Raw genomic sequence first — 72089 nt, 5'->3', positions numbered from 1 at the left:
GCTATGGATATTTACAATGCATTATGCACTCATTAAAACACCAGTACAGCTGAGCGCTACCACTAGAAAAGCTGCTAAACCTGCACTGCTGAGGACAACTGAGGACAAGATTTTTCTAGTAACAGCAGAACAACATTTAAATGTGGTTTTGAGTTGATTGTCTTTTTGCATTGGTGATAAGAAATAAATCTACTATTCTCTAGACTGGAGCCAAATGCCTTTTGAGTTTTGAATTAACGCCTTTTGTTGATCACGCAAAGATGCTTTATTTGACAGTTTGGCATCTGGCATAAATGTTTCTTTGTAATTGCCTAACTTCTATGAAAGAGGATGCCCCCTCAGTAAAGCACAGTAATTATCCCTTAAAGATGGGCTGATACACTATGCCGACCAATTAAGATGTATAGCACGCATTTTAGTACTAAGTTTTTCCAAAATATTCCATTCCATCTCTAAAGTCTCTCTGTGTAATGGTTTTCAAATGTCCCCATAATGGGCATCAGAGGAGAATCGTAAAGATCAGATGAGGACCAGATGTTTGTGTTTGGAGTGCGGCCTGTCTGATATGACGATTCAGTTCCTTGCTCATCGTTATCATAATCACTCTGTGGACACATCTGTGGAAGAATTCAGCATTGCATTTCTGCTGAAGAAAGTCTTGTGCATCTTTGTTTCATATAATTGTAATATGTTTTGGGGACCTTGCTCCTTCCTCAAACTAACTCTCAGTCTGTGGCTTCCCTTCTCACATTATACACTTTCCCTGTTACATATAGTCCTGTTCTCATGGTTAAACAAGTGGACAAGTCACTGCCTCCTACCAGATACGGATTGCCATCAATGGGTGACAACCATTGATGGTTCAATGGTGATGATGACTAGTTTTGCCATTGATGGTGGACCAGAGAAGGCAAACATCGGATGCAGAAGGTATGATGCTTTCTGGTGGACATGGTCTGCGCATATGAGAAAGTTAACCATTGATGGTTTCCCACATATAGTTTCCCATCAATGAACAACCCTATCACCAGGTCAGCACAGCTATCTCCTGCTGTTGTGGCTAGTCTGATGATCTAATTGGCTATGGACACCCTGGGAAAGCAGAAAATTAAGGTTGAATATGATAGGCAAGAAACAGAGGTGTGTATGTATGGGGGTGGGGGGGGCTGGGGCAGGTGCCGGGACACTGCTTAAACTAGGGGAGTGACATCATTTCATTGGCTTCTATGGGATATAACATTTTTACTGTGCATTACTTACAGATAGAGCAAATAACTTTTAGGCTAATATTGCAATTGAGCACCAGGCACACATAATTAATCGCTGTTGGCTTTTAAGCATGCATCTCAACATCTGGAGGTCTCGAACATGGGAAAGGGAGGCTTAGCCACGACTCACTGGGGATGCAGCCGTGTCTCTGGTGGGCGTTACTAGGCCCAGTGAGCTTTTTTTATACAAATTTTTATGCCACGCACTGTGGAAACACCTGGCAGCACAGCGTGCGGCAGTGAGATACCTCCAAACTTCCCCACAAATTGGAACGAATGCCCTGAGCATGGGAGACACGGATCAGTCTATCAAAATTGCACCTGGCCCACTAAGAAGGACAGTTGGGTGGTATGACTTAACCCTGCCCACTAAACTTTAAAGACAATGGATTGTTTGAAGTTATTGTAACACAAGACACCTTAATTAGGGATCATTGGTAAAGCCATTTAGCCAGAAAAAATGTACTCCGATAGTGAATGTTCTATTTGCAACTACAAAATTACATTCTTTTCTCTTTTTAAATGGAGCATAGGATGTCGCCAGCCCCTCTATCGTGCTTCTAATTTAAGAAATATAATTAACTTTTTAGTCACATTTGAATGCAATTGCATTTCAGCTCAATGTTCTGAGTTAAGAACATCTTGTCATTATTTTAAATCAAATTACATTTATTTATTTAAAAACTTGTGTAAGGAAATAGTGCTAGTGCCATAATAGAATACACTAGACTTAAGCATCACATTTTTTCTTTGCCCTCCTTTCCTCATTGTGTCCTCCCATATCCCCTATAGATTGTAAGCTCATGAGAGCTTCGTCTTTGTCTTCTCTACATAATTATGCTAACTGCACACTGGTATTATGTATCTATGTTTATATACTGTCTGTGTTAGTCTGTATTGAAGGATCTTGTTGTCCTTGTTCCCCCTTGTACCATGCTATGAAACACTTGTGGCACCTAATAAATAAACCACAATAATAATAATGATAATAATAATAATAATAATAATAATAATAATAATAATAATAATAATAATCCTGTGGCTTTCCTGTAGTTGAAGAACTAGAAGTACCAACAAATCCTGTCATTCAAAGGTTAGCAATACATATTGGCACCTGTAATTTTAAATAGCTGGTGTGATCTGGAAACAAGGTTAGTGGTGCAATAAAACACATCAGAGGTAGATAACCTGTAGATAACAATACCCAGCTTAGCAGGAGAGCTCCTGGTTGCCTACCACTGGGCTTGTTAACATTAGAACAGTTGGGAGGGACACAGGTTGCTTATGCCAGATACAGACCATTTTGATCAGTCTTTTTGCATGTGGAAATTCATTTAACCATTTTGTAGAAAATACAGTTTTTAGATGTTACACAGAGTATTTTTATTTTAAATTATTTATTTTTTTTAAGCTTTCTTATACTTCTACTGTAACTAAGCAGTAATCATTACATCTATTGTTTGTAGTGCAGGCTATGTTTTGTATGGATCACGTGTTATTATTTGCACAATGGGGACTTTAGACAAAATAAGGAAATTAGTTAATGTCCAAGTAGAAACAATTAGAGCTGTCCAGGTGTACAGGTAGTGAGACTGAAAATGATCAAGCAGGTATGCAGGTAGTGATGCAGGAAATAATAAGCCAGGTTTGCAGGTAGTGAACTAAGGCAAATGAGCAGGATGTCAGCAGGCTCAGGCACTCAGGTATGGGCAAGGGTGATGGAGGAAGCGGGGTAGTCCAGCAGAAGCTAGGAGCTAACAGGCAGACTGGCAGACAGTGAATTCACAGGAACAGGATAAGCACAGAGAACTCCCTCTCAGCTAGGCTGAGATACACGTTGCACTGGCAATGCATGGGAGCTCTGAACTACCTTAAATCCCCAGTGCTCAGCCGTGAATGGTCAGAGAGGAGCATGTGACACAACAGGATAGGGCAACTAGGTCACCTGACAGGAGACAAGATGGCAGCGCCCATGCCAGAATGGAACGGAAGCACCCCCAGGCATAACCAGACCAGAGTGGCAGTATGCCCCCACAGAACCGCGCACAGCCAATGCTCTTCGCCAGGCACCACCGCCACCGCCAGACGCCCCTCGCCATAGCGTCCTCACAGGTATTAACCGTCGACTACCATGCCGAGAGACCCTGGTCGTGACAAAAGGTCTTTTAAAAAATATTAGGAGACCTGAAATAATAATAATGGCAGCAGACAGAACATGATTAGTGGTATTCACATTAATATATAGTAGGTGCAATGTATATTTGCGATGTAGGAGTATAGCTGAGAAGGGAGCTTCCCATAGGTGTTCCCACTCCAGTGAAAGCTGTTTGGGGCAGTAATTGCAGTAATAAGCTGTGCACCCTGTGGAATTTCACTCTTGCACATATATTTTGACAATTTAAGTTAAATGATCAGAATATATAATACAATCTCCTCTATTGACTAATAACAATGATTCAAAATGAGTTACAAGTCTGATCCTAGGAGCTATACATAAATAAAGCAGTGCCAAAAAAATGTACCTCTTAATGTCAGTGTATCACCAAAGCATTCTATTCCCCCAATGGGACCTCCATGCTCAACGTGATACTGCCACTGTTTGCTGTTTTTCTCTCCATTTCAGTATTCCCCCGCAGGCTAGCCATACACCACTGGCACAGTTCAGTACAGGGGGGGAGGGAGAATGGGGCGGTATGACATGCACTTTCTCCAGGTGCCATGGTTCCACACTACTCCTCTGATTCCATGGGGATTTCAGTAGAATGCATCTCCTCTGCATTGCAGTGGGATTCTCACCTTAACGTCTCTAGTTTGCAGAATTCTCCAATCTTCATTTAATATCCTGCGTAAAAATATAAATAACCTGAAGTCCCCATGACAAATTATATGGCAAGAGCCCTAGAAGAATGAGCAAGAGAGAAGACGTAGAAAATAAATAGTGCAAGAGGGAAATGAGCAGCCCTTAACATTTACAGTAGAGTGCACCATACGCGGTCAGGAGTGTGCCTTAAAGCTGCTACAATGCCAATTCTCGTATGTATAGTAATATAATAATGTGATCACTGGACTCCTAGTAATACTTGCTGGTTGCCTATTTATGCATGTCCATGCCAGAGACCCCAACTCTGTTCTCCTGAACATGCAAAGGGAGTAGCATATGCATAGTGATACCCCCTTAAACTTAGGGTCATGCTTTCCTTTGCATATGCCAGTCCCGTGCATACTAAGAAGAGCATAATGGGGCCTTCTGATGCCAATAGTCCATTAACTCCCTGGTCTCCTTTACCACCGGTCTGCAGAGCAGCCACAGTTTGTGAGACATTAAACACCCCACCCCTCCTCCCACCAGAATCTATAGCCATTCTATCAGCTGACAATCTGGCTCTTACCTACTCACAATAATTATTCTGGGGAATGCATGTCATCAATGGTGGGGGTGGGGGAAAGTATTCTGGCCAATGCATCTCAAACATGGAAGAGATAAATATTCTGGGGAATGCATGTCATCAATGGTGGGGGTAGAAAAAAGATTTTGTCAGGTCAATTGTTATTGGATTGTCCACCCTTTAATTGGGCACTTTCAAATTTACATATTACCTTTAAAAAACAATTGCCTAAAGAGGATCTAATACTATGTTTCCTGTTAATGTGGGCTTACCTGTGCAATGTACATAACTTTCTATACTTAAAGTAATACACCCTGGATCGTTAATTGTAAGTACAACCTTGAACCATTGTGTTTCCCTAAAGTCTCATGACCGAATGCCCATACTTCTTTCTACTTGTATTTAACTGCAATTGCTACATTGATACTGGCAAACTGGCAAAAGTAAAAGAGTGGTAATCGGACAGCCTTAACCAACTAGACAAGCAGAATGCTGCAGCAGTACAGAGTGTTCCAAGAGATGATTGTGCTGATGATGGGACCAGAGGCAGTGACCTTGCCATATTTGTGATTGAATTAGTGAGGTCCAAGCTGCATGTGACAGAGGCTGTGGAACAATGGGAGTAGGAGAGTGGATGGAAGATATAAGCCGCAGACTAATTAAATAATAATAAATATAACCTGACATTTGAACTTATTAAAAATTGCCTATTAATGTTGCAATTTTGCTCTTTAATGTGGTAATTTTAGATCTAATTGTCCAGAATCAGACATTGTTTAAATTCCTTTAATGTTGTTTCATACACTACTGTGCGTCTTTTGGGTCTGTTCTAAACATCTGCTTCCCTTTCAGTAATATAATATTTTCTCACATTATTCCATAGTTTTTCCAGGAACCGATGGCTGTCTAAGGTATCAAGATTGAGGGGCATCAGAATCAAAGTTGGGGGCTCCGTGTACACAGATAACACAATATGTAAAGATTCACAATCTGTAGGAAAGATAAGTGCAAGATATATTGTGATAGAGATTGCATCTTGCAATACATTTCACCTCTAAAAAATCCACAAAGATAAACTTGTTGTTTAAAGAAAGTGGGGAAAATCAGTTAATAATGTACTAAAAACAAAGATTATGTAAATTTGTGTAGGTATATGATAGTATAATGATTAAGAACACATGGTAACAAGAGGCAAGATGTAGTTATAAGACCGGCAGCCGCGATGCCGCCGGTCTCAATCCCAACAGAGGAAGCCCGACAAGGGACTTAAGATAGGCGTTGAAATACCATATAACCAGATTTTAAAGTGGGCTGCACAGAGGTCCCACAGACAGAGGGCCACTCTATCTGGCGGTGGCGGCCTCCCCCCTCCTCGATTTCCTGCTCCATGTACCTCCTCCGCATGCGGCCCGCCCCTCCTGTCACTCACTTGTGTCCCGGCAGCTCCTTTTGCGGCACGGCGTATGTGATGTTATGCCGTCACCACCACTGCATAGTGCACTTAGGAGCTGTGAGGAGGAGCAGGGGCCAGAGCAGATACGAAGATGCAGGCACGAAGGTGAGCTGATGCTAGAGGGACATGGGGAGGGGATACGCTGCTGATGGGAGAGAAGACACTGGGGCAGGGAGCTGCTCCTAGAGGTACATGGGTGGATAAGCTGCTGGTGGGAGGAGACACAGGGGCAAGGAGCTGCTGCTAGTGGGACACGGGGGGGATAAGTTGCTGGTGGGAGAGGAGACACGGGCAGGGAGTTGCTGCTAGAGGGCATGGGTGGATAAGCTGCTTGTGGGAGAGGAGACACGGGCAGAGAGTTACTGCTAGAGGGACAAGGGGGTGGGGGGTAAGCTGTTGGTAGGAGAGGAGACACAGGGGCAGGGAGCTGCTGCTAGAGGGACACGGGGGGAGATAAGCTGCTGGTGGGAGAGCAGACACAGGGGCAGGGAGTTGCTGCTATAGGGACATGGGTGGTTAAGCTGCTTGTGGGAGAGGAGACATAAGGGCAGGGAGCTGCTAGTGGGGGGCACAGGTGCAGGGAGCTGATGGTGGGGGATGTAGGGGGATGGAGTTGATGGAAGCATACAAGGGTGTAAGCTGGAGAGACAGGTGGATGGTGTTGGAGTGAAGACATAGGAATGGCACTGGTGGGATGCAAGGGGGGCTGATGCTTGTGAAACACAGGAAGATGGAGCTGAAGAGACAATGTGGGATGGTGTTGGAGAGATGCAGGGGGCATGAAGCTGGTGAGAGGCATGGGGGAAGGTGCTGATGAGTAGCAGGGGCAGGGCCAGATTAAGGGGAGGGCGATGGGTGGTCCCCACACAAAAGGGGCCCCCACCACTGGAGCACGCAGAGGGGGTTTCTGAGTACCTAGAAACCCCACCTGACGGATCAATTCCACCCTCTACCGTTGCCAAAATGGTAGCAGAGCCAACGCGATAAGCCCCGCGAATCCCGGCAGTACGGCATGAGGGTCCTAATCTGCAGCTGCATAGAATGTAAGTGTACTGTATTTGTACTGTTTTATTATTTATAGATGTGTATGTATGTGTATATATGTGTATGTGTTATTGTATATACAGTATGTGTTAGTGTGTGTATATATGTGTTTGTATGTGTTTATGTTTATATATGTGTATGTTATTGTATGTACAGTATGTTAGTGTTTATACTATGTATGTGTGTTGTGACACAGTCAGATTAGGAGGTCCCTCTCCTGGGTAGGGGACTCCTTCCTTACACACACACACAGCAGCAGGGAAGCAGCACACCAGTCTGGATGCGAGTACAAGCTGGTCGGCGCCAGTCTTTATTGTACAAATGTCAGAAATAACATAAAGAAAACATAAACATAAATCCTAGCCCTGTCGGGGCACTAACTTCACAGGTGGTTCCCTCACTACCAGAACCTGGCAGGGCCTACCACCTCACCAGCAACAAAAGGCACAGCACAACACTCACAGTTAGGTTTTCAAGTGTCTCTGAGCAAACTCCCTGTCTGCTCTCCCAGGTGAGACCATCAGCCCTAAACACACTAGGCTTATATTGGCCACTCTCAGGTGGAAAACTAACAAGCCTGTTACCAGGCTGCGAGAACCAAAACCTGGAGTGGCCGTGGGTGGAGCCCTCCCTCTCCTCTCACCCACAACCCCCAGGTCCCAAACCAGCTTTTCAAAAAGCCGAAACTCAAGCCTGCTACACTGCAGACTTTCTCCTGGGGGTTTAAAACACAAAAGACAGGAATCTGGGACAAATGTACCTGCCACAGACCACTTTACCAGTGATCCTATCACAGTGTATATTATGTGTATGTATGTGATTATGTGTATATATGTGTGTGTGTTATTGTATATAAAGTATGTTAGTGTGTGTATACTCTGTATATACAGTATATGTATGTATGTGTTATTGTATATACAGTATGTGTTAGTGTCTGTATACTGTGTATGTGTTAGTGTGTATGTATGTGTTAATGTGTATATATGTGCTAGTGTGTGTATACTGTGTTTGTATATGTGTTAGTATGTGTATACTGTATATTTGTGTGTTAGTGCGTATGTTATATAAAATATATATGTTTGCTACATATATATATTTATATTATATGTGTGTGTGCGTGTTCAACATGTGGCGGGGGAGGGGGTAGGCTCTATGGGGCTTGGTGGGAGCCCCCACAACTTAGTTGCCCCAGGGCCCCCACAAGCCTTAATCCGGCCCCGAGCAGGGGTGTGGCACTGTAGAGATGCAGGGGGATGACGCTGGAGAGACGTAGGAGCATGTTGTTTCTCCATAATGTTTGATCAGGGAAGTTCACATTTTGCCCCACCCCAAAAGGTATATTACTATGTATTATCTGGTTATCTCTCTTGAATGAAGATAAAATATTATTCCTAGCCAAACAGGTGGCTACTATACCACGTGATCTCTTATACTAAATACTGGCTCAAGACACTGTTTGCCTAGGGAGGCTCAGTTCTTCAGAGGTCCCTCACTGCAGAGAAACCAGCACATAGGTAAGAAAAGAGTCAAGCGAAGGCGATACATATTGGTTGCAAAAAAACATAGGGAACCCAAGTGGCAGGGGCTGGCTGGCAACTTTTGGCCTGGGATGCAGACACAAGTAAGTGGCCCGTTTTCTCCACCAGCGCATTGCAATGGACAAAAGACACATGATAATAGCCTCTGTAAGTAAGGTGTGCCTAATGTGGGTGTGCTTTAAATAGTCAATGAAATCTATGATAAATTGTTATGTCAAATATCTATAAACAAATACAATGACCAGCCCCATTCCAAATCAGAAACTATTCTAGTGACCCCTACAAAATGCACACAGCACTCTAGTGACGGATATACAATGCAGGAACAATTCTACTTACCATTATACAATACAGGGACCATTCCTGTGACCATTATACAATACAGGGATTATACTCATGACCAATATACAATACAGGGACCATTCTTGTGATTATGATCATTTCTAAAAGTATGGTTAATAAATTCCCATTCTATAAGTAAAAAATAAATAAAAACTTTACAAATGTTAATGTAATAAAAATAATAATGTATTCTACTACTTGTTAGTGAACAATAAGCAAACATCCCAGGTAGAATATCTGCATTATGTTCTTAGGCTATGAAGCTGCAGCACAAGTACTGTTCTCATTGATAAGTTCAAAGGTGACGGAACGAAAATATCAATTTATTAAAACCCTCATATGAGAAATTATAGGCCACAGTCAAGCAAGAGTTCAGAGCATCCAACAATGGCGGCGGCAGCAGCAAAAGTGTGAAATACATGTTTTTACTCATTCACTGACTTGAAATAGTTTAGCAAAAAATTGTAAATATGAGCAGCCTACCCAACATCCTGGAATTGGGTCTTGCTCTTTCACAGAGCTATGTTCTTTGACTAGTCGCACTGTCACACACATAGCCGTACCGAGACATTTTTGCACCCCGAGGACCCTGTTAATTTCACCTTCCTTGTTTATTTTTGTAGCATAAGACAGGAGAGACTTTAGATGATTCGAACAGTGGCTAGTAACCATTATATAATATACAGTGAGCGTTGTTGCAGTGACCACTATTATAATGCAGAGAATATTATGGCGACCACCATATAAAGCAAGTAACATCACAGTGACAGCCATATAATGCAGATAATGTTACAATTACCACCATATAATTCAAAGATCGTAACAATATCCACAAGATAATGCGGAGAGCATTGCAGGGACCACAATATAATGCAGAGAACTTCATAGTGACCAGCATATAATGCAGAGAACATAACAGCAACAGTCTGAAAATGCAGAGAGCATCAGAGTGACCGCTATATAATACACACCAACATATAATGCAGAGAGCGTCGAGGTGATCGTCATGTAATACGGAGAGCATTGCAGTCACCGCTATATAATACAGAGAGTATTGCAATGACTGCAATATAATACAGAGAGCATCACATTGGGCACAATATAATACAGAGAGCACTGCAGTGACCACCATAATATAGTGAACACCGCAGTGACCACTATATAATGCAAGAAACATCGCAGTGACCGCCGGATAATGCAGAGAGGTGTGCAGTGACAACCAGATCAGGGAGTGTTGTGGTGACTGCCATATAATGCAGGGAGGTTTGCAGTGACCACCATAATATGAAGACAACATTGCAGTGGCCGCTGGATAATGCAGAGAGGTTTGCAGTGACCACCAGGTCAGGGAGCACCGCAGAGGCTGCTAGATAATGCAGAGAGGTGTGCAGTGATTGCCAGATCAGAGAGCATTGCAGACACTGCCATATAATGTAGATAGCATCGCAGTGACCGTCAGATCAGGGAGCGTCGCAGAGATGTGCCATATAAAGCAGAGAGGTTCGCAATGATCGCCAGATCAGGGAAAGTCGAAGTGACTGCTGTATAATGCAAAAAGGTACGCAGTGATCTCCAGATCAGGGAGTGTCGCAGAGACTGCTAGATAATGCAGAGAGGTGTGCAGTGACAGCCAGATCAGGGAGCGTCGCAGTGACTGCCATATAATGCAGAGCGATACGCAGTGACAGCCAGATCAGGGAGCGTTGCAGTGACTGCCATATAATGCAGAGCGGTACGCAGTGACAGCCAGATCAGGGAGCGTCGCAGTGACTGCCATATAATGCAGAGAGGTTCGTAGTGACTACCTGATCAGGGAGCGTTGTAATGGCTGCAGATAAAGCAGTAATCACCAGATTATGCAGAAATCATCAGTGACCCACATATAAAACACATATTATGAATAAGCCCTCACACACAATAATATCCCCCACATTCACACACATTATTACATCACCCCCAGCACCGACTGTATTAAAACACCCCCCTTCCCCCAAGATAAAAATAACTAAACACCCCCACTGCATAAGTATTCCAACACCCAACAAACCCCCCCCCCCTCAAATATCATGTAAACATGTACACCTCCACTGGCACTTACCTGCCTGGAAGGCTGTTCTGTTTGTGGTACCTGTGGAGCTCCAGGATACAGGCAGAGATGACAGAGACAGGTTAGACTAGACAAAGGGCGGAGACTCGGGGTGAGGGGGCGGGTCTCCAGCAGGGACAGGAGGAGATAGATTAATATAGTCAGACAGGGTAAGAGAGGGGACAGGGCCTTAGAAGGGGAGAGGAAGGAGCCCGAGGGAAGGGTCAGAGGACACAGAGAGGTGGGTGCACAGCCCCTGCAGCGGAGCGGCCTCGGAAGGAGCGCTGCTCAGTGTGTAGCCACAAGCTACATAGATGTGAGTGACAGACGGCCCGGTAACAGGCAGAGAATGCTGCCCAGCCGCTCTGATGCTGCTATAGTCGGAGCGACTGAGAGCACTTTCTGCCTGTCACCTGGCCGTCAGTCCTGCATGTGCACTAGTGATACCGTCCCTCACTGAGGCAAAAGTCTACTGGCCCGGGGGGCATATGGCACCCTGCCCCCCGGCCCAGCCCGCCCCTGCCAAGTGGCAGACTTGTTTGTGGGGACCCCATAAAAAAAACTCAGAGGCATTGCAGAAAAATAATTAAGAGTCACACTGATGATATACAACTTTTTTTTTTCTTTTTTAGTGACCTAACATTGTAGTCTCAGCTGATGGCAGGAGTGCTAGAAAAGCATCTAAAATGTATTTCACACTGTCATAGTGCCCAAAGGTTCTGGGGGTCTAGGCGGCCCCCAGCCATTTGCTTTAAAGTTTTCTATATACAACAGTGTGCGTGTGTGTAAAGAACTGTTTTCACAGTTGTTGGCCTCTCAGAGTAGCTCCGCCTAGTGTGTGGGGGGGAGTAGGCAGCAGGGGAGATGAGTTCCACCACCTCTCCAGGACCACTTTAAGCCCTGCATATAACTATGCTGAATTATATGATTCACATTTGAATTACACATGTTCTGCCCGGTTGGATTTACTCAATTTAAAAAATAAAAAAAATACTTTATGTTATCCTACAGTATGCAGTCAAACTGTTCACTCATATTATTGTATCAATCATATCATTCACTCATGTTATTGTATGCAGTCATATACTTTACTCATGTTATTGTATCAATCATATTCTTCACTCATGTTATTATATGCAGTCATATTCTTCACTCATGTTATTATATCAATCATATCCTTCACTCACGTTATTGTATCAATGATATCCTACACTCATGTTATTTTATTAATCATATCCTTCACTCATGTTATAGTATTCAGTCATATCCTTCACTCATGTTATTGTATCAATCATATCCTTCACTCATGTTATTGTATCAGTCATATCCTTCACTCATGTTATTGTATGCAGTCTTGCTTCTTAACTCATGTGACCATAACTCTGATATTTAGTAGACCATTAATGCACCAAAGGTGGCCCTAGAGGTACTTCATGCCTTCACCTGTTGCCCCAACTCCTTTCTGTTTTATTGCCAGATTCATTTGTAGCTTGCGACTGAGGGCATAACTAGAACTTTATGGGTCCCATTTCAACATTTTGAAAGGCCCCCACCCCAATGCTTCCAGAGATGCCTCTCTCTGCAGGTGTTGTTCATTTTATTCCCCATTTAAGTGCCCTAGTTTAGCTTATACACTATAGTAGTGCTCTAGTTCACATAATGCTACACTGCAGTACACAGTGCATCCAGTTCACAAATGCATTACTTTGTTCCCTTCCACCCTCCAAGTGTAATAACAGTACTGTAGATAATTACTCTTTTACTGGCTATGCTATATATTTATAGGGATCATTCCCATCCCCAAATCCCACACGGTACAACTCTTTTCACCACAAACGTATCCAAATATCTATGTTATGAAACAGCCTTGAATCTTCCAAAAGCAAATGATTTAACCTTGTACCTTGCGTTTGCACCACTGCCTTGCAGGCATCCTTTTGCAAGATCTGACCAATGACCGCAGTGATCTGATTGGTGGCAGGTAGCGTGGCGTGGGGGGCACTTTGAGAAAGGGGACCCTGGGGCACATGCGCTGGTGCCCCCTAATTTACCTCTAGGTGTGAGCTGGGTGCAGGGGAGGCCATAGCAATGGAACCTTGTGCATTTACTGTAGTTATGCCCCTGCTTGTTACACTTGTTTACTATTCACTAAAATGTCTCTTTCTTTGATTAAACTGATTGTTTTATCATAAGGATAATGGCCCTCATTCAGAGGCGGTCACTAGAAGCGATTGCTCTCTCTGAATGAGGGCGGCCGTTTCTTTTTTTAGTGCGGCCTCCTGGTCGCTAGCTAAGCTGTGGGTTATGGTCACGGTGGTCAAGACCATCGCGACCATCGGGGCTTGCGACGAGACCCTAAGGTTGGGTCTCGGCAACCGCAAGCCCCAGGGAGCTTCCTGCTCTGATCGAGCAGGAAGCTCCCCACTGACATCACTGCTGATGTCAGTGCGGCCTCCCACAAAACGGCAAGTGTTCCGATAGGAACGCCTCCGTTTGTGTAGCCACCCCTCCGCCCCACCTACAAAACGGGCCAAGCTGTCGATCAACATCGACAGCCGGCCCTTTTGTAGTGAGCTCCAGAGCGAGAGAGCTTCTCTCTCGCTCCGGGGCTTGTGCACGCGCAGTGCAGCCACTGCGCGTGCTCAGGACCAAAACATCGACCCGGTTGCGAGCGCTCGCGACCGGGTCTGAATGAGGTCCAATGTGTGGCTCTTTTGAAGACTAGTAGAAGAATCATCCATAGTTGCTCATTAATGTAGCAGACTTTGAATACAAAACTGTGTTCAACTGTAAGCAAAAAAAAGCAAAATACAATTGATGAAACAAAAAGTTTATTTCAAAATTTGCATTATCTCATGTAAATAGAGCAGATCCTGCTGCTATATGAACATGGAGGAATAATTCACAAGTCCTCGTAAATCTTCCATTATTAAATAATGCTGGTAATTAAAACCTTCCGCTCAGGTACACATACAGCACAGATGTTACTGTATCCACACTGCCTGTGTTTGTTACATAATCACATTTCACAACTGTTTTGTTCATACTAATAAAAAATATGTCCTCATGGGAATTAGTAGGCATATTATATTTGCGAATGAGCTAATGGCATATTGTGTAAGACTAAATGTGCAACATCCAGGATGCTGAGTGTAAAGTGATGAAGTGATGATAAACTTACCCGAGACTGAGAAATATGCAAATTTTAGCAGCATGTTCAAAGCACATTTTTTTACAATGTGGTTTATGTAATAAAGCTTGCATATAGATTTGTTCCAGTGTTAAAGGATAAGTTAGGATAATGGGAAAGCTTTGTGTATTTGTAAAAACCTGTTTAAGACTTGCTCAGTGGGAGGATATACTCAAAGGTTATGACAGCGTAGAGTAGAGTCTAATGTAGAAATGAGGGAATGGGCGGGCTGGCTGGCTCTGCAGGCATGTGTGCAAAATTCATACATGATGCAGAAAATATATATATAATTATTGTTTGCATTCATGGTGACAACACAAAACATCATTTGCTTTGGTGGCCCACAATTTTGCACTTTCAAACATTGGGCCTGAATAGCAAGGATCGAAAGTGCTAAGACGCGCGCATTCGGACGACTTTCATGATCTGCGCATGCATATGCAGCGCACGTGTGCGAACAAGCCACTGCGATCGGGAATTAGATCACAGTGTGTACCGAGACCCATCGAGAGTGACTGACAGGAAGTACCGTTTGTGGGTGGTGACGGAGCGGTGGTCGAACTAATGCAGAGGTGTCAGTGCATTTGAACGCCATTACAGGGGCGTGCATAATTAAGCCCCTGCGACGGCATACGTACCCTGACCGCTAGATACCGACAGGAAGCTTAGCAGTTTGTGAGTGAGGTCTGACCTGCCGTAATTGTGTGTGAGGCTCTGATGGTACTTGATGGTACCAATGTTTTCGCAGACTTGCAAAGTATTACGGATGTGAGTAAAGGGAAGTGGGCGCCTTTATGTTGTGCTGTGACGGCATTGCCAACGCAGTCATTTTCATAATTTTACAGCAGAACTGCGTACGTGCTTGCTGCCGCGAACGCATCAGCCATCCTTCCTGAATCAGGCCCATTATCCATAATACTAGTGTTAGTAACAGTAACTGATGATATGTTGATAAGCAATATACAGTATAACATTATATGAATAAAGGATAATACATGGGTGAGATGTGGGAGGGTGTAAGGTTCTTCCGAGAGCCTGAGTGGATTCTCTGAAATTCATGAATCTCCCATTCTGGGATAGTAGGCGAAAATATAATACTGTAATAATCTGTAAAGATGAGCAATGAGTGGACAGTCTAGGCCTTCCTCACCCCTTCCAATCCCAACATTAAATCAATAGCACCCATTTTATTAATTACCGTAAGTCTCCTTCCCCCTAATCAGTGCTGAAATAAGATTTTATGAAAAATGACTGAATTTTACAAGAAATTATACTTGTACATTTACATTATGTCAGTGAAAGATCAAAGGAATGTATACAAACTATTTGTAAGAAAATTGTTTCTCCCCTGTGAGACTAAATGGCAACTGCATTGCCTTTCCCTGGGTCTTCACAATTAGAATGTGTAGTCAGGTGAACTTGATGGACTGTGGGGTTTATCTATCAAGCAGCGTTTTTTCTGCATTTTTGCAGTGGAGCCTAAAGGGATAATGTATTGTTAAAGGGTATACATGCTGAAAAACTGATGATTAGTAAATTAACACCTTTTTTACCAACCTTATTAACTACGTAAGTTTTTCAAACCACAAGGATTTTGCCTTATAGAAATTGCTCCCCCTCCATCCCCATGCTTTAATCTGTTCCCTTACATATATTCTATGACAGAGCATGCCTAATAGTAATGTACACCATAAAACATCTCTTACAGACACATTCTCCCCAGACTAGTACAATAAAACAAACTGTTTGGGAATACATGATATTTTACGTCTACCATTAACTTTATCTTAATAGCTGGTTTTGTAACTAAAAGAAAAAAGTTAACTACCCCAGGACTCTTCGTGTTTTAAATTTGCTTCTAAAATAATTCCCAAACCCTGATACAGGTAAATATGATAATTGACATTTCTGAAAACTGCTGTAGAAAAAGAATATGCTGTACTTTATAAATCCAATAATTTGTTTACTTTTGTTTTATAATCAGATAGAAAAGTGACAGCTAGAAATGTAGTTGTTGGTTCTTCACCTACATTTATGGTCATATTCAATCAGAAGCAAAAAGCCGAGATCCGCGAAAAAGTATCGCCGATTGCGACTATTCACCAGGCGGAAACTTAACTTCGTATTTAATTCCATCCGCTTTTCGCGTACGCTGAAAGTCAATGCAATGTAATAGGCGAAAAAGATTTGCCTCTGAATAGCGGGAGAAAAGAAGTGCAAAATGTTTATTTTGGGGTGCAAAGGTGGGGAAACCACTCAGAACCCCAAAGGATAACTGCGTAAAAAAAAGCTAAAAAAAAAGGGAGGAACACCCCAAAAAAGTACAAAGTGGAGGGACAAGTTTGCAAACTAGTGAAATAAGGTTCTGGAGGTGCTCTAAGAAGGGGTCAAGTGTTTTTGGGATTACACGTGCTTTTATGATGGTGGAAATTCGTAATTGTTAAAACTGCACTTTAGAGACATTAAAATATACTTGCACCCATTTTCAGGTACCCAAATTTGACAGGACTACTTATTTTCTCCAACAAATACTGCTTTAAGCCATTCTTCACCACTTGTGCAAATACACAAATTAGAGGCAATTGTGCGAACTTAAGTACCCAAAACAATTGTGTTGCAGCTATTGGGGCACTACTACATTGATCCCCAATGTTTCTGCAACTTTTTGGGGGGTTCAGGCTGATTTCCCCGATTCTGACACCACTTCCGCCTGTTCTGACTTTGCGTGTCTCCGTTTTCATGTCTTTTGGAATGGAATAGGTTGAATCGCGGGTGCGTGCACGATTAGATTCCGCGGCTAAAATACGCAATGTAGGCGAAAAGTCCAGCATGCAAAACTTTATCGCGTACGCGAAACTAATTGAATATTAGTATCCTCAATATAATGCTGGTATTTCAGTGTTGGTGAACCTAGACGTTTATAAAGTATTTGTTCAGTTAAGTGACTACAGTATATCTATGGCGGTTTTAGTACAATCAGATTTGTATGTGTTTAGTATGATTAGATTTAGAGATTAGGAAATCTCTGGACACCGGAGAATAATAATACCCCTTTACACTTGCAGCAATAACCAGGGTTACTGTGCAGTCTGAAAGGGCCAGGTTGAAATAAGCCACATTTCAACCCTTGTCACGAGAAGGGTTGAACACGGATTCAACCCAGCTCGTGATGCAGTGTGAACGGGTAACTCGGGTCCCATTCACTGCATAGGAAGAGCTGGTGTTTGGAGATTATCCCATCTCCAAGCGCCAGCTCAGCGCATGATGGCGGTGACGTAATTGACCGGCAATAAGCCGGTCGATAACACCAGTCTGAAAGGGGTCTCAGCCGGGTCACACCAGGGATGGAACTGTGGACAAAATCCCAGGTGCGACCCGGTATTTATATGTAAAATGGGTACAAGAGAGGTACTTTGGTAAAATTCTATAGTACCATGATGTTAGTGATTATCTTGCATATTAGTTACATAAATTATTACTTTCTCTATACAATTTTACAGCTTGACATTCCTTTTTCTGAAATCCGTTACTATAATGTCCTAAATAAAACCTGTTACCATAAAGAAAAATACTTTAGTACATAAATCTTGTACATTAGTATGCACATGAAGTTGCATGGCTATATTCCGCTCTCGGGAGATGTCTGTACAAATTAGAAGTTTACCTACTTGTACAGATAGGGGTAAAACTGCAAAGAGGTTAGTACATTCCATTTCATTAAATGTTTTTCTCCTAAAATGCTGCTCAGTTTAGCCTATTTAAGTGTCTATTTACTATCAAATGATGATGTGACTGGTTGTCTATCGCCACTTAATAAATTGTTAGCAAACCTCTTATCGCCATTATTTACCACTAGAATCAGGTACCGCTCAGCAGCAGTAAGAGTTATCATACCACTTCACCAAGCCAATATTAGATGTTAGAAGAAGGGTCTCGACGGTACTTGCCCCTTGCCTGATATTCAGGGCCTAATTCATTACCGATTGCATCTGCGATTATGCGTGCAAATGGCTGATTGTTTCGTTCTGTGCATGTGTATGCATCGCAGTGTGCAAAAATGGTCACTGCGATCGGGACTACACAAACCCATTGCAGAGTGATTGACAGGAATTGCCATTTGTGGGAGGTAACGGGGGTGGTCGGCAAAACGCAAATGTACCAGTGCGTTTGTACGCCGTTGTGCGATGCCTTATGCAGCCTGAGCACTCATAGCGTGCGATGAGGTTAGCAACTTCTGAGTAAGGTCAGAGCTTGTGCAAGTGTGCGTGAGGCTGCAATGGTACTCGATTGTACCAATGGTTTTGCAGTCTTGCTAAACATTACGGGTGTATGTAAGATAAAGTGGGCGTCTTTATATTATGCTGCGACGGCATACCGATCGCAATGGATTAGCATACTGTGGAAGTGAGATTGCGTGCGTAATCACTCTTGCAACCGCATTTGCGATCGGTAGTGAATCAGGTCCTGAGTTAGTTGCATATAGGGGGTCATTCAGACCCGGTCGTTAGCGCCGATGCGCTCGGACCGGGTCGATGGCCCCCCACAGAGCATGCGCACGACGGCGCCGGCGCCGTCGTGCTCATGCATGAGACCCACTACGACCGACAGCGCTGGTCGTAGCGGGTCTCGATCCAAAGGGGGCGAGCTGTCGATGTGGATTGACAGCTCGCCCCGTTTGGAAGGCGGGCCGGGGGGGTGGCAGGCCAAATGGGGGCGTTTCCATGGGAACGCCTACCATTTGGGGGCGGCCCCACTGACATCACTAGTGATGTCAGTGGAGAGCTTCCGGCTCAGACAGAGCCGAAAGCTCTCCGGGGCTTACGACAAGGGAGACCCTACCCTAGGGTCTCGTCGCAAGCCCCAATGGTCGCGATGGTCTTGACCATCGCGACCATCACCTTAGGCGGTCGTAAGGCTGTGGGTGTTATCCCACAGCCTTACCACCGCAAAGGAGGACGTCTTGAAAATTCAAGTCCTCCCCTCATTCAGACCGACCGCACGCTCTGTGCGACCGGCTCTGAATGAGGTCCATAGTGTGGCCCAGGGCTGTAATTAAAATCCATGGATCCCATAGCAAAATGTTGTCCATCACAACGTAATACCCACAATGATGTCTGCTCTATTCTCAGTCAGAAACCAATAGGACAGAGTACTAATTGCACTAGTTACATCTGTCATAGACTTACTTATACAGCATTAGTATCCTCATTATTTTTCAATTCATAGAGCTTATTCTTTAAGCCATAATAACTTTGTACTTTAGAGCATGTATTTACTCTGTGGCATCTTAATGTGTGGGCACACTGGGCAGCTGCCCAAGTCACCACGATTCTAGGGGCCTTCAAGCAGGGGCAGGCTAGGCCCTGGTGGGCATCTATATGGAGAGTGCGGATGCTCGCTCCGTGCATGGGGCAGCAGGCTAAAGGCAGGCAGAGAATAATGCTCTCCGGCCGCTGTGATTGTGCCTCCCAGCCTGCAGCCACATAGCAAGATTTAGGGGAGGGGACAAGGGGGTACTTCCTCCTGAGCCCCCCTTTCTCAGGAGGCCCCCATACTTTAACTACAGCTGCAGTGCAGAATAAGAACTGCACTGCAAGCTGTAGAAGGGACAATAGGAAGGTGGAGTCTGTAATCCTCACTTAACTTCATGTTTAAACATTCATTTTGTTAAAAGTAGCAATAAATATAAAGTCTTCATTTTATTGACCATTTACACTTTATTCCCATGAATGGGTGGGTAGAGGCCACAGTGCACTGCTTTATCCAGGGCCTACAATGCTGTTATGATGGTTCTGCCTTAGTGTACTCCATCATTCTTAATCTATTCACAAGTAAAAAGACAATTTTCCTATAGTTAACGATTCTCTTTAAAGAGCTGTTATTATTTCCAATTGTTTTTTTTATCACCACCTTCTCACCCACAAAAGTTGTATTTTTTATTTGTTTCCACTTAACCAGTCTCTTTAAAGAATACAACCAGTTAGTCCTTCAGCATCAGATGGGGGGGTCTGTAAAACTGACCACCCTAGCTCTTCACCTCTTACCATTCACCTGCAAACTGCCCAGACCAGAAGCATTAATCTCATTATTATAGGATACAAAGCAAAGGTCATGGAAAAACTATCACTTGTGTAATTAAGGTTTTTGTCCAGGGTGTGACCTCACCTGTCCTTTTATATCAGAAAGTAGCTGTCCAGTGCAGGTAATCTGGGATTTGCAAAGCGCCCATCTAAAGGTGCTAATTATCATCTCCCACCCAATTACCACAGGTGAGACATCCCTAGAAACAGCTACTCCACACATGCACATAACAAAGGTAACTTTTGTTTCTGTTATTTAATAGTATGACGGTGTCTTAAATTATAGGTCTTCTAGAGGCTTTTGTACTCAGTAAGTGCTAACTTCTCAAATCCCCATTATGTTACTTAAATAGTTTAATGTTCAGCAATCGGAGAACAGCCAAGAACTCTGCCATAGATTGAACTGACATTTCATTAATAACAAATTAACACAGATAATTAAAACTATGAATCTATTTATAATAGTGTTTAAATAATATTGTATCTCTAAAATTAATTGATCTGCTCAACCAGGCCTACCTGATATTAAAAAAAATGTTAACTACAGTACAGGTCTGAAAAGAATAATGCCACCTAGTGGCTAAAGCATTGTGGAAAATGCTAAAATCCTTTCTTCAGTCTTTAAATAATATATTTTGCAAAAGGCATCATTAAAATAATGAAATACAATATTTTGTATAAAATCTATTATTTGTAGCAGGAATATGTGCATATGTAGTAGGTATAGTTGCTATGACAGTTTTAGCATGTTTAGTTATATTATTGATTTTTTTGGTCACGTTTTCCAGGTCACGTTTTCCAGGTCACCCAGCAGGAGCACAGGTGTACTCATTATTCACTGACACATTTTAAAAGATCCACAGGTGGAGCTAATTATTTCGCTAGTGATTCTGTGAGGACACCTGCAAAACATGCACTGTTTGGGGTCCTAGGGACCGAGTTTGAGAACCTGTGCTCTAGAGGATAGTCAGGATTCAGGAATATGGGCAGAACTCTTGTTGATGGTTAACAGTTTTGGGGGTCTATGTATTACTAATCTCAGTACTGCCACGATTATTAATGTTCCATCTCACCATGAATATTTTCATTTTTAATGAAAATATCCAGACTAAGTATGTACTACTGGGAACTCGAAGGGACAGGTGTTGTGGTAACTGCTGTCCCTGTGAGTTATATCCTCGGCATTTCGGAGAAGTCTATCACTGAAGTGAAAGACCTTCCCCAGGGGAAGCTGACACTGCGCATATGCACACCATCAGTCTCCGAAACTGGCTGGGGGCTGCAGGGGGAGAGATCGTAAGATCTCTCTTCTGCCCCAGGTGCTCCCATAGGGTTTACACCATCTGAAGATGGTGTAAATTAACGGGGCTAAACTCTGAATAGCGTCGCTTTTTGGAGGTTAGTACATAGGGGTCAGATCGTAGTCCCCATTGACAATAATGGGGACTGCGATCTGCAGTGCTAATTAGCACTTTGCCTGAGATTTCTGTGAAATCTCCTGCAATGTGCCATTAGTACATAAGATCGATACATAAAATTATGCAGAAACTACAGTTTCTGCATAATGTTATAGAAAAAATGGCTTGATACATAGGCCCCTTAGGGCGATATTTATAAACGAGTGATAAAACTTGTTACGTATGATAATGGTGCTTCAGCCAATCAGCTCCCAACTTTCATCTGTTTGAAAAATGACAGTTGGGAGTTCATTGGCCGGAGCATGGAGTTATCATACGCATGGAGTTTTATCAATTGTTGTGAATGATAAAACTCATTGATAAATGAGGCCCTGTGTTTGTTTGGTCATCTTTTATTGATGCACATCGGGCCTGTACATTTTCAGATCTGTATCTGTGATGTTGGTCACAGTGCATCAAAAGCCGCAGCATGATTGAAAGGGAACTTCACTGACCCCATCAGCTACACTGGCCCTGGCAGTGTGATTTACCTGGACATTCTGAGTAACCTGGGGGTTGCTCAGATGTCCGATGTTCACATAGTTGATCCGATGCTGCATTCTTAGACGCAGCAGCAGAACATAGAAGCTGGCAGGAGGAGTCTTTCTACACAAGGCGCCAACTGCGACATTTACATATTGTCGCCAGTGGCGTAACTAGGGTATTTGCACATGCTGTGAAAATGGGTGTAGTCAAAAGGGGACGTGGTCACTTAAAAATGGAGTGTGTCAACATGACACACATAGCCCTTTCTCGTCACTCTGAACATTCCTTTCCATTCCATATGCACCTTAACCCCAGTAGTGACCCTTATACAGGTCCCCTATGCAGTGCCCACAGTAGTGGTCCCTCTTATGCAGGCCCCCAGTAGTGCCCCTTAAACAGTACCCCCAGTATGCAATGTTCCCAGTAGTGGGTCCCTCTTATGTAGGCTCCCAGTAGTGCCCCTTGTACAGTACCCCCAGTAGTGGTCCCCCTTATGCAGACCCCCTGTAGTGCTCATTATACAGTGCCCCCAGTAGTAATCCCCCTTATGCAGTGCCCCATGTAGTGGTCCGCCCTATGCAGTGACCCCAGTAGGGCCCCTTATACAGTGCCCCCAGTAGTGGTCCTCCTTTTGCAGGGCCCCAGTAGTGGTCCCCCCATATCCAGTGCCCCCTGTAGTGGTCCTCCCTATTCAGTGCCCCCAGTGCAGTGTCCATTGTGCCTCCAGTAGTAAGCCCCTTATATAATGCCCCCAGTAGTAGACCCCCCTATGCAGTGCCCCAGTAGTGGTCCCCCTATGCAGTGCCCCATATATAGTGCTCCCAGTAGCAGGCCCCCATTATGCAGTGCCCCCCAGTAGTAGCCCCCCCCTATGCAATGCCCCCAGTAGTGGTCCCGATGGAGTGTCCCCAGTAGAGGTTGCTCCCATTAGTGCCCCCAGTATAGGTTCCTCCCATTAGTGTCCCCAGTAGAGTTTCCCCCCATTAGTGTCCCCAATAGAGGTCCCCTCCATTAGTGCCCCAGGATAGGTCCCCTGCATTAGTGCCAGCAGTATAGGTCCCCTCCATTAGTGCCCCCAGTATAGGTCCCCTCCATTAGTTCCCTCAGTATAAATGCTCCCAGTATAAGTGCCCCCAGTATAGGTCCCCTTCATTAGTGCCCCCAGTATAGGTTCCCATGTCAGTATGTGCTCCAGAGCAGGATGATCTGTTTATTGGAATGCCAGCAAATTGTGGAATATATATATATATATATATATATATATATATATATATATGCGTAACATGGATGGCGGCACTCAAGGGTTTAAAAAGAAAAACAGGAAACAGCAAGCTTTAGTCAAAGCTTGTAGTTTCCTGTTTTACTTTTTAAACCCTTGAGTGCCGCCGTGCATGTTACACTTGCATATGGTCCATTTTTGATGCACCTATATATCGGAGGGCAACGGGGCAAGAAACTTTGGATATTTTATGTCTGTTGAGTGCCGGGCTCCGCCTCTTGGATTGTGATATATAATTATTGGGGTAGTGTCACCTGTATGTTTTTTGATCAAGCAAGATCTGTGAGTGCCGCAGCTTCCCACCGTTTGTTTATTCTATTACCGAGGGCATCTAGGCACCTACTGATAGTGGAGGAGTGCCAGCCACCTGCTGTATATTTTACATATATAATTTGATATACCATATATACACACACATATGTGTGTGTTTATATATATATCCAGACAAGGGTCGGCATTCCTAGACTTTTAAGCAATAATCAAACAGATGCAAATGCAACATTTCGGTTTGTTGATAAACCATCATCATGCCTGATGACAGTTTATCATTAAACCGAAATGTTGCATTACCATCTGTTTGATTATTGCTTTACAAGTCCTAGAGTGCCGACCCTTGTCTGGACATATCTGCACCTTTACCTTGGGTGTGCACCCGAGCCCGTTGCTGTGCTGGTATGGGGAGTGCAGGATCGGTGTCTTTGTGTATATATATATATATATATATATATATTAGGGGTGTGCACCGGCCATTTTTCGTGTTTTGGTTTTGGATCTGGATCTTTCTTCGTGTTTTGGATCTGGATTGGTTTTGCCAAAACCACCCTTCGGTATTTTGGGTTCTGGGTTTTGTGTTTTGGATCTGTATTTTTTTGAAAAAAAGCATAAAAACAGCTAAAATCACAGAATTTGTAGGTTTTTCTGCTCCTATGCTATTATTAACCTCAATAACCTTAATTTCCACTCATTTCCAGTCTATTCTGAACACCTCACACCTCACAATAGTGTTTTTATGTCCAAAAGGTTGCACCGAGGTAGCTGGATGACTATGCTAAGCGATACGAGTGGGCGGCACAAACACGTGACCCATCTAGGCGTGATACTGCAGTGGCAGATAGGATGGCAGTTTGAAAAACTAGGCCCCAAACTGTACATAATGCAAAGAAAAAAAAGAGGTGCAAGATGGAATTGTCCTTGGGCCCTTCCACCCACCCTTATGTTGTATAAACAGGACATGCACACTTTAACAAACCAATCATTTCAGCGCCAGGGTCTGCCACACGACTGTGGCTGAAATGATTGGTTTGTTTGGGCCCCCACAAAACAAGCTGGCAATTAATCTGTCCCTGCACAAACTGGCTCTACGGAGGCAAGATGTCATCCTCATCCTCCTCATCCACCGATTCCTCACCCTCTTCAGTGTGTACATCCTCATCCTCACAAAGTATTAACTCGTCCCCACTTGAATCCACCACCACAGGTCCCTCTGTACGTTCTGGAGGCTGGTCTTCCTGGAAGAGCTGATAATTAATTTTGATGAACATCATCTTCTCCACATTCTGTGGAAGCAACCTCCTACGCCTTTCGCTGACAAGGTTCCCGGCTGCACTAAACACTCTTTCGGAGTACACACTGGAGGGGGGGCAACTCAGGTAAAATAGAGCCAGTTTATACAGGGGCCTCCAAATTGCCTCTTTTTCCTGCCAGTACAGGTATGGACTGTCTGACATGCCTACTTGGATGCTGTCACCGATGTAATCCTCCACCATTCTGTCAATGGTGACAGTATCATATGCAGTGACAGTAGACATGTCAGAAATTGTTGCCAGGTCCTTCAGTCCGGACCAGATGTCCAAACTTGGTCCTGCCTGCCCTGCATCACCGCCAGCGGGTTGCTTAGGATACCTAAGTTTTTTCCTGGCAACCCCAGTTGCGGGAGAAAATGAAGAAGGAGCTGTTGACGTGTCACGTTCCGCTTCAGCTGACAGTGTGTTCACCAGCAGGTCTTTGCACCTCTGCAGGCTTGTGTCGGCCGGAAAGAGAGACACCACATAGGCTTTAAACCTAGGATCGAGCACGGTGGCCAAAATGTAGTGGTCTGATTTCAACAGATTGACCACCCTGGAATCCTGGCAAAGCGAATGAAGGGCTTCATCCACAAGTCCCACATGCCGAGCGGAATCGCTCCGTCTTAGCTCCTCCTTCACTTTCTCCAGCTGCTTCTGCAAAAGCCTGATGAGGGGAATGACCTGACTCAAGCTGGCAGTGTCTGAACTGACTTCACGTGTGGCAAGTTCGAAGGGCTGGAGAACCTTGCACAACACGGAAATCATTCTCCACTGCGCTTGAGTCAGGTGCATACCCCCTCCTTTGCCTATGTCATAGGTGGATGTATAGGCTTGAATGGCCTTTTGCTGCTCCTCCATCCTCTGAAGCATATAGAGGGTTGAGTTCCACCGCGTCACAACCTCTTGCTTCAGGTGATGGCAGGGCAGGTTCAAGAGTGTTTGCTGGCGCTCCAGTCTTCGGCACGCAGTCACTGAATGGCGAAAGTGGCCAGAAATTTTTCGGGCCACCCAAAGCGTCTCCTGCACGCCCCTGTCGCTTTTCAGAAAATTCTGCACCACCAAGTTTATTGTGTGAGCAAAACATGGGACATGCTGGAATTTGCCCAGATGTAATGCCCGCACAATATTGGTGGCATTGTCAGATATCACAAATCCCCAGGAGAGTCTAAGTGGGGTAAGCCACTGGGCGATGATTTCCCTCAGTTTCTCTAAGAGGTTGTCGGCGGTGTGCCTCTTATTGAAACCGGTGATACACAGCGTAGCCTGCCTTGGAACGAGCTGGCGTTTCTGAGATGCTGCGACTGGTGACGCTGCTGCTGTTGCTGCGTAAGGTGATACATCTACCCAGTGGGCTGTCACAGTCATATAGTCCTTAGTCTGCCCTGTTCCACTTGTACACATGTCCGTGGTTAAGTGGACATTGGGTACAACGGCATTTTTCAGGACACTGAGGACACTTTTTCTGACGTTTCTGTACAGTCTCGGTATCGCCTGCCTAGTGAAGTGGAATCTAGACGGGATTTGGAACCGGGGACACACTACCTCCAGCAATTGTTTAAATCCCACCGCACTAATGGCGGATACCGGACGCACGTCTTACACCAACATAGCAGTCAAGGCCTCAGTTATACGTTTTGCTTCAGGATGACTGCTGTCGTACTTCATCCTCCTCGCTAAGGACTGTTGGAGGGTTAATTGTTTAGTAAAAGTAGTGGTGTTCCTACTTCCTCTCTGCGATGATGAACGACTCCCAGCAGCAGCAACAGCAGCAGCGGCAGCAGTAGGCGTAGCAATGCAGGATCCTCCGGAGGAATCCCGGATAGGAGAGTCAGTCATGCCAGTGACATGGCCTGCAGGACTACTTCCGATCCTGACTAAGGAGGAAATTGACGAGGAGGGAGTTGACGGTGTGGTTTGCAGGCGCTTGGATACAACAGGACAACGGGATTTAGGTGTCCCTGGACTGCTTACGGTCTTAGCCAAAGTTTCTGAACTTGACAGTAACTTATTATGAACGCGCTGCAGGTGCCGTATAAGGGAGGATGTTCCTAGGTGATTAACGTCCCTACCCCTACTTATTCCACCTTTACATAAGGTACATATGGCAAGACAGTTGTCCGGATTTGGATAGAAATATTGCCAGACCAAAGAGGTGGAATGTTTGGTCTTCTGCCCAGGCATGACCGTGATGGGCTTTTTCATCCCACGGACAACGACTGTCTCCCCCGGAGCCTGATTTAAACAAACCACATCACCATCAGAATCCTCCTCGCCAACTTCCTCCTCAGCGCCAGCTACACCAGTATCCTCATCCTGTTGTACTTCAACAGTGACATCTTCAATTTGCATATCAGCAAGTGGACTGTGGGCGCTCCTTTCAGCACTTGCAGGGGGCGTGCAAATGGTGGAAAGAGCCACCTCTTCCCGTCCAGTGCTGGGAAGGTCAGGCATCGCAACCACCACCACACTTGGACTCTCCTTGGGGATTTGTGATATCTTCTTAGAAAGCACAGTTCTTCGCTGTGCTTTTGCCAGCTTAACTCTTTTGATTTTTTTAGTGGGAGGAGGGCTTCCATCGTCATGTGAAGCTGAACCACTAGTCATGAACATACTAGGGATCGACCTTAGCCGTTCCTTGCCACTCCCTGTCGTAAATGGCATATTGGCAAGTTTACGTTTCTCTTCAGCTGATTTAAATGTTTTTTTCAAGGTCATTTTCCTGAACTTTGTCATTTGGGATTGTATGTGCTCTCTATTATGACATTGGGCATCGGCCTTGGCAGACGACGTTGATGGCATGTTATCGTCTATGTCATGACTAGTGGCAGCAGCTTCAGCACTAGGAGGAAGTGGTTCTTGATCTTTCTCTATTTTATTTTTATCGGAGAAAGTTTGGTCCTCCATTTATGTTATATCGATTTGATATATACGTGCGGCTAAACACAGAAAATATTTTTTTATTTTTGCTGGAGAGTAGTGCACTTTGTGGGTTACACCAGCCTTTAAGAAATGAACCAGCCGGCTCTTTACTTATGGGACACAGGCGCACGCTTGGCGCTGCTCCTTTGTTGATGCACGTGCGGCTACTGCGCACACAATTCACAAACACAGAAAATATATATTTTTTTGGTTTGGGCTGGAGTGTACTTTGGGGGTTACAGCACCCTTTAACGGTCAAGCCAGCCGGCCCTTTACTTATGACACAGGCGCACGCTTGGCACTACTTTGTTGATGCACGTGCGGCTACTGCACACACAATTCACAAACACAGAAAATATATATTTTTTTGGTTTGGACTGGAGTGTACTTTGGGGGTTACAGCACCCTTTAACAGTCAAGCCAGCCGGCCCTTTACTTATGACACAGGCGCACGCTTGGCACTACTTTGTTGATGCACGTGCGGCTACTGCGCACACAATTCACAAACACAGAAAATATATATTTTTTGGGTTTGGACTGGAGTGTACTTGGGGGTTACAGCACCCTTTAACGGTCAAGCCAGCCGGCCCTTTACTTATGACACAGGCGCACGCTTGGCACTACTTTGTTGATGCACGTGCGGCTACTGCGCACACAATTCACAAACACAAAAAATAATTTTTTTTTTGGTTTGGACTGGAGTGTACTTTGGGGGTTACAGCACCCTTTAACGGTCAAGCCAGCCGGCCCTTTACTTATGACACAGGCTCACGCTTGGCACTACTTTGTTGATGCACGTGCTGCTACTGCGCACACAATTCACAAACACAGAAAATAATTTTTTTTTTGGTTTGCACTGGAGTGTACTTTGGGGGTTACAGCACCCTTTAACGGTCAAGCCAGCCGGCCCTTTACTTATGACACAGGCGCACGCTTGGCACTACTTTGTTGATGCACGTGCGGCTACTGCGTACACAATTCACAAACACAGAAAATATATTATTTTTTTAGCACTTGGGGGGAGCACCCCTGATGGACAGAACACCCCCTGGACAACACTACAGCACCCCTTTAGGACTGGGACACTGCACAGGACTTTGGAGTGGACACAGCCCCTATGGAGAACCGACTGCACAACACAGCCAGCCCCTATGGACTTTGAAGTAGTGGACAACAGCAGCACTACACTACACTACACAGCCCAGCCAGCCCTAACTCCCACCCTCCCTCTTCACTGTCCACAGCCGAGTGAGAAAATGGCGCCGACGCGGGTACCTTATATAGGATCCAAAACCCGCGAGACTCGGAAGGCGGGATGATGACGTTTTGCCTCGATTTCAGATCCGAGTCAGGCGGGAAAAGTTGAGCCTGACTCGGATCGGACTCGGATCGGGGGGGCTCGGGGGGGTTCGGATTTCAGAAATCCGAACCCGCTCACCACTAATATATATATATATATATATATATATATATATATATATATACATGATATGACCCATGTGATATGGCACTATTGTTATCTTTTATGAGATAATGAATGAGTCTTTGTAAATGCCCATATGATTGAAGAAATATATGGGCTTATAGGAGTTGTATTATAGCGTGTATTACTATTTAAGATTAGTGTAATAGCCGGTTAGTAAAGTTAACACATTATCTCTACAATGTATTAATTCGATACCAATTTGTTTGTGGTTGCTAGGTGATGGGTTATTAATGGTGTCAAGTGGTGTGTGTCGTTCGTAAGAGCGTCACTAGAAGGCACCGATGATGTCAATGACTTGCATCCTGGCAAGGACGCTGGAAAGGAAGTACTAACACACATGGTGATGGTGATGGGTGTATATAAGGTAAGATTGTTTGTAATTTCAGGGCAGCTTGAAATGGTAAACTGAAATGTTGATAACACCACCTTGAGTCTGGACTTTTTTATGGAGCCTGAGTGCCGCACCATTGGGGGTCAATATATATATATATATATATATATAAATTAGAGATGAGCGGGTTCGTTTTCCAGAGATCCGAATTTAGCAGAATCGAGTCGGATCCAAGCAGGCTCGCAGTTTCCCGCCTGACTCGGATCACGAAACCGAGGCAAAACGATAGAGTCTGAAATCTCACAGTTCGGGAGCTTTCATCTCTATGATCAATGTAGTATATAAGGGACCACGCAACGGACGCCATTTCACTCTGGCTGTGGAGACTGAACAGGGAGGGTGGGTAGTGTAGGGCTGGGAGAGGTGCTGGTGCTGTCTGATGTGTCCTGGGCTGGTGCCTGTGACAGCTGTCACTGTGCTGTCTGCTGTGTCCATCTGGGCTGTTGCTGATCCATCTGGACTGTCTGTGCTGTCTGTTGTGTCCTAGGCTGGTGTTTTCATGTCTGCTGTGTCCATCTGGGCTGGTGCTGATCCATCTGGACTGCCTGTGCTGTCTGTTGTGTCCTAGGCTGGTGTTTTCATGTCTGCTGTGTCCATCTGGGCTGGTGCAGATTCAGAACTGTAGATACATCTGGGCTGGTGCTGTGTCCATCTGGGCCCAAGTTCTGGACTCAAAAAAGAAACTATATAGTCGAAAAAAAAAAAAATCAAAGTATCTTTTATATTTTTCTGTGTGCGTGCATTTTAGGCTTAATTGCAGTACCGCACAAGATCCAGCCAGCAATGCAAGTTGCAAGCTAGTGCTGCCTGACTCCAGTCGTGCTAAAAAAAAAAAAAATCAATGAAAGTGTCTTTTATATTTTTCTGTGTGTGTGTGTGTGTGTGCGTGTTAGGCTTAACTGCAGTACCGCACAAGATCCAGCCAGCAACGTAAGTTGCAAGCTAGTGCTGCCCGACTCCAGTCGTGGTCAATCTGTGCTCTGGGCCCAAGTTCTGAAGCATAAAAAAAATTAAAATTGTCTTTTTTTCTAATAATTGTCTGTGTGTCTGTGCATGTTAGGCTTAGCCGCACAAGATCTAGCAAGTCGGCAACGCAAGCTAGTGCTGCCCGACTCCAGTCATGATCAATCTGTGCTCTGGGTCCAAGTTCTGGAGCATAAAAAAATTAAAATCAATTGTGTTTTTTTTATCTTTTACTGTCTGTGTGTGTGTCTGTGCGTGTTAGGCTTAACCGCACAAGATCCAGCCAGCAACGCAAGTTGCAACCTAGTGCTGCCCGATTCACTGCTCTGGGCCCAAGTTCTTGAGCATAAAAAATATTAAAATCAATTGTCTTTTTTTGATCTTTTACTGTCTGTGTGTGTGTCTGTGCGTGTTAGGCTTAACCACACAAGATCCAGCCAACGACGCAAGTTGCAGCCTAGTGCTGCCCCACTCCAGACGTGATCAATCACTGCTCTGGGCCCAAGTTCTTGAGCATAAAAAAAATTTAAATCAATTGTCTTTTTTTTATCTAATATTTTTGTGTGTGTGCACGACTGCACGTGTGTGAATTTTTGTAACCGCACCTTGGCTACACTATTGGTGCTTGTAACACTGCTTCAAGACTGCAGAAAATATGGAGGGCTGTCACATGACAGGAGAGCAAGGCCAAGAACCACATGTTGTAGCTGCCGCCAGCAGTGCAAGGCCATCAACTTCCTCATCTTCTATGAAGGCCCATGCTCCAGGGCTTAAGTCATGCCATCGATATGGTAAAGCTACTTGTACTGAAGTTAAGAAAAAAAAAATTGAAAGGAAATTTGCCTTTAGATAAACAAAAAATTGGCAATATGCCCTTCACTACACGAAGTGGCAAGGAAAGGCCTTTCTTTAGGAAGACTGCTGATTTTGATAGCCATTCAGAAAAAACAACGGTGTGCCCTGAGAAATCGAAATCACAAATCCCCGAGGAGAGTGCAAGTGTGTCCACGGTTGCCATGTGTGAGCCAGACCTAAATACTACTGTACTGGAGGATTCTCCAAGTTCCAACATTTGTGTGCCCTCTATAAATGTGGGGAAGGGCAGTCAACATCTTGCAGATGTAGTCATTAAGGATGCTTCTGTGGAATTGCACATGGGTGAGGAGGATACTTTGGTAGTTGAAGGTGCTAAGGATGATGAAGATGTTGGTGATGAGGATGTTGATGCCGAGGATGTCCTTTGTGTAAGTAAGGCAACAGCTGTTGCCCATGGATTGAAAAAGACAAAGCCCATTGTTGTCATGCCGGGATAAAAGACAAAAAACTCCACTTCTTATGTGTGGAATTATTTCAGCCCCAATCCGGACAACAGTTCTCAAGCCATATGCAACCATTGCAAAGCAAGAGTGAGTAGAGAGACAGACCTAAACCACCTAGGAACATCCTCCTTGTTACATCATTTGGAATGCATTCATCAAATATCAAAGTGTATGTTGCCAAGTTCCAAAACTCAAAACGTAACAAGTCCAGTGTCACCTACCTGCTCCCTCTCTGTGGGATCCAAGTGCCTTCGCTCTACAACACCAACACATGCATCATCAACATCTTCATTCATCATCGGGAGCAGTCCTGCTGCATCCAATGTTGTTATTCGAAGCATGATTGACTCCTCTACTATCCATGATTCCTCAGAAGGATCCTTGATGACTACATCTGCTGCTGTTGCTGTCAGTGGATCTTCATCCCAGAAGGGGACCAGGAGGCAGACTACTTGTAGTGTAGCCTCCAAAAAACAATTAACTGTCAAACAATCGTTTGCAAGGGCAAACAAGTATGACAGCTATCACACAGTTGCACAGCAGATTACTGACGCCATAACAGCTATGCTGGTATTAGATGTGCGTCCAGTATCCGCCATTACTGCAGTGGGTTTTCAACAGTTAATTCAGGTCCTGTGTCCTCGCTACCAGATCCCATCTAGATTCCACTTTGCTAGAAGAGCAATTCCCAATCTGTACAAGGATATTAAAAAAACCTTATTAATGTCCTCAGAAATGCCATTGTACCCACTGTCCACTTGACCACTGATATGTGGACAAGTGGGACAGGGCAAACAAAGGATTACATGACTGTGACAGCACACTGGGTAGGTGTATTGCCTACAACAGCAGCAGCAGCAACATCTACCAAAAGAAAGCTGATACAGAGGCAGATTACTCTTTGTATAACTGGTTTCATTGAGAGGCTGAGAACCTCTTAGAAAAATTCAGGGAAATCATTGATAAATGGCTTACCCCACTTGGACTCTCCTCAGGATTTGTGATTTCGGACAATGCCTCCAATATTGTGAGAGCATTACATGTGGGCAAATTCCAACACGTCCCATATTTTGCTCACACAATTAATTTGGTGGTGCTACATTTTTTAAAAACCGACACGGTCGTGCAGGAGATGCTCTCGGTGGCCCACAAAATATCTGGACATTTTAGACATTCGGCAACCATTTGTCGAAGATTGCATAACCAGCAGGTACTGTTAAATTTGCCCTTCCATCAGCTGAAGCAAGAGGTAGTAATTTGGAATAATTCCCCCTATATATGTTTCAGCGGATGGAGGAATGCAAAAGGCCATCCAGGCCTATACAACGGAGGGGGAATGCACCTTACTAAAGCGCAGTGGAGAATAATTTCCGTGTTGTGCAAGGTTCTCAAACCCTTTGAACTTGTCACACGTGAAGTTAGTTCAGACACTGCCAGTCTGAGTCAGGTCATTCCCCTCATCAGACTTTTGCAAAAACAGCTGGAGCAACTGAAGGAGAAGGTGAAATAGAGTGATTGCACAAAGTATGTCGGACTGGTGGATCAAGCCCTTGATTCACTTCACCAGTATCCAAGAGTCGTCAATCTATTGAAATCTGAAAAAAATATTTTGGCAACCATTCTGGATCCTAGGTTTAAGTCCTACCTTGTGAGTTTTTTCCAACAGACAAAAATCAGTTTCTGCAGCTGCCAGAAAAATACAAAATTTTCCTTACAGAATGCCTGCTGGTCATGCAGATCGTTAACCAAAAAAATGACATCTGGTCGGGCCTGAGAGAACTGCCTACTAGTGACATGTCTTCTACCGTGACTATGGGCCTGATTCAGAGGCGGACGCTCTGAATCAGGGCCCTCCTACCTAAAAATGGAGCGGCCTCCTGGCCGCTCGCATAGCTGTGGGTGACTACCCACAGCTTATGCGAGCGGCCAAAAAGATGGTCACGATGGTCAAGACCATCGCGACCATCGGGCTTGCGACAAGACCCTGCGGTAGGGTCTTGCTGCCGCAAGCCCAGGAGTGCTTTTGGCTCTATCAGAGCCAAAAGTACTCCCACTGACATCACTAGTGATGTCAGTGGGGCCGGCCCCAGATGGTCTGGGCAGCCACGCCCCTGGCACACCCACCAAAGGGGGCGTGCTGTCAGTCACCATCGACAGCATGCCCCCTTTGGTGCGAGACCCATAGCGACAGCTTGGCTGTCGCTATGCGGGTCTCGCGCATGCGAACAACGGAACTCCCTCCGTTGTGCGCATGCGCATTAGGGCACCATCGACCCGCTTGCGAGCGCTCAGCGCTCGCGAGCGGGTCTGAATTAGGCCCTATGTGTGATACGGTCTCCATTCACAGAATGGTGGAGGACTATTTCAGAGATAACATCCTAATAGGCATGTCAGACAGTCCCTTTCAGTACTGGCAGGACAAAGAGGCAATTTGGAGGCCCATACACAAACTGGCTTTGCATTACTTGAGTTGCCCACCCTCCAGTGTGTACTACGAAAGTGTTTTCAGTGCAGCTGGCAATTATGTCAGTGATCGGCGTAGGAGGTTACTTTCTCAAAATGTGGAAAAAATTATGTTCATTAAAATGAATTACAAATTCCACGAGCAAGACCTCTACCAATAATTACATAACAAAATTACAGAGGCGCCTATGGTGGAATCCAGTGGGGACGAATTAATATTGTGTGAAAAAGAGGATGTACACACATGGGGATGACGAGGACGAGGATGACGACAACTTGTAATGTAAAGCCAGTTTGTATATGGGATCATTTTCGTTTCCATGTCCAATGCACATTGGCAGCTTGTTTTATGGGGGTCCAAACAAACCAATCATTTCAGCCACAATTGGCATCCTTGTCGCTGAAATGATTGGTTTGTTAAACTGTCCTGTTGCGTATACAACATAAGGGTAGGTGGGAGGGCCCAAGGACTATTCCATCTTGCACCTTTTTCCATTCCATTATGTGCTGATTGGGGCATTGCTGCCTGACATTTTAAATTAATGTTATGGTTGGTTTAGGAACCAATGATTTATTTTTAAATAAATGTATTATCAATTGTACAGCCAGGGGCTGTACCAATGGATTGCTTTTTATTAATTATTCAGCCAGGGGCTGCACCCAATGAATTGTTTTTTACTTTTTTAATTAAATTATTATTAATTATTCAGCCCAGGACTGCACCAATGAATTGTTTTTTTAATTAATTTGTTAGCAATTTTACAGCCAGGGGCTGCACCAACTATCAACTATCAATTCTTCAATCCTGAAGGGTATCCCAACCATCATCTTTGCACAGTCCTCAACTCTATTAATAATTATATCAATCAGTTTTGAGCCAGCAAGCTGGATGCAACCTTTTGGCCCTATAACTAAATGAAAAAAATCAATATTGTGAGCTGTGAGGTGGTCAAAATTGACTGGAAACGAGTGGAAATAAATGTTATTGAGGTTATTAATACTGTAGGAACAAAAAAAGGCACATTTTATGTGATGTTAGCAGTTTTTTTAAGAAAACATCCAGATCTAAAACCAAACCACGAAAATAAAACACGGAGGTGAGGTTTTGGCAAAACCAATCCAGATCCAAAACTAGGGGAGATCAAGATCCAAAATCAAAACACAGGGGTCGGCGAACATCTCTAATATATATATAAATAATTTTGAGCATTTTATTTATAGGGGCCCTCACAGACCTTAATCCGACCCTAATGAGAGTACACAGTTGTTGGCCTTTTCTGAACATGCACATGGTCAGGGGTCCTGGGAGCATAGAGAGCCATGTACACAAATTTTGCATTGGAGCCAAGCGATTCAGAGCTAGTCTCCCATACCACCACAACTCTATTCTTTCGAGAGCAAATCAATGGCCTTGGAGGAGTGAGGTCTTTGGAAAAAGTTAATTGCCAGTCTCATCTTTAGACACCTCACCTCTCTAGTCCTTGCTTACATTGTTCTTCTTTAGCCTCTGAAGCAAGTAGCATGAGTCATATGATACACTGCGATGAATCAGCTCCTGAGAATAATACATTATGTTTCATAAAGACTCGGGAGAAGCTGGCATAATTTTGATGACGGTGCCCATATTGTGACACATCTGCTTTCCATTGTTTTGGAATATCGCACGAATCTGCTTTGGGTGATGAAAGGCATTTACATGAGTGTTTCCTTTCTTCCTTTTCAACTACATTCCATTTTACACCTATACAGTATAATGATCTTGTTGTTAAACCATATGACCTTTTCCTGCATAATTAGTTTTTTCAAACTGGGTATTAATTAATACACCCAAAAATAGGCTATGCTAAATGACCATGATTCGTAGAAAAAAAATCCCCTGTTAATGCTTAAAATAAATTATTTTATTTTGTAAACACATATAGGCATAATTTATTTATTTTCCTAATTAGCAGAAAAAAATAATTGACAACATCTGGATATAGTATCCAGGGACACTTTGCTGCTGGGCAGGTGAACTTGTTCATGTAACATATGGTGCCGTCTATGCGCAGTTAGGGTGCGACATCCCCCAACACAACACTTACTGTGTGCATGATCTAAATGTGAATCTGTCATACTGAAAATGTCATCTTAATAGCTATTGTCAACAGATAAAGAACTATATTGATATTGTGAAAACTGACCAGGAGAAATGGCAATGGGCATTACATTTAGAATAAAAACATACTGAAAATGATATGCCGCATACAAGATAAACGGCTCCATTTACAAACGAACGAAATACTAGCGGCAATTTTTCGTTTAGTATCACTGTGATACAAATGAAAATACCACTGGTATTTAGTAATACTTACCCCTCCGGCGAGGTCCAGCGAAGTCCAGGTCCTCGGCGAGGTCCTCCGGTTGGCTGCTGGCAGCCTAACGCTGCCATTGTCAGGGCTCCACAGTTATGTGCATGCGCGACGGTTCATCTGCACATATGCATGACACGGAGACCCAGCAGTGCCTGGAAGGCTTCGCTGAAGCCGGAAAGGCACAGCCTGGTTTCCATTGCCAGCTATGGGGCCCACATCGCAGCTATGCTGTAAAAACAGCTGTAATCTAAGATTACCAATGTTTACTAAATACAGAAAGATGGTATAACCCCTTTAGCAAGCGCTTAAGGGGTTATATTTTGTTAGTAAATGGAGCCCAAAAGCTGTAGTAATTAATGTTGTTATTAGTAGTAGTAATATGTGGACCCCTTTACCATTCTAGTAATTGTGCTACACAGTTGTCCATCTGTATACAAACAGTAACTAAGAATTCCTCATTATCTATCTATCTATCTATCTATCTATCTATCTATCTATCTATCTATCTATGTTGTTATTATTAGTAGTAGTAATATGTGGACCCCCTTACCATTCTAGTAATTGTACTACACAGTTGTCCATCTGTATACAAACAGTAACTAAGAATTCCTCATTATCTATCTATCTATCTATCTATCTATCTATCTATCTATCTATCTATCTATCTATCTATCTATCTATCTATCTATCCATCCTATCTTTCCATGTAAAGCTACTCACTTTACACTGACTGCTTTCTATGAGCCTGATTCAGCAAGGAACGCAGTTGCTTATACACAAGCAATCGGCCGATTAGTTTGCACTTCGTATGCATCGCTGTGCGCGTACGCGAGCCAGACGCTGCGATCGAGACTGGAGAGAGGATACGCAGATCCATGGCAGAGTGATTGACAGGAAGTGCCGTTTGTGCAGGCTTGCCTACCCTCCCAATTTGGTCGGGAGCCTCCTGAATATCAGGTGTCGCTCCCGACCCCCCGGAAAGGAAGGCAAGCCTACCAACTGCTGCCTGCCCCCCCCCCCCCCGACTACCTACTAGAAACCCCCGCAGCTGAATCACGTCATCGTGGCTCTGCCCCCTGCTTCACAATGCCTTTATTTTTGGCATTGTGAGGAGGGGAAGGGGCCACGATGACGCGATTGTGCAGCACCGCTCTGGCGCTGCCCCCAAAACGGACCCACTGCCTGGCCACGCCCCCCGCTGTATGCAGACATTCAGCTCCCTCCCGGAAGGAGGGAGCTGAATGTCGGTAAGTATGCATTTGTGGGTGGTGACGGGGGGGTGGTCGGGCGAACGCAGGCGTGCGCTGCAACGGTTTTGTAGGGTTAGTGCATAAATTAGAAACTGCAATACTAGACACAGCCTATGCATCCACAGGGTTGGCTTATGTGGAGAGCAGGTGTCAGAGGAGTTTGCAGCATGAAGCACTGTGGGAGAAAGCAGGAAGAGAACGGTCTCTTCCTGCTTTTCTCCAGTGCTGGCAGGCATAATGCCATCCAGAGATAGTGTTATGTGTTTGAGACTAAGGGGTCTATTTACTAAGCAGTGTTAGGAGACAGAGTGAAAAGTGATAAGGTGCCAGCCAATCAGCTCCCAATTGTCATGACAGTTGGGAGCTGATTGGCTGGTACCTTATCACTTTCTTATCACTTTTCACTCTGTCTCCTAACACTGCTTAGTAAATAGACCCCTAACTTCCACTCGCACATCCACTGCGCATCCATCCCAAAACCCCAGCATCCTGTTAATAGGTTATGAACCCCAGGTCACTGGTACTATCACTCTACTAAAATGTATAACATTTGAAGATTAATAAGTCACCCATAGTTTTATTATTCTACCATACTTAACTTAAACTTATACAACTAAAATAAAGACACTGACAACGATATAGATTTGCAAAAAAGAGGTCGCAGCCAAATTTATTGAAATCAGATTAGGAATTGAATTGTAATGATCGAGCATGGTGGCGAAAAAAGCAGTGCTAACTCGGCTACAGCCCATTTAAGAGTATATTACTAAGAAGGAGGTGGAGAATCCACCACCCAATGTGAGCTGTCTTGAGTAGTACCATCCCCCCTTAATCTAGCACAGTGCTGATCCCTCCATTAGATGGAGACCTGATCCTCCCCTAAGGCAGTAACCGACTCGCCTCTCTCAAAGGGGGGATGCTAGCCAAGTTCAGCTGCACTAGATTGAGCCGCCGAGGAGCACTGCTTTCTGCCAAAACGGGGTCCATAGACAATGAGCTGCCACCAGCTAACAGGACCATTAACTGCCACTAATGCCCGACAAAAGAGCCGAAACAAACAAAGCCAAACCTTCTCCTGCCAAATGCACTCCATCCTCTCTGTAGAAGTCAACCTCTTCGAAACGTATACGGGGGTGCTTAATGACACGCCCTCCCAGACTTGCTACATGACGAGACACTGCGGCATTCAATTTCCTCCTCACCCTATCCAAAGCCGCGTCACGTTGCTCCCCTCGCCAGAACCTACGAGGAATAACCTCCGACCACACCAAATGCACCTGCGGCCAACACTCAGCTACTATTGTTTGAAAATCCCTTTTTATGGCCAGGATAATCTCCACACCCTTACACGTGCCCAAATCATTGCCGCCTAGATGGATGATCAAGCAATCCGGGGCACCCCATTTCTTCTCTGACTCCCAAAGAAGAGACAACAGACCACTCCAACGAAAGCCTCGCACCCCAATCCAACGTACATTACTGGGGCTATCACGAGCAAGGGGGTGCCTGCAAGCCCAAAACACATATGAATGGCCTGCAATCCACACCTTATCGAACACCCTACCACAACCTGTAAGGGGAAATTATTTAAAGGAGCGTTAGTGTTTAATTCGAATTTCAAGTAACCAACAACAAGGGCGGGAAAAAACTGAGTTATTTGAGTGACCCAGATGGAGGTGAACAACACCAAAACCTCAATTGAGGGCAAAAGGTGAAAAGAACTCCAACCCCCCCTAGCGGCGGGTAGCTTAAGGCACTGGGTTTCCCAAAAAACAAACTCGCCAGAAGCGCTGTCTAATTAGGCAGCATGTCGCCTCTCACATAACCTTTATAAGCGGAAGACCTCCAACGACCCAACCGTTTGATTGCGTCGCTGGAAGAGCCCACTGCTGCCGCACAAGTAGCCGCGCCAATCCTAAACGAATGTGTGCTATAATGCTCAACCGGTAAATCAAGCGTTACCAAACACCGCTTAAAAATTGCAGAAAATTGAAAACGTGTCAGTGGTGAAAGATCCTTGTGAACTAGCCATTGCAAACCGCCTTGCGGACGCTGTAGATTGTAACTCTTAGCTACACTTACTGGACATATGCTCGGGCCCGGATGCGCAGGGATCGACAACCAATGCCCCCTACCCAATTGGTCGGTCTTTGATCTTTGAATTTTGAGCAAGATCAAATCCAACTTAATCATCACGTTATTCAAAAGAATCCCCGAGCTCGTGGCCCTCTTGCTAGCAGCCGCCAGCTCGCCTACCCGCAATGCTCCGAAAAATGCCAAAACAAAAGCTAATTAAAACAAAAAGGCTTCATATTGGCCTAGGGCTACTCCTGCTACCGCCACCAGGAGATTCCTCAACAAACCGGTGTCGACCGGCCTCCGAGAGTCACCTGGTCCCATCTGCTCCCTAGCCCAACCTTTTAATGCCTTGGCCAGAAGGAACGACTTGGTTGGGTCTACCAAGCCACGCAAGCGCGAAAAATACGAGATACCAGCTAAGGCACCGGACATTGTGGCCTTAGACCGGCCCCGCTCGTGCCGCATCCAAACGAACTGCAACATGGTATCCTCAATAGTCTTACCCCGATCTACTTCAGCTAAGAAAGCCAGCCACGAATCCCACGCAGCCGTATAGGACTTTAAGGTGCTCGGTGCCAAAGCTCTCAACGCGAGTCCATCGATGCCGGCCCGATGATCTGCCAGACATGAGCGGGACAAGGTAAGCCATGGACGCAGGCTGCGTGCGCCAATGACCTAAACCTAGGCCATTGAAAACGAGACAAAGCATCTGCTATCTCGTTTTCAACTCCAGGGACCTGCCTAGCCCTGAAATCAATGTTCCCCTTTAGACACAAAAGTATCAGATGCCTAAGTAAACTGAGAGCCTGAGGACAGACTGACCTCTGATTGTTTATGGCCTGACCTACTCCCAAGTTATCGCACCAGAAACTTATGCTACGATTGCTGAGCTGCGCAGCCCAAATTTCTACTGCCACCACAATTGGGAAAAGCTCCAAAAGGAGCATATTAGTTGTAAAACCGGCGTCATGCCAGCTTTTCGGCCATGGTTCCGCGCACCATTGCCCCTCGAAGAAAGGCCCCAAAACCGCAAGCACGGAACGCATCCGTATAAAGCTGGAGTTCAGAGTTGGCCACCAATCCGGGTAACCAAATCCTCACACCGTTGAAATCCCGCAAAAAAGCGCACCACAAACGCACGTCCTCCTTAAGCTCCTTAGTCAAACAAATTAAATGGTGCACTTTGGCCCTCTCCAACCTACGGCAGAAGACCCTACCCATAGGGATCACCCGGCAAGAGAAATTAAGTAGGCCGAGTAACGACTGCAACTGCCTCAATTAAATTTTCTTTGCAGAGAGGCAGAGGTCTAAATACTCGCGCATCCTAGCGACTTTATCTCGGGGCAAACAACAGAAACCCATCACGGTATCAACCTCGATACCCAAATAGGATAAAACTGTGGTGGGCCCTTCTGTCTTCTTCACCGCAATGGGCACGCCCATAACGCGAAAAAGAGCCTGCACTGACAATAGCAGCTCGCTGCAGACCTCGCTATCCGCTGGACCCACTAATAAAAAATCATCTAAATAATGGGCTATCCCCGTCTTTCCCGAACCCGCACGAATGCACCATTGCAAGAATGAGCTAAAACATTCGAAAAAGGCACAGGAAATGCAACAACCCATTGGCAAACATTTATCAACGAAATATGAACCCTCGAACTTAAAACCCATGAACCTAAAAGACTCGGGGTGCAATGGAAGTAACCTGAAAGCCGACTCTATGTCTATTTTTGCCAATAGCGCTCCCCTACCAAACCCCTGTACTATCCGGAGGGTGTCCTCAAAAGATTGGTAAGCGACGCTGCTGTCCTTCGGATCCAGAGCATCGTTAACTGACCCTCCATCGGGTAGGACAGGTGCTGAATCAACCGAAATTTACCTACCTCTTTCTTGGGGACAACGCCCAAAGGAGATATGCACAAACCACTAAAGGAGGAGACGAGAAAGGGCCGGCCATGCGGCCCAATTCCACCTCCGCCAACACTTTGGCCCTTACAATATCAGGATAATCCCTCGCCGATTTAAGGTTCCTTTTTGCTAACACCGCAACTGACCTAACTATTGGCAAACGAAAACCCTCCCGAAAACCCTGCAACAAAAAGGCCGCTTCCGCCCTAAGTGGATAGCGGCCCAACCACCGTTCAAGCACTTCTAATTGCACTGGTGAAACAGCCCTACTTAGCATTCCCTCCACACGACAGACAGGCATGCTTAAAACGGCAGCTGGCTCCTCTGCTACACTGCCCGTTATTAAAGGCAAAACACTTTCCCTTTCCTGCCGTGTTGAAACCTGGACGGGCAACAAAGGGCTGTTTACGGCCCACTGGTGCCTCCGTGGTGGGTTTGTTTTGCTGAGTGACATCAAGCCAAACCTCCACGTCCTTATAGCCGAAGCTCAGAATTTTCTGGCCATCCTGCTTCTTACGGAAAGCCTTGTCATATTGCCGCCAGACATTATGCCTAGCGAACAATGCATGCTGTGAACGAGGTGTAAGTACTTCAGGATGTTCAGAAACTCGGCCGGCCTAGTCTCAGTGTAGCAAGCCGCAAAAATATACATCCCGCAAAGCCAATTCACGTAGCTGCTCCGCGCCTCCTCTGCTGCTGCCCCCACAGTCTTAGCTGTATCCAAAGCTTTTTTGGCGTCATGTCTACGTATTTGCCTTTTCTAATACGCTCCCTCACTTTCGACCGAACGCCTCTTAGAGCAGTGCACCGCATCGCCTGTCGCATCCGGAACCGAGCTGCAGCAGAACTACGCGCTCTATTCGGGCTTTTACGCTTCCCTTTCAATTGCTGAAAGAAATAGCGTATTAGCTTACGCGGTTTATCTACGGAACTGGAAGAGTCGGACGAATCCTCCGAGTGTGACAATTCAATGTTGCTGTGGTGCAATGTTATCTCACCTGCTCCGGAAGTCGACGGGGTAGCTGGCACCACGGTGGAAACCGCCTCCTGACTTGCGTTGCCCGGTAGGCCCATCACGTTCGGGGTTGACGACGGCTGGGCATCCTCTGTAGACGCAGCATCACTAGCAAGGACAGCCGAAGTAGATGGACCCTGTGAACTGGGAACCACCGTGTTAGACCCAATCTCTTGCACAACAGTGGTCGCTGCAGGGGCTTGGGGTGGGACCACTGCGGACGGGGAAGCCTTTGCCTGCGCGTGCCTCAAGCATGGGGGGTTGGGTGACCTAATTGGAGGAGGGGCCGCCGGCAGAGGGGGCTGCTGGATTGGATCCTGCCTGACAAAATAGCCCTGCGCCTGGTGTGCAACCGGATGCTGAAGGCGGAACCACGAAGGAGCGGAATAAAATTGTTGGCCCGCATAAGGCGGCACCGCCTGATGCACGAATTGACCCGCCGCCTGAGACAGCCGCGGGTCAAAGCACTGCTGCGGGAACGCTCGAGGGACGGTTGGGAGTACCTGCTGCGCTAAGCCCTGGGCAAAATAAGGGGACCACTGCGCCCCCAATTCAGGGCTGTGCAAAGGCAGATTATGCTGCGCAGGGCCATAAACCGCAACGCTGGGCACCTGCGGCAATGGCGCCGCGACAGGTAGCACATACTGCGGCGTTATGGGGGTGCTGTGAGCGGAGACACTGCCATGTCCATCCACAGCAGCACCACGCCTCATAGGGGAAGCCTGCAACCCAGCCGGGCTGGAGAAAAGCGAAATGTCAGAGGGGGTTTGCGCTCGGCTAGGGGCGTTGCACCCTGCCCTCCCTGCCCCTAAAGCAGTGGAGGTACAGGTACGCTGGGGTTCTGCAGGCGCCTGGTTATTAATGAATGTGGGGCCAGCTACTGGGGTCAGCGATCCCGCCCTCCCCGAGTCCCTATAGCCGGCGGCCATTAACGCAGGGCTCTGCAGGCCCAGCACACCTAAAATGGCCGCCGCTGTAAGCTGAGCGGGGCCAACGACGGGAGCCGCGGCTACCACGGCAACGCTCCCGCCGCCAGCCCCTGTTGATTGGGAGGCATGAGGGGAAGGGCCCCCACCGCGGGCCAGCCAGACTTGGAGGCCCGACGGTAAGGGCGCGAGGACGCCAGGGCCCACACTGTGTGCCGAGTCCTGGCAGCTGGCGGCAATTAACGCAGGGCTCTGCAGGCCCTGCGCACCTAAAATGGCCACCGCTGCAAGCTGAGCGGGGCCAACGACGGGAGCCGCGGCAACGCTCCCGCCGCCAGCCCCTGGTGATTGGGACACACTTGGGGAAGTGCCCCCACCGCGGGCCAGCCACACTTGTAGGCCCGATGGTGAGGGCGCGAGAATGCCGGGGCCCGCGCTGTAAGCGGGCACCGCCGGCGCCCGTGATGACACACGCGCGGGCGCAGTGCACGCGCCGTGCGTGTAGGGGGAAGCGGCGGCCACTGCAAGCGGCCTGGCTGCCTCAGCCAGCCGCTTGGGGGGGGGCATTGCGGCGCGGGCGCGGCATAGCGGATGGGGCACAGCAGGAAGTGGATCAAATAAATGAAAAGGGGGGAACAAACGGAGGGAAGTGAGGAGCGTGAGGGAGGGAGGATACATAGGTGGTATGAAGAGACAATATGGTTAGGAAGAAAATATGATGTAGAAAAATGTGGTAAAACAAAACAGTGGCAAGAAGAATTGATAAGCCTTATGACACTGAGTACTTATCCAGAGGAGATCACAACTGTAAAAGAGGAAGCTGACTCCTCCCAGCACCCTAATATTCCTAAACAGGTCCCTGATAGGCTGTCACTACTGATTGAACCACTAACCTAACCTATAACGAGACTGCAACCCCCAAACCAGTTCTAACCAGTATTAGCACAATAAAAAACAGGGTGCTTATGTCCTCTCATGCTTATTCTAGCATTCGCGTGCTTTAATATAAAGATGGAGACTAGGCCCAGGGGATATGTAACACTGTGTTTATCAGTTTAATACCTATGTACCATACTTGCTTACTTTTAAATTCTTCTCTCTGGGTGAAGCCACTGACCACTTTGGGGGCAGGGCTGGGCTCTTTATGTCATTTAGCCCAGTCTTCCGCCCTACAGTCTGGCGATTCCCGGTATTTTCTCCCCACCATGCCCACTTTCAGGACTGCATAGAGGGGGGTGTACTAATTACTAGAGATGTGTGCGGATCCCCATGTTTTGGTTAAAAATTCATCATTGTGTTTTGGTTTTGGCAAAATCACCCTCAACTGTTTTGGTTCGATTTTTGGATTGCTTAAAAGTCTATAAAAAAAACAATAAAACAGCTAAAATCATGTAGTGTGACTGTGAACCTGTTTACAATTTACATGAAATCCAAAATCTGAGCTCGGTTTTAAATCCGAGTTCCGAACTGACTACAGGACCGAACAGGGACCAAAATGATTCCAAACTGGGACTCAGAACCTCTAAGTTTGGTTGTGTTTGTATTTCAGGAAACCTGAACCACAAATCTCTACGAATAACCCGGGCCTGGGCTTGTTGGAGGGTCCCGGGTCCATCGCCGCTCCCCTCAGCAGTAGCAGCCTTTCTCCCCAGCCCAGCACACTCTGCTGTGTGCTTGGCTGCAGCAGTCTCCTATGCCTGTGCGGGGGTGGGGATCAGTGTGATTGCACCTTCCACCCCTCCCCTGACAGGCCAAGGAGACACCGGAGCCTTTGCAACTGTGTGGTTGTTACACATGTGATTTTGAGTGTCCACCTCCCCGTTACCTCCCACAAATTACCTACAGTATATGCATGTGCAGTATAAAAGACATTGCCTAACAGCGTAAACATTGGCAATGCATCTACCTCCAAATCAGGTCCTTTATTTGTCTCCACTTTTACTCTCTCCAAGATTTGATAGATCTCTCCCTGAGGGGTCCAATCACATACCTCCCAACATGACCCTCTCCAGGAGGGACACAATGCTCTACTCCTGGACTTCCCTGGTAAGAGGTGGGGCTGCAGCGCAGTTCAAAAATCAAATAGGGGAGCCACACCAACTGTCATTTCACACACATCTGGTTGGGACTCACTGGTAGTTGGTGTGACTCCCCTATTTGAATGTTGGACTGTACTGCAGCCCCACCTCTGAAGCCTCCACCAATCATAAATGACCAGGGAAGTCCAGGACCAGAGCATTGTGTCCCTCCTGGAGAGGGTCATGTTGGGAGGTATGCATTCATCATCACTTAATATCTACAAAAACAGGTGAAAATTAAAATTTTCTGTGTAAATTAAGTGTGATGGCTATTCATTATAAAGGTAATGCAGGAGATGTGGTTACCTTTCAGCCCCGATGTGGCCCGCAATCCCCATACACTAGCATGGGGACCTAAATTCATTGAACTCCAAAAATAATATATTTTCAGAGTTTTACTGCAGGAACTTACGCCATCTTCAGATGCCATTTGTTCAGCTCCTTCCTATGGGAAAGAGTCCCGGGTTCCTTTCCGATCCCTCCCTCCTTGTCCGGCTCCTTCCGCCCGGTCCCCAATAATTAGCTTAATGAATGGACCCCTGAGTCCCTTCATAATTGTCAACTTCAGACATTAGTTTTTGATCTTAAACATATCTGAAAATCTTTGGGCTTGTGTATTTGTCCAGTAAATCTTTATTATAACATGTTTCGACTTAAAGTTGCATGTTTCGGCAGTCATGGAGTTAAAGAGAGGTCTCATCAATTAACAGCCACTTTCAACGCTGTGGAACAGGAGCAGATTTTATTTTAATCAAATTGATTCATTAGGCGCAATTCCTTGCCTCTAATTAGACTAATTAATGGTGGCCCTTGTGCTGGCTTGAGTTGTTGTGACAAGCAAAATCAGGTTGTCACGGAGATACGGGCAAGGTAACAGAAAATTACGCCTCTTCAGGTGTCAGGTAAACCGGGGAACCAGCACACAAGCAGGCAAGGTGAAAATAGCCTTTTTATAGCATCATGAAATTAGTTTACTTTTCACAACTTGTGACGTTCACATCGAAAATATGAATACATTTGTCTTTCATTTACTTACATTTCAGCTGAAAAATATGTCATTGTGCCAATGCTGAATGAATAAAATTAATCATTTGCTGGTTGGGTTGGTTTAGAAAGACGAATTAGATTAAAACAATATTAAAATGCTTGCATTAAACACCACGTGGGAGCTAACTGTTTGTGCCATTAAAAGTAATAAATGGGAAGTTTAGTGACGGGCTGACATTGTGTCATCTTCTAGTACTGTAGGTGGTTTTATGATAGCTAAGAATATAAAAATGGAAACACTCTATAAGGTCGATACCAACTGGCGAGAGGAACACACCAGTGACACCCATGTCAAACGCGATTATGTTTGATGAGTGGTATGTAACCAGTGCTTACACCTGTGATCGGTGAGGGGAGGGGGAGGACAATGAAGGATACGCGAAAAAGTGAAGAATGCAACATCTTCCTGTTTCGGGTAGTATTTCCATGCAAAGACTTTGGGGTTTATGTAATAGTGTGCGAGCTTGTGCCGCTGCAGGAATTTATGCGAGCAGGGCCGGATTAACAATGGGGTGGGTGGAGCTACAGCTCCAGGCCCACCCATGCAAATAGGCCCACAGCACAGGATTTTTTTTTTCCTGTCACCACCCCGATCACTCACCTCCTGGCTGCCTGGGCTGAAGCAGCACCCATTCACACAGAAACACCTCAGCCCCCCGGCCGTCTGAAGCCACTACTCACAGGTCCGTCCGTCTGAAGCTCCACCCCCCAGACTGGCTGAAGCATCTCAACATGCATCCTGAAGCCCCGCTCCGAAGTTCCGCCCCTCCGATCGTTCTAATGGGCCCCATCCATCTGCGATGGATTTCCACGATCCCGCGATGCTGCAACCTGGCATCACAGGATCGCAGAAATCCAACATGTTGGATTTTGCCGATTTGATGATCGCAATCAAAAAATGATTGTGATCGTCAAACAGCTGACATTTAACATGGCAAATGTCTGTGATCCGGCAACAGATCGCAGAACATCGATGGTGGGTGATCGGAAGTCTCCGATGGGCGATCGGAAATTTCCAATCGCATCCCTGCATCGCGACGATCCGTTGCAGATGTATGGCCACCTTAACAGTCGCTGATGTATGGCCACCTTAACAGTCGCTGATGTATGGCCACCTTAAGTTCCTGTCACCACCACGATCACTCACCTCCCGACTGCCTGGGCTGAAGCAGCACCCATTCACACAGAAATACCTCAGCAACCCGGGTATGAAGCCCCGCCTACTCTCAGGCCCATTTGAAGCTCCGCCCCCCGGACAGGCTGAAGCATCAGTAGCTTGTTGTTTGATTTATCCCACTGCAGGGGCCATGATGTGTAGCTGTGTATGGCGGTCATTTGGATGCATGGTGTATTATATGACAGGTACTGATGTTCTTTGTATTATATGGCAATCCCTCTAATTCTGTTTTATATGGTGGTCACTGCGATGCTCAATGCAGTATATGGTGGTCACTGCAGCTGTATAATATGGCAGTCACCGAGATGCTTTCTATATTATATGTAGCAATGCCCTCTATGGAGTTAGCCACACCCACTGCACATGCCAGACTCCTTGTGTAGACTACACCCACCACACCACACTGGTCATGCCCCTGCATCACTAGTCACACTGACACAACGCTTGTCACATTCCCTGCAGTGGCAAACAATAGGCCGTTCATAAATTTCAGCTCCAGGCCCATGTGTACCTTAATCTGGCACTGCATGCGAGTGTTCCTGGTTTTTTAAAGCGCCAATCTGTTTAAAGGAAAAACCAAACTAGATTTGCCTTTAAAATGATTGCTGCTTTAAAAAAACAGGAACACAGGCATGAATTCCCGCAGTGGCACAAGCTTGCACCCTATTACATAAGCCCCTTTGTACGTCTATTCCTTAGATTGCTGTTGCAGATGTGCATGTGCAGTCTTGGGAAAATGTCAACGTTCGTCCACTGTCCTCACTACTATCACTTTTGGGCCAGTTAAATCATTTCACTTTGTTACCTAAAATACTGCTAGCTGGAGCCTCATTTATTATTTCAATGATACTTCCATCCAAAACTGAAAATTATGCTTTTTATGTTTATTTGACACTTTCATCTGTATGAAAAGTTTGGAACATTGGGCATAGACAACCAAGCTACAAGTTGCCCTACTCTAGGAGAACAGAGGATCTACTGTCAGGGTGGAGTATAAGGGAGCACAGATAGTTTAGCCCTGCAGAGCCTTGTGGGTGGCACCAACACTCATCTACAGCCCCTGCATCTGGCTATCAGGGTGCCTTGAACGGCACCCTACAGCCAGAATCTCTGCTGCGGAGCCGCCTTGAGCATACTGTGGATGCACACTCAGCTGTTACAGCCACCCGGAGCATCCTGAGGATGCTCTGGTCAGTGCTTTAGAACCGGGCACTGTTGGCCCCCTCTGCATGATGGATGGGCTCAGGGGGCGTGGCCAGCACAGGGTGCAGAAAAGCTCTGTTACAGCGCCAGTTATATTTACTTGCGATTTAACTTGATTCCAGCCAATACAACATTTTTGCCTTTTGGTGCAATTGTCCTTTAAATACTTTGTGAGAATGCATGAAAGAAAGGGAACATCCCAACTATTCATGTGTCCAGAGCCATATCTAGAAACGCCTAGGGCAAGAGATTTGGACATTTGGTGCCCCCCACCCCTTCCCTAATAGGTATATTATAATTTGTGCATCCCACCCATTCATTTTTATATATTTAATCATTTGTTTGCCCCCTTCACTTGCTCCCTTATATAAATGTTAGGATTTAGTGACCCTCAACCCTTCACTTATATATATTTAATGATTTTGCCCCCCACCACTTCACTTTTATATATTTTAAGATTCTGTACACCCCCCTCCACTCTCTTTTTACTTAACCCTTCTTTGTCCTTTCCTCTTCTTAAAGCATCTGACCAGACGTGGTCATACCCCCAGCATTGGGCCCCATCCATACTCTCAGCGGCCCCGGGCGTACATACACTTGCACGCAACCAGGTTGTAACCCTAAGAAAAGATTGTTAACATTTGATTTGATAGTGAAAAACTAATTCACATTATGGGCCTCATTTACTAATTAGTTTTATCACCAAAACGAGTGATAAATGTCACTGTGTATCATAAATGGTGCTCCAGCCAATCAGCTCCCAACTGTCAACTGTTAGAAAAATGACAGTTGGGAGCTGATTGGCTGGAGCACCATTTATCATACACAGTGAAACTTATCACTCGTTTTGGTGATAAAACTCGTTACTAAATGGGGCCCTAAATTTGGCTTCAATTAAATAACCTATATAATACAGCAGATATAATATTCCTTTTCCTATACGTATGTAAGTAGCATTTGTATTTTTTTAAAGTGCACCGACAAAATCATATAATATTTACATGATCAGTGAAAGCGCACCTACACAATAATCCTATCAGAAGCTGTTAGGTAGTGCTGGTAACTGTAATCATTTTCAGTCTGTATATACAGCTGCCATCAAGCACCTGCAACTGTATGGCTACTGACTACTGTATATGTATATAATTATATATGCGTCTGTGCAGACCTGCCGTTGTTCGCAAATGCGCCAACATTTCATTACAGTATTTGGCCTAAATTAAGATTATGGTGCTTCTTTGCTGTGACGTGAGCTTCTATATCACTTTATTAGGGCACTATATTAACTCTGCGTTATGTGTATTTCTCCCAGTGGTTGCAAAAATAAAGCTTGTAAATTAAATAAGAGATTATTTTTGATGCTGTGATGAGCACTTTGGGCCTAATTCAGAGATGGGCGCTAATGTGATTGCAGCTGCGAAAACATGCTAATAATTCCAAAGTTTACAAGGGCATAAGTACGCCCACTGCTGCCTTCTCATATGCGTACTATGGCCCTCATTCAGACCCACTCGCAAGTGGGCGTACGCACGTTCGCCGTACGTAAAAAAATATTTTAATTCAAGCACTCGCTCGTTTTTTCCTACGCAGCTAAAAATCCGCCCCAAACTCAGGCGACCCCTCCTCTGACTAACGAGCGTGCCAAATAGCGAGCGTACATCCCCGAAATGGCTTGAAGGGAACGCACGCACAAGTACAAACCGGAAGTGGGACTGTCAGATTCCGATTACCTGCTCGTTTTTTCGGCCTACCTCCCTCAATCGTATCATGCCAATCAATGTATCAATTAACTTAATTTTTTTTTTTTTTGTTTGAGCAATAAATTGAAACAAAAAATCTGACATTGGATTGTGAAATTATTGTACAAATGGGTTACATTTAATCCTGGACCAAAAGGCAAAAACTTGGAAAAAAAAAAAAAAAAAAATGGGCTCTTTAAGGAACGTTTAAAAAATCATATAACGAGGCAAATTCAAGAGGCAAAAATAAAATGGTGCGAAAATTAAAACATGATGACATTATTGTTACAATAGGCCCTAACCACCAAATTGAGGGCAAAATAAACCCCCACAAATGTACGCAAATTGATTGTGTCATCCTGACATTAGCAGCTCTGATTTCCACCTGCGTACGGTTTTGTGCTATCCCAAAAAACTGATTTCAAAACACATACCAAGCCGGTTTTCAATCCAACACTAATTGCTTTTCAGCCCTCCCGCGATTAATCGCAACAACATTGTGGAGTCCCGGGACGGAGGAGAAGGCCATCGCCAATGTGGTCGAGTAATCCAGACCCTAAGCTGTGCGAGCATTTTGAAGGGAAAGAGGATCATCCAGTGACGTATGAGTCGGTCCGAACACATTTTACGTTCGCATTTGCTAATGTATGTACGCCCCAAAAACGCCTCGCCACGCCTGCGTTTTTCCATCTCCACCCCCGTCAACACCCAAAAACGCCCTGTTCTGTCAATCACATTTGACATGTCACTTCCTGTACGCTATTTGACGAACGAGACCAAAAAATCTCTCAATCTGCCGTACGCACATGCGCACTGTTACACCGACGCATGCGCGGTTATTCAACATCGGAACGCAACGAGCGTACTGCTGTTTGCGAGTGGCTCTGAAGGAGGGCCTATGTCGCTTATCTGCGTAATTATCGGTAACAACGATGCATCGAGCAGAAATCTTGGCCTTGCGGCAAGTCTGACCATGACACTGCATATGTAATCGCAATGTCTACTTTATGCACGCCAATGTAATGGCGTTTAAACGGTAAGACACACCTGTGTTTTTCTGACCATCCCCCCTTTACCTCCCCCAAACGCTGACTACCTGTCACTCACTTTGCATATAGATCCTCTGTGCATGCGTAAAAACAAGCCTTGCACGTGCGCAGTGCAGCTTATACACATGAGCAATGGCATACAATAGCTCGATCTGCGTAAAAATCTCCATTGCATCCTTCTCTGAATCAGGCCCATTGTAAAGTCTTTTCAAACACTTCAGTATTTGGGGTTCAGTAACCCAGCATGTGTAAATTCTTTAAATGGTTATCTTTAGAGATGAGCGGGTTCGGATCTCTGAGATCCGAACCCACCCAAATTTATCAGATCCGAGTCAGATCCAAGCAGGCTCGATTTTTCCCACCTGACTCGGATCTCAAACCGAGGCAAAACTATAGAGTCTGAAATCTTGCGGTGTGCGAGCTTTCGTCTCTATGATCAATGTAGTATATAAGGGACCACGCAACAGACGCCATTTCACTCTGGCTGTGGAGTCTGAACAGGGAGGGTGGGTAGTGTAGGGCTGGGAGAGGTGCTGGTGCTGTCTGCTGTGTCCTGGGCTGGTGCTGATCAATTCTGGGCTGGTGCTGTGCTGTCTGCTTTGTCCATCTGGGCTGTTGCTGATCCATCTGGGCTGCCTGTGCTGTCTGCTGTGTCCTGGGCTGGTGCTGCTGATCCATTCTGGGCTGGTGGTGTGCTGTCTGCTGTGTCCATCTGGGCTGGTGCAGATACATCTGGGCTGGTGCTGTGTACATCTGGGCCCAAGTTCTGGACTAAAAAAAAAAAAAATTGTAAAAAATAAAAATCTATCAAAGTGTCTTTGATATTTTTCTGTGTGTTAGGCTTAACCGTAGTACCGCACAAGATCCAGCCAGCAACGCAAGTTGCAACCTAGTGCTGCCCGACTCCAGTCGTGCTAAAAAAAAAATATCAATAAAAGTGTCTTTTATGTTTTTCTGTGTGTGTGTGCCTGCGTGTTAGGCTTAACCGCAGTACCGCACAAGATCCAGCCGGCAACCTAGTGCTGCCCCACTCCAGTTGTAATCAATTGCTGCTCTGGGCCCAAGTTCTGGAGCTGAAAATTTTTTTCAAATTCATTGTCTTTTTTTGGTCTAATATTTTAGTGTGTGTGCATGACTGCATGTGTGTGAATTTTGTAACCACACCTTGGCTACACTATTGGTGCTTGTGATACTGCTTGAAGGCCGCAGAAAATATGGAGGGCTGTCACATGACAGGAGAGCAAGGCCAAGAACCACATGTTGTAGCTGCCGCCAGCAGTGCAAGGCCATATACTTCCTCGTCCTCTATGAAGGCCCATGCCCCAGGGCTTAAGTCACGCCATCGATATGGTAAAGCTACTTTTACGGAACTTAAGAAAAAACAATTGAAAGGAAATTTGCCTTTAGATAAACAAAAAATTGGCAATATACCATTCACTACACGAAGTGGAAAGGAAAGGATAAGGCCTTGGCCTTTCTTCATGAAGACTGCTGATTCTGATAGCCCTTCTGCTTGTTGTAGTAGTGGTGGTGGTGCCCTGAGAAATCGAAATCACAAATCCCTGAGGAGAGTGCAAGTATGTCCACAGTTGCCATGTGTGAGCCAGACCTAAATAATAGTGTACTGGAGGATCCTCCAAGTTCCAACATTTGTGTGCCCTCTGTAATGTGGGGAAGGGCAGTCAACATCTTGCAGACGTAGTCATCGAGGATGCTTCTGTGGAATTGCACATGGAGAAGGAAGATATTTTGGTAGTTGAAGGTGCTAAGGATGATGAAGATGTTGGTGATGAGGATGTTGATGCTGAGGATGTCCTTTGTGTAAGTAAGGCAACAGCTGTTGCCCATGGATTGAAAAAGACAAAGCCCATTGTTGTCATGCCGGGACAAAAGACAAAAAAATCCACTTCTCATGTGTGGAATTATTTCAGCCCCAATTCGGACAACAGTTCTCAAGCCATATGTACCCGTTACCAAGCAAGAGTGAGTAGAGGGAGTGACCTAAACCACCTAGGAAACCTCCTCCTTGTTATGTCACTTGGAACGCATTCATCAAATATCAAAGTGTATGTTGCCAAGTTCCAAAACTCAAAACGTAACAAGTCCAGTGTCACCTACCTGCTCCCTCTCTGTGGGATCCAAGCGCCTTCGATCTACAACACCAACACATGCATCATCAACATCATCATTCATCATCGGGAGTAGTCCTGCTGCATCCAATGTTGTTATTTGAAGCATGATTGACTCCTCTCCTATACATGATTCCTCAGAAGGATCCTTGATGACTACACCTGTTGCTGTTGCTGTCAGTGGATCTTCATCCCAGAAGGGGACCAGGAAGAAGACTACTTGTAGTGTAGCCTCCAAAAAACAATTAACTGTCAAATAATCATTTGCAAGGGCAAACAAGTATGACAGCAATCACACAGTTGCACAGCAGATTACTGACGCCATAACAGTTATGCTGGTATTAGATGTATGTCCAGTATCCGCCATTACTGCAGTGGGTTTTGAACAGTTAATTCAGGTCCTGTGTCCTCGCTACCAGATCCCTTCTAGATTCCACTTTGCTAGGAGAGCAATTCCAAATCTGTACAAGGACATTAAAAAAAACCTTATTAAATGAAATGCCGTTGTACACACTGTCCACTTGACCACTGATATGTGGACAAGTGGGACAGGGCAAACTAAGGATTACATGACTGTGACAGCCCACTGGGTAGGTGTATTGCCTACAACAGCAACAGCAGCAGCAGCAACATCTACCAAAACACAGCTGATACAGAGGCAGGCTACTCTTTGTATAACTGGTTTCACTAAGAGGCATACCGCTGAGAACCTCTTAGAAAAACTCAGGGAAATCATTGCTAAATGGCTTACCTCACTTGGACTCTCCTTGGGATTTGTGATTTCGGACAATGCCACCAATATTGTGAGAGCATTACATGTGGGCAAATTCCAACATGTCCCATGTTTTGCTCACACAATTAAATTGGTGGTGCAACATTTTTTTAAAAATGACAGGGGCGTGCAGGAGATGCTCTCCATGGCCCGCAAAATATCCGGACATTTTAGACATTCGGCAACCACTTGTCGAAGATTGCATGACCAGCAGGTCCTGTTAAATTTGCCATGCCATCAGCTGAAGCAAGAGGTCAGTGGAATTCTACCCTCTATATGCTTCAGCGGATGGAGGAACAGCAAAAGGCCATCCAGGGCTGTACGATGGACTATGACATAGGCCGTGCAGGGGGAATGCACTTTACTCAAGCACAGTGGAAAATAATTTCCGTGTTGTGCAAGGTTCTCAAACCCTTTGAACTAGCCACACGTGAAGTTAGTTCAGACACTGCCAGCTTGAATCAGGTCATTCCCCTCATTAGACTTTTGCAAATACAGCTGGAGAAACTGAAGGAGGAGGTGAAATGGAGCGATTGCGCAAAGCATGTCAGACTGGTGGATCAAGCCCTTGATTCACTTCACCAGGATCCAAGAGTCATCAATCTATTGAAATCTGCCTTGTGAGTTTTTTTTCCAACAGACCGAAATCTAAAACTGTGCAAAAAGATGTTGGTAAAAAAATTGTCAGCTGCAGCCACACGTGAAACACCATCATCTCCTCCTTCAGTTTCTGCAGCTGCCAGGAAAAGACTCAATTTTCCTTACAGAATGCCTGCTGGTCATGCAGACCAGTCAACAAAAAATTACATCTGGTCGGGCCTGAGAGAACTGCCTACTAGTGACATATCTTCTACCGTGACTATGTGTGATATGGTCTCCATTCACAGAATGGTAGAGGAGTATTTCAGAGATAACATCCTGACAGGCATGTCAACAGTCCCTTTCAGTACTGGCAGGACAAAGAGGCAATTTGGAGGCCCATACACAACCTGGCTTTGCATTACTTAAGTTGCCCACCCTCCAGTGTGTACTCCGAAAGAGTTTTCAGTGCAGCTGGCAACCTTGTCAGTGATCGGTGTAGGAGGTTACTTCCTCAAAATGTGGAAAAGATGAAGTTCATTAAAATGAATTACAAATTCCACGAGGAAGACCTCGACCAACAACTACATAAAAAAGTTACAGATGCGCCTATGGTGGATTCCAGCAGGGATGAATTAATATTGAGTGAAGAAGAGGATGTACACACTGATGGTGAGGACGAGGACGATGACAACTAGTAATGTAAAGTCAGTTTGTGTATGGGATAAGTTTAATTTCCATGTCCATATCACATTGGCAGTTTGTTTTATGAGGGTCCAAACAAACCAATCATTTCAACCACAATTGGCAGTCCTTGTCGCTGAAATGATTGGTTTGTTAAACTGTGAATGTCCTGTTTTGTATACAACATAAGGGTGGGTGGGAGGGCCCAAGGACTATTCCATCTTGCACTTTTTTCCTTTCCATTACGTGCTGGTTGAGGCATTGCTGCCTGACATTTTAAATTAATGTTATGATTTGTTTAGGAACCAATGATTTGTTTTTAAATTAATGTATGATCAATTTTATAGCCAGGGGCTGCACCCAATGAATTGTTTTTTACTTTTTTAATTAAATTATTATTAATTATTCAGCCTGGGGCTGCACCAATGAATAGTTTTTTACTTTTTTAATTAAATTAATATTAATTATTCAGCCTGGGACTGCACCAGTGAATTGTTTTTTAATTAATTTATTATCAATTTCACAGCCAGGGGCTGCACCAATGAATTTCTTTTAATTATTATTTATTCAGCCCAGGGCTGCACCAATGAATTGTTTTTTTATTTATTTATTATAAATTTTACAGTCAGGGGTTGCACCAACTAGTATCAACTATCAATTCTTCAATCCTCAAGGGTATCCCAACCATCATCTTTGCACAGTCCTCAACTCTATTAATAATTCTATCAATCAGTTTTGAGCCAGCAAGCTGGATGCAACCTTTTGGCCCTTTAACTAATAAAAAAATCAATATTGTGAGCTAAGAGGTGGTCAAAATTGACTGGAAACGAGTGGAAATAAATGTTATTGAGGTTATTGGTACTGTAGGAACAAAAAATTGCCAATTTTATGTGATTTTAGCTGTTTTCTTTATTATTTAAGAAAAAATCCAGATCCAAAAACAAAACACGGAGGTGAGGTTTTGGCAAAACCAATCCAGAACCAAAACCAGGGGAGGTCCAAAACCAAAACACGGGGGTCCGCGCACATCTCTAGTTATCTTCCAAGTAGAATCCAATAGAGAAGAACTTTTTCTCACTTCATTCAAAGAGCTAAAAACATTACACTATCCATCTGCTTTAAAAAAAATAGAGATTTTTCAGAACTTGATGATGAGATTCAGACATTGCAAACCACGTATACATATTAATGCCTTCCATAATATTCAGCCAGCACTCAAAGTATCAATTTAAGAACTTCAGTATGAATCAAATTTATTCAGTGAGACAAAACAGATATATACAGTAAGAAGATAAAATATAAAGCATAAAATAAAGCTAAAAGATAAAAATTGGAATATCTCACTGCTACGTGTTTCACAGAACAGGGTCCCCAGAATTTAAAGCAGTGATTTATTTTAAGGCAAAACATGACATGAACTGCCTTTAGAAAAATGTTGCTGCCTTAAATCCTGCGCCAAAACCGCAGAAAACCATAGGAAAAAAACCACAAAAAAAATGGTCATTTTGCAAAAACCCTTATGAATCTGTCTTAGTAAAACCAGCTGTCCAGGATGCAAAAAAGGTATCTTAAAGCATGAATGTTGGCTGGCGCTCATCTTCCTGCCACCTAGCTACTCCCACAGTGCTTGTTGTGTGACTTCATGATCTCATGTGGGCAGGGGCGGACTGTGCCAGCATTGTGTGCCTCTGAGCTCTGCTATGGAGCTTCCACTGGGTATCGGTTGACATCATAGAAGTTTTTGTTTCTATTAACTGCAAATACAGCAATATATGGTATAAATGACTTCTATAGATCATTTGTATTAATATTCAAAACCAACACTATTATATTTCAGTAATATCGATTCCTGTATTGTGTAGCGTGATCATGGTGGGAACGTGACACATAAAAAGTTCAATGGTCCTACATATTCACATTAATTTATTGTAAACTGACTTAACCTAGACTAACCCTGGTCACATGACCTCTAAACTTACCTTTTTACGAGACCTGTTGTTCAGCCTGGAATTAGTGTCTGTTATTTTCTTGCTCTTGCAAGTAATGGGAACACATTTTTAAGCTTCTTAGGGTCGGGCAGATTTGTAACAAGTTTAATGTGTGGAATTTTATCTACCAGTGGCCCCAGGCAGCTATTACTATGCTTTTCACAATTAGCATTTTTCACTGACGGATCGCTTTTATGAGTGATATAAGGGTAGTAACATAACCCTTAGGACTATATGTTCCATAGAAGGTCTACCATATTGCAGGAACAGCTCAGGTGTAATATTTCTTACATATAAAATAGACTCTATAAGTTGTGTTTTTGTTTATTTTATGCTTTTAAAGCAGATAAACAAATAGGAAGCAACGAGAAAAGAGCAACAAGAACAACAAGGAGCAATAATGAGAAATGAGCAACAAGAGCAAAGAGTACAAACTGTACCATGAGTGACTGTGAAGAAACCTGGTGTTGACCAATCATACTGTATGTTTATTATGAGTTTAAAAAAAAAATCTGTAGTAGAGAAATGACAGAATCTGATTAGTTGCTATGTGTACAACCTTCTCTACCAGAGGCATAGCTAGAGATCTGAGGGACCCCAAAGGAACAGGGATGGGTGGGGGGCATCTACTCATATACCCTATTGGTCTTTCTGTACCTTCCCCTAACTTACCTTACCAGGCTGGTCGGTTGCACTCTCTTGCCTGCTGTTCTGCCCTGTGCTGAGTTGCACTTCCTTCTCAGATAGGAAAGGAACATTATTGTTACCTTCTCACTGAGCACAATGTTATATTGGAGTCTTATGGGGCATACACACTAGATGATAAAAGTGAACGATAACGATACCGTTCAACGATATATCGTTCGTATCGTCCAGTGTGTATGCACCAAACAACCAATGATGCGCGCTCCTGCGGGTCATTAACGATGTTTGCTGTCATGCAGACATGCAGGCCAACCTGATGATATTGGCCCTGATTCAGAGCCGGACGCTCTGACCAGAGCGCTCGCTCTGAATCAGGGCCCACCTCCATTAATATGGAGCATCCTCCTGGCCGCTCGTATAGCTGTGGGTCACCACCCACAGCATATACGAGCGTGCAGGATGATGGTCGCGATGGTCTTGACCATCGCGACCATCGAAACTGCGAGCAAAAGCCTGCGGTTGGGTTTTTCAACCGCAAGGCCAGGAGTGATTTTGGCTCACTAGTGATGTCAGTGGGGCCGGCTTCAGACAGTAGGCGTTCCCTTGGGAATGCCTACGTCTGGCAGGCACACCCCCGGCACGCCCACCAAAGGGGGCGTGCTGTCAGTCACCATCGACAGAACGCCCCCTTTGATGAGACACTCTGAGCGAAGGAAAGTCCTTCGCTCGTCGGGTCTCGCGCATGCGCACGACAGAGCTCCCTCCGTCGTGCGCATGCGCAGTGGGGACCATCGACCCACTTGCGAGCGGACAGCCGCTCGCGAGTGGGTCTGAATGAGGGCCATTGTCAGAAAGTTCCTGTTCAGGGATGTGGGAGGATGACGTCACATCATTGTATGTACACCCAATATCTTTCACCAATATCTTTCACTAATGTTGCTCATACAGCACATCATCTAGTGTGTATGAGCCTTTAAATATATATATATATATATATATATTTATATACACGCATACAATACAATAGATATGGTTAGGGAATGATGCATGTCGATGGGCATGTAGGTAAATTTGGGGGTATGTGGTGAGGTCTGAGGAGCATCTGACGCATGTCAGTACGATGGGGAGTGCATTATATCCCAGAGAAAAGTTGGTCTGGTGTATGGCCAGCTTTAGCCTTGCCTATCACTGATACCTCCAGGTATAGTGATGTAATAATCCCGCCTACTTTGGTGCTTTGGTTCTGCCTACGATTGATTTGGTGCCGCCCATGTGAAGCCACTTCCAGAAATTTTTCCAGGGCCACTTTTAGTTCCCAATCCGCCCCTGGACAGCAGAGATACTAAAAATCACTATATCACAAAGAAGTGGCCAGAATGAGAAACCTATGTTGCTGGAGAGAAAAACATCAAGCACACTCCATTGGTTGAGCCGCATAAAATCATTTTACCTCCGCTTCACATACAGTTGGTCTTAATGATGAATTTCGTGAAAGCTCTGGATAATCTGGTTATCTGAAGGAAAAGTTTAAGAGAACCAAAGCTAAAAGAAGGCACATTTGTTGGCCCCCAAATAAGGAAACTGCTTACGGATTAAATATTTAGCGCTAAATTGACAGAAGTTGAGTCTGCTGCTTGGTCCTCCTTCAAGGCTGCTGTGCGTGGATTCTAAGGGAGCAGAAAATAGGCGTACTACGTGTACATCATGACTGAACTATTGTAACATAGAAACATAGAATTTGATGGCAGATAAGAACCAATGGCCCATCTAGTCTGCCCATTTTTAAACATATTGTTACCGCAACCCTTACTAATCCTTACATCTTCTGAAGGATATCCTTATGTCTATCCCATGCATGTTTAAATTGCTCTACTGTCTTAGTCTCTACCACCTCTGATGGGAGGCTATTCCACTTGTCCTCTACCCTTTCTGTGAAGTAGTTTTTCCTCAAATTTCCCCTGAACCTACCACCCTCCAGTTTCAGAACATGTCCTCTTGTTCTAATACTTCACTTTCTTTGGAGAATGTCTCCATCCTTTACCTTGTTAAAACCCTTTATATATTTGAACTTTTCTATCATGTCCCTCCTTTCCCTTCTCTGCTCCAAACTATACATATTAAGATCATACATGTATACATATAAAGATTGTACAACTACAGAATATGAAAATTCACTTTTTATATAAACCCATCTACACTTTTTCTCTGACAACCTGGGTAGTGTAAGTGATGAACAGGGGGAACATTTTCGACAAGACATTCTGACAATGGAGCATCGTTGCCAAGAATGCTGGGTCCCTGCAATGATGGGGGACTGCTGCTGGTTCCTTTTTAAAGAGACCATTGAGACACTGTTTAAACGGAAAGCGTCAATATCCTATTTCCCTAAAACAAAGTGACTTTACATTTTATCCTTTTTTATCAATTGCATTACAGCTAATTTGGATTGTTAAGAGTTTCTGGTTTCGTTTTTTTACATTTTAAGTGTTTATGTACTTTTATTAGTATTTTATAAATGAATATGATGAGAATATTTAAATTTTATAGAGATTCATTAAAATTTTCACTTCTCTAACCTTTTTCAGCTACAGCTATTACGGCTTTTGTTATTTGTGTGTATCTAATAAATGGGACGTGATAGAGAAAATCAGATTTTTTTCACTGCATTCAGCATCCCTAATTTATTCAAAAACACATATTCACATACCAGATGCACAGATTTTTTTTATTTTGTAGAGTAGTGTTATTGGCCCGAACAGCCGATAATTAGCTGATTGAGACAATAATTGAAGAGTGTATTGCCGCAACCAAGCAGTCATTATTTGTCTATCAAACATGCTTAAATTGTCTAGCATGTCCAAAAGATCTGATAATTGGTTGACCGGACCTGGCAGTGTAAGCGCTGCAGCAGTCGTCTGCCCGATATTTCCATTGCTCCGTCACAGGGTAGGATGCGTTCGGCATCCAGGCGGTCGGGATGCCAATGCTTACATTACTGGTACAGGAATACCGACGCTGGTCAGAATTCCGGCGCCAGCATCCCGACCGCTGGGATGCCGAAGGTTTGGGGGGGGAGGTTGGGGTTAGGTTTAGGGGTTAGGCACTAAGGGGAGAGGGGTTCGGGGAGGGGCAGGTTAGGTTCAGGCACTAGGGGGGGAGGTTAGGGTTAGGCACCAAAGAGGGATGGTTACCATACTGCCCAACAAATGTTGGTATGTTAACCCTGTTGGGATACCGGTGTCGGGATTCTGACCACCAAGATCCTGACTGTCGGTATTTCATACCAATCCCAGAATGCAGATATCGTGGCCATACTGTACATTGTGAAATATTTTAGAGTGTATGGCTGTGATATCTGATGGGTTTCAGCTTGTCAGAAAAAATCTCTGTTGGTTTGGCAGAGATTTTGGGGATGATATACTAAGCCTTGGAGAGAGAGAAAGTGGATTGAGATGAAGTACCAACCAATCAGCTCCTAACTGTAATTTTTCAAATACAGTTTATAACATTAGGAGCTGTTTGGTTGGTACATTATCTCTCACCATTGTATCTCTCTCCAAGGCTTAGTACATCTACCCTTATATCTCAAGGTACATGCCCTGCATTAGTCTGAGGTACCTGAAGCAGTGAGGAGACTGTGCTGGCTCTCTCCTGTCAGCAGTGACACAAGCAGGAGCCCGAGCACAAAAGGACCTGGGGAGAGAGCTGGAGATCTCCCCTAAGGGAGAAGCCGCATTTAGAGGTGCTGCCCAGTAGCCTTGGCTATCTGCCACGTGACACGTCCCAGTCAACTGAAAGGATGTCAGTCCTTCGGAGCTATCCAAGTTGCAAATGGTGCTAACACAGCACTGGAGATTGTGGTGACAAGGTGTATAGCATCTCAATTTACACTGGGACATCCCATTAATCATTGGAAATGCAGGATTTATTGCAAAAGAACACAATTTACAGCATATTGCTACTATAGAAACAGCTGAAAGGACATAAAACCTTGTATGCAGCACAGTCAGCTAATAACTTGCAAAAAAGACCACTAATCATACTTACCTACTCTCCTGGAACATCCAGGGGGTTCTTGAATCTTGGACGGTGCTCCCAGACACCCACAAAAGTATGCAAGTCTCCCGGGGGGGAAGCAATCGGGAAGCCGACTGCCTAAATACCGGCAGCCGGCTTCCTGACTGTCTTATCCCGGCATGGGTGAAATGCCGGGCGTCTAGATGTAAACGCCCGCATTTCCCCAATGCCGGGAGACCGGCGCCCGGCATCACAATCGTAGTGATGCCGGGCGCCGCGAGCGGACAGCCACGGGGGGGGGGGGAGGGTTAGGGTTAGGTCTCCCGGGGGGGACTTAGGGTTAGGCACCCCCCGGGAGGGTTAGGGTTAGGCTAGGGGGAGGGAGGGTTAGGGTTAGGCACCCCCGGGGGGGACTTAGGGTTAGGCACCCCCCCGGGGGACTTAGGTTTAGGCAGCGGGGAAGGGGTGGTTAGGGTTAGGCACTTAGAGGGGGGATTAGGGTTAGGCACTTGGGGGGGAAGTTAGGGTTAGGCACCCCTAAGGAGGGTTAGGGTTAGGGGGGGTTAGGTTAGGTTAGCAGATACTTACCTAGCCACGATCGGGATTTTCAGCGCTGTCGGGCTTCCGCTGCTTTGCACTCTGCTCCATGCGGCCGGCGGTATATCATACCCATTCCCCCGGGGGCTGCCTGCAGCCATCTCGTGAAGTGGCCACTTGAAGACACGATTCACATTGCATCGTGTCATCGTGGCCTTCCCCCTGCTTCACAATTTCGGTAATTGCAGCATGGTATGCAAACAAGCCATCACACCCACTTCTGCCACACTACCCCCTTCCTCGCCTTGCCGACCTACATGCGGCCTCCCAGACAGGGCAGACTAGCTTGGCAACTATGCAACTAATAATTTTATATGCAGCGGAGACAGCAACAACTTCATTCCTGTTACTGGGAGATCCTGCTCTTAATACACGGTCAGGGGCAGATTGGGAATTTAAAGTGGCCCGGGAAAAAACTGTGAAAGTGGCCCTACAGTATGTGCGAGTGCCCGAAAAAGTGGGTGTGGTCTTGTGGAAAGGGGTGTGGCCTAACGTGAAAAAACCCTGTTTTAGTCATGCTGGGGGCATGCCCACCGCTAAAGGAGCTGATGGGCTTGTGCACAGTCCCTTTCTCCAGTGAATAAGCACAGCAAGCACCTCCCCACAGATCATCATCTCCCCTTACCACAGAGTAGCCACTTCCCAACAGATCATCTTCCCTTAGCACAGAATAGCCCCCCCGCACACAGATCATCTTCCTTTGCACAGTATAGCCCCCCTCCCCCTCAGACAAATTATCATTCCCCTTAGCACAAAATAGTCCCCTCCCCCACAGACAATCTCCCTATAGTACAGAATAACCCCCCAAGACAGACAAATCATCATTCCTCCCCCACCTCAGACTAGTACAGAAGAGCCCCCCATCTCCTAGAGCCAGATTTTCATCTCCCTATCAGCCAGTCTGTCTTTAAAAACAAATAAGGCATGACTCCTGCACCAGGTGCCGATGGAAGTCTCTTACAGTTTTGTTTGTCTGTCTCCAAGGCAGCCACCCCAGCCCAGTTCTGCCTGAGTCTCCCAGGCAGCCAGCCTCAATTGTCTCCTCTCCACTCTGCCTCGTCCTTAGGCTGTAAAGTTAAAGTTCAACTTCACAGCCTGGGGAGGGGACAGAGTGGAGAGGAGACAATCGGGCTGGCTGCCTAAGTGGCCCCGTTACTTACCCCACCTGCTTCCGCCACCCGCGGACCCGCTGCTCTCTTCTTCCGGGTACTGGCAGCATAGGAGACAGCTCCCTTTTTGGTGCAGTTGTAAACAGTAAGTAAAGCTCCTTCTCGTGAGAAGAGGTGGGCCACGGGTATCAAAGCGCTAGACTAACTGTGACAGGCAGTCGGGCTAAAAACAAGTGACAACTGGGTGACGCAATTCGGGGGACGGGGTCACAATTGACAAGCGGCCCCACAGACCAATCGGCCCACCGGGATTCTTTCCACTTAAAGTAAAGGCCAATCCACCCCTGTACATGGTAGACACAAATTTAACTACAGGTTGAGTCTCCGATATCCAAAATGCTTGGGACCAGGGGTGTTTTGGATATTGGAATACTCTGTAGTTTGGAATATTTGCATACCATAGTGAAATATCTTGGGAATGGGACCCAAATCTAAACACAGAATACATTTATGTTTTATCTACACCTTATACACACAGCCTGCAGGTAATTTTATACAATATTTTCAATAATTTTGTGGCTAAAACAAAGTTTGTGTACATACATGAAATTCATTTCTGTTTCATATATACCTTAAACACACAGCCTGAAGGTAATTTTATACCATATGTTTAATATTTTTGTGCCTTAAACAAAGTTTGTGTACACTGAACCATCAAAAAGCAAAGGTTTCACTATCTCAGTCATGAAAAAAAAATACGTATTTCGGAATATTCCGTATTTCTGAATATTTGGATATGGGAGACTCAACCTGTATTGGAGAATTCAGAGACTTATAAGTAAATAATAGTTTATTTGTGGACATCACATCCAAGTTTGCATCCAACTCATGTGCACCACCAGAAACAAATGGCCATAAAGTGAATATATTGAGAATCTTTAGATAGCGAAGTATGATTCAAGGTCCTGGACATTATATTAGGATAATAACAGGATAAAACTAATATATATATATATATATATATACACATATATATATATATATATATATAAAAGGTTATAGATGGTAGTTTCTTCAAAACTTATGTTAGCTTAGAGTTACTGAAATTAGGTACTGTACATTAATATGTTCAAGATGCCGGCGGACAAGATCCCGGACGTCGATATACCGACGCCAGAATACCGGTGCCCGTAAAAATGCAGAAGCCGCCATCCCCAAAGGTAAGTGTGCGGGTAAGTATGACACTTAGCCCGAGGATGGGGGGTTAGGTTTAGGGACCTCCCGGGGTGGGTTAGGGTTAGGCATCGACCGGGTAGGGTTAGGGTTAGGCTGCAGGGAGAGGGGGTTAGGGTTAGGCACCACCAAGGGAGGGTTAGAGGAGGAGAGTTAGGGTACTTACCGGCCCTGTTGGGAATCTACACCATCGGGATTCCAGCGTCGGGATTTGAACCGCCGGCAACTGATCCACCCAAGCTGTGAATCCACTTTGGAAAATTCCAGTTGTTGGTGTTTGACCCAGGAACATATGACAATTTTAACAACCTCTATGTCTTCAAAATGTTGACCCCGGAGACAGTATTTGAGAGGACCTAACAGATGAAAGTCAGAAGGGGCCAAATCAGGACTCTATGGTGGATCTGGCATTATTGCCCACCCCATTTTGGCAGTGGCCGCAGATGTTGCCATCGAAGTGTGAGGTTTGGCATTGTCATGGTGTAAGGTGACATTTGACTGTGGATTTGTTGACCTTTTTTTGCGGATGGCTTCTTTCAGCTTCTTAAGTGTAATAATGTATCGATCACTGTTGATTGATTGGTTTTGTTACAAGTAATCATTGAGAATAACACCTCGGCAATCCCAGAAGAATGTGGCCATAACTTTGTTTACGGATTGCTGTGATCTAAACTTTTTTGGCTTAGGTGAACTTTGGTGTTTCCATTGTTTTGATTGGGCCTTTGTTTCTGGGTCATAAAGGAATACCCAGGTCTCATCTCCTGTAATGACATTTTCCAAAAACGTCTCAGGGTTGGCTTCAAAGTTGGTCAAAAGGTCATTGCACACTTCCACCCTCTGGGCCTTATGATCCTTGGGTAATTGCTTTGGAATCCATTTAGCACTCACTTTACAATATCCCAAATAATTGATTAGTGTTTCTACAGTGCCATGGCTACATTCAAGTTCATCACTGATATCTCTGATGGACACACGACGGTCTTTCTGAAGCATGGCATCGACTTTGTGTTGGTTCTCTGCTGTCACTGCAGTTGATGGTCTGCCACCACAAGATTTGTCGCACGTGGACGATTCTCCCAATTGAAAAAACTTCATCCACCTTCTGACATTGCTATAGTCAATTGTATGCTCACCATACACTTTTTTCAGTCTTCTGTGGATTTCTGTAGCACTGCAGCTTTTTTTTCAAGAAATTCAATGATGGCTCTTTGTTTCATCTTGGATTCCATGGTATTTCTTGGACTACCTAAACAAAAATACATATATAGCTAGCAGACATATTAAACTACAAACTGACAAAGTTTCAAATAAATGTTGCATATTATTTTAATGTTATGAGCGTTTAGGCATTACTTTTTGGACAACCCTCATATATATTAGGGATGAGCGGGTTCAGATTTCTGAAATCCGAACCCCCCCAAGCCCCCCCCGATCCGAGATGGAAACCAAGTCCAGCTCGGGTTTCCCGCCTGACTCGGAACTGAAATTGAGGTAAAACATCATCATCCCACCTTCTGGATCTCGCAGGTTTTGGATTCTATAAAAGGTCTCTGCATCGGCGCCATTTCTCACTCCGGCTGTGGACAGTGAAGAGGGAGGGTGGGAGTTAGGGCTGGCTGGGCTGTGTTGTGTTGTGCTGTGCTGCTGTTGTCCATAGGGGTAGTGTCCACTCCTCCAAAGTCCATAGGGGCTGGCTGGGCTGTGTTGTGCTGCTGTTGTCCATAGGGGCTGGCTGGACTGTGTTGTGCTGCTGTTGTCCATAGGGGCTGGCTGGGCTGTGTTGTGCAGTCAGTTGTCCATAGGGGCTGTGTCCGCTTCAAAAGTCTATAGGGGCTGGCTGGGCTGTGTTGTGCAGTGTCCCATAAAGACTGTAGTCCTAAAGGGGTGCTGTAGTGTTGTCCAGGGGGTGATCTGTCCATCAGGGGTGCTCCCCCCAAGTGCAAAAAAAACATTTATTTCTGTGTTTGTGAATTGTGTGCACTGTAGCTGCACGTGCATCAACAAAGGAGCAGCGCCAAGCGTGCGCCTGCGTCATAAGTAAAGGGCCGGCTGGCTCATCTCTTAAAGGGTGGTGTAACCCCCAAAGTGCACTTGAAAAAAAATTAAAAATTCTTCTTTTCTGTGTTGTGAGTTGTGTGCGCTGTAGCCGCATGTCCATCAACAAAAGAGCAGCGCCGAGCGTGCGCCTGTGTCATAAGTCTGTTAAAGAGTGGTGTAACCCCCAAAGTGCGCTCCACAAAAAATAAACAATTATTTTTTTCTGTGTTTGTGTGTGAAATGTATGTGCAGTAGCCGCACGTGCATCAACAAAGGAGCAGCGCCAAGTGTGCGCCTGTGTCATAAGTAAAGGGCCGGCATGCTCGTCTGTTAAAGGGTGGTGTAACCCCCAAAGTACGCTTCAAAAAATATAAAAAATTCTTATTTTCTGTGTTGTGAATTGTGTGCGCTGTAGCCGCACGTGCATCAACAAAGGAGCAGCGCCAAGCGTGCGCCTTTGTCATAAGTAAAGGACCGGCTGGCTCATCTCTTAAAGGATGGTGTAACCCCCAAAGTGCACTCCAAAAAAAATGAAAAATTCTTCTTTTCTGTGTTTGTGTGCGCCTTAGCCGAACGTATATATCAGTATAACATAAATGGAGGACAAAACTTTGTCCGATAAAAATAAAATGGGGAAAGATCAAGAACCACTACCTCCTAGTACTGAAGCTGCTGCCACTAGTCATGACATAGACGATAAAATGCCATCAACGTCGTCTGCCAAGGTCGATGCCCAACGTCATAGTAGAGGGCATATAAAATCCCAAATGACAAAGTTCAGGAAAATTACCTTAAAAAAAAACATTTAAATCATCTGAGTAGAAACGTAAACTTGCCAATATGCCATTTACGACACGGAGTGGAAAGGAACGGCTAAGGTCTTTCCCTATGTTCATGACTAGTAGTTCAGCTTCACATGACGATGGAAGCCCTCATCCCGCTACAAAAATCAAATGGGTTAAGCTGGCAAAAGCACAGCGAAGAACTGTGCGTTCTAAGAAGATATCACAAATCCCCAAGGAGAGTTCAAGTGTGGTGGCGGTTGCGATGCCTGACCTTACCAACACGGGACGGGAAGAGGTGGCTCTTTCCACCATTTGCACGCCCTCTGCAAGTGCTGGAAGGAGCACCCACAGTCCACATGCTGATATGCAAATTGAAGATGTCACTGTTGAAGTACAACAGGATGAGGATACTGGTGTAGCTGGCGCTGCAGTGGCGTAACTATAAATTTTGCTCCCCCATGCCAAAAAAGTTTCATGCGCCCCACCCAAAGATCAAACACACCCAAAGACTACGTTTAAGGTGTGTGGTTACATGATACAGCAACGTGCCTTACACATTATGACACACTAAGTAATGCCACTTATAACACAGTGTGCCACACCGGAATGCCCCTTACAACACATTATGCCACAGAGCAATGCCCCTTACACATCCCACACAATAATGCCACATATAACACATAATGACATACAGTAAAGCGCTTATAACAAATTTATGCCATGCTGTAATGCCCCTATTTCACATTATGCCACACTGTAATGCCACATACAACAGATTATGCCACATACAACACATTATGCCACACAGTAATGCCCCTTACACATTATGCCGCACAGTAATGCCCCTAATAGCACATTGTGCACACAGTAATGCCAAATACACATTATGCCAAACAGTAATGCCCATTACATCCCACCCTGACAGATCTACTTCACCAACCCTCCTTTCAACTCCTGCCAGTCCGTCACCTCAGCTCAAGACAGGTTGCACAGTTTTTACGTCCGTGTAGAACCAGATTATTGGGAACATAGTTTATAACCTGTAAACTGTGTATCAAATTAGTGCCCCTTATACAGTGCCCCCTGTAGTTGTGCCCCAAAATGCAATGCCCCCTATACTAGTGCCCCTCATGCAATGCCCCCTGTAGTTGTGCCCCTTATGCAATGCCCCCTGTAGTAGTGCCCCTTTTGCAATGTCCCCTGTAGTAGTGCCCATTATGCAATGCCCCCTGTAGTAGTGCCCTTTATGCAATGCCCCCTGTAGTAGTGCCCATTATGCAGGGCCCCCTGTAGTAGTGACCATTATGCAGGGCCCCCTGTAGTAGTGCCCATTAAAGTAGTGCCCCTGTAGTAGTGCCCATTATGCAGGGCCCCCTATAGTGCCCCTTCTAGTAGTTAGCCCCCTATAGTGCCCCTTCTAGTAGTTAGCCGCCTGTAGTTAGCCCCCTGTAGTTAGCTGCCTGTAGTTGCTCCCCCCCCTCCACGCGCACACAAACAAACACACACACAAAAGAAAAAAACACAAACACTTACCTTTATCCCCGCTCCAGTGCTGCTGCCGTCCACACCCCGGCGTCCGCTCCTCGGCACTATGGGAGTGATGTCATTGCATAGTGCCTCCAAGCCACCGCGGGGGCTGCAGGGGCAGTAGTTATGCCACTGTGGCGCTGAGGTGGAAGTTGGCGAGGAGGATTCTGATGGTGATGTGGTTTGTTTAAATCAGGCTCTGGGGGAGACACTTGTTGTCCATGGGATGAAAAAGCCCATCACTGTCATGTCCAGGCTGAAGACCAAACATTCCACCTCTTTGGTCTGGCAATATTTCTATCCAAATCCGGACAACAACTGTCTTTCCATATGTACCATATGTAAAGGTGAAATAAGTAAGGGTAGGGACATTAACCACCTAGGAACATCCTCCCTTATATGGCACCTGCAGCATGTTCATAAGTTACTGTCAAGTTCAGAAACTTTGGCTAAGACCGTAAGCAGTCCAGGGACACCTAAATCCCTTGGTCCTGTTGTATCCAAGCGCCTGCAAACCACACTGTCAACTCCCTCCTTGTCAATTTCCTTCTTAGTCAGAATCGGAAGTAGTCCTGCAGGCCATGTCACTGGCATGACTTACTCTCCTATCCGGGATTCCTCCGGAGGATCCTGCATTGCTACGCCTACTGCTGCTGCTGCTGCTGTTGCTGCTGCTGTTGCTGCTGGGAGTCGTTCATCATCCTAGAGAGGAAGTAGGAACACCACTACTTTTACTAAACAATTAACCCTCCAACAGTCCTTAGCGAGGAGGATGAAGTACGACAGCAGTTATCCTGAAGCAAAATGGATAACTGAGGCCTTGACTGCTATGTTGGTGTTAGACGTGTGTCCGGAATCCGCCATTAGTGCAGTGGGATTAAGACAATTGATGGAGGTAGTGTGTCCCCGGTACCAAATCCCGTCTAGATTCCACTTCACTAGGTAGGCTATACCGAGACTGTACAGAAATGTCAGAAAAAGTGTCCTCAGTGTCCTAAAACATGCGGTTGTACCAAATGTCCACTTAACCACGGACATGTGGACAAGTGGAACAGGGCAGACTAAGGACTATATGACTGTGACAGCCCACTGGGTAGATGTATCACCTTACGCAGCAACAACAGCAGCGTCACCAGTCGCAGCATCTCAGAGACGCCAGCTCATTCCAAGGCAGGCTATGCTGTGTATCACCGGTTTCAGTAAGAGGCACATGGCCGACAACCTCTTAGAGGAACTGAGGGAAATCATCACCCAGTGGCTTACCTCACTTAGACTCTCCTGGGGATTTCTGATATCTGACAACGCCACCAATATTGTGCGGGCATTACATCTGGGCAAATTTCAGCACATCCCATGTTTTGCTCACACAATAAATTTGGTGGTGCAGAATTTTCTGAAAAACGACAGGGGCATGCAGGAGACGCTTTGGGTGGCCCGAAAAATT

This window comes from Taudactylus pleione, unplaced genomic scaffold, assembly GCF_031769625.1.
Source record: "Taudactylus pleione unplaced genomic scaffold, aTauple2 ptg000069l, whole genome shotgun sequence".
NCBI classification, from domain to species: Eukaryota; Metazoa; Chordata; class Amphibia; order Anura; family Myobatrachidae; genus Taudactylus; species Taudactylus pleione.
Note: the sequence above shows the minus strand (reverse complement) of the source record.